General features: G+C 50.4%; 1 protein-coding gene across 1 annotated transcript; it reads right to left on the reverse strand.

Moving 5' to 3' along the window:
- Window positions 1–1,966: 1,966 nt before the first annotated feature.
- Window positions 1,967–55,147, reverse strand: comtd1 (catechol-O-methyltransferase domain containing 1). Its single transcript, XM_072491659.1, has 7 exons — window positions 54,946–55,147; window positions 47,058–47,191; window positions 41,108–41,213; window positions 34,561–34,679; window positions 23,303–23,357; window positions 12,068–12,201; window positions 1,967–4,161 (listed from the first exon to the last, which is right to left on the reverse strand). The coding sequence occupies exons 1-7, from the start codon at window positions 55,022–55,024 to the stop codon at window positions 4,012–4,014; spliced, it is 777 nt and encodes a 258-aa protein (XP_072347760.1). The 5' UTR covers window positions 55,025–55,147; the 3' UTR covers window positions 1,967–4,011.
- Window positions 55,148–71,829: the final 16,682 nt, after the last annotated feature.

Below are 71,829 nucleotides of genomic sequence, written 5' to 3' on the forward strand. Positions count from 1 at the left end.
CGAGGTACCTTCATTCTAAAGCAGTACCAAGAAGAAAAGCAGTTAAATCACTGCTTGTAATAGAAGCCAGTTCCCAGAAGTGAAAGGCCTTCATCCCCCTTACGCTGTCTCCTTCAGTCTTTATAAAGATACTGTTGTCCCTAAATGCCATTTTATGAACTCCATTCAGTCCATTCGATCAATCTGAGCTCAGATGCCTTTAACGAACTTAACAGGATCCATCAAAGTGATTACACAAGTGCACTTGCAGAGCCAACCTATCCTTTTCCTATCCTATGGGTGGCACGGTAACACAGTGGTTAGCACTGTTGCTTCACAGCGCCAGGGTCCCGGGTTCGAATTCTGGCTTGGGTCACTGTCTGTAAGTTCTCCCAGTGTCTGCCTGGCTTTCCTCCGGCTGCTCCGGTTTCCTCCCACAAGTCCCGAAAGAAGTGGGGCTGGATTCTCCGCCGGCGGGGTGCTCCGTTTTTCCGGCAGCCCGGGGGATTTCCCGACGGCGTGGGGCTGCCCCACAATGGGAAACCCCATTGACCAGCCGGCGTAACGGAGAATCCCTCCGGCCGGTCGGGGCAGAAATGTGGCGGGGCGGGGCGGAGAATCCCGCCCGTGCTTGTTAGGTGAATTGGACATTCTGAATTCTCCCTCTGTGTACCTGAACAGGAGCCGGAATGTGGCGACTCGGGGATTTTCACAGTAACTTAATTGAAGGGTTAACGTAAGCCTACCTGTGACAATTATTATTTTTGAATTGCTGTCAAGTGTTGGACAACAGAACATGGAAAAGGTATACTAGTAGGACAGATAAGGGACAACAAATAGAGGTAGTGCATTTGGATTTTTCAAAGCATTCAATAAGGTAACAATGGTACAAAGAAAATAGGGCCCTGGAATTGAGATAATGGGTGGGATTCTCCGACCCCCGGCCGGGGGCTGGCGTGAATCCCGCCCCCACCGTGTCCCGAAGTCTCCGCCATCTGAGATTCGGTGGGGGCGGGAATCGCGCCATGCCGGTCTGCGGGAATCGCACCGCGCCGGTCAGCGGGCCCACCCCCGCCGATTCTCCGGCCCCGCGATGGGCCGAAGTCCCGCTGCTGGAATGCCTGTCCCGCCAGCGTGGATTAACCCACCTTTTGAACGGCGGGACAAGGCGGCGCGGGCAGGCTCCGGGGTCCTTTGGGGGGGGGCGCGGGGCGATCTGGCCCCGGGGGGTGCCCCCACGGTGGCCTGGCCCGCGATCGGGACACACCGATCCGCGGGCGGGCCTGTGCCGTGGGGGCACTCTTTTTCTTCCGCCTTCGCCATGGTCTTCACTATGGCAAAGGCGGTAGAGACCCCCTCCCCTGCGTATGCGCGGGGATGACGTCAGCAGCCGCTGACGCTCACGCGCATGCGCCGACCCGCGTCGCCCGGCGAAGACATTTCAGCCCTGGCTGGCGCGGCGCCAAAGGCCTTTCCCGCCAGCCGGTGGAGCGGAAACCGCTCCGGCGCGGGCTTAGCCCCTCAAGGTGAGGGCTTGGCCCCTAAAGGTGCAGAGACTTCCGCACCCTTGGGACGGCCTGACGCCGGAGTGGTTCTCGCCACTCCCTCACGCCGGAACCCCCCGCCCCGCCGGGTAGGGGAGAATCCCGCCCGGTATACTCCAGATTCACAGCAATGTGATTGACTCTTAAAAATGGCGTCTGAATTGGATGGGCAATAAATACCCATAATGGAGTGAATATAAAAAACTAGAATCAATTGAGTATTGGTTACTGAACAGCAAACAGACAATAGGAATAAACAGGCCTTTTGTGGGTTGGCATTTGTTGCCCATCCCTAACTGGCCTTGAAGCAAGTCACTTGTTCGTTCTTTTTAGAGGGTGTTTAAGAGTCAACTACATCACTATGGGTTTGGAGTCACATGTAGGCCAGACAGGGTAAGGACGGCAGATATCTTTCCCTAAAGAACGTCAGCGAACCAGATGGGTTTTTACGACAATCAGCAACGGTTTTATCGCCATGATTATACTTGCAATTCTAGATTTTAAAAAAATCAAATTCCAATTCACACAATCTGGTGGGATTCAAGCCCAGATCCCCAGAGGATTACCCTGGCCCTCTGGATTATTCGTCCAGTGCCTACCCCATAAAGGGTGTGAGGATCTCATTGCAACATGTAACATTCTTAAGGAGATGAAGAGGCTAGATACTGGGAGGATGTTGCCCTGGCTGGAGCATCAAGGGGACAGGATCACAATCTCAGGATAAGGGACCAGATATTAGGATTGAGACGGAAGGGCAGCACGGTGGCGCAGTGGGTTAGCACTGCTGCCTCACGGCACCGAGGTCCCAGGTTCAATATCCCGGCTCTGGGTCACTGTCCGAGTGGGTTTGCACATTTTCCCCATGTTTGTGTGGTTTTTGCCCCCACAACCCAAAGATGCGCAGAGTAGGTGGATTGGCCACAGTAAATTGCCCCTTAATTGGAAACAATTAATTGGATACACTAAATTGAGACGAGGAGAAATTTCTTCGATCAATGGGTTACAAATCTTTGAAATTCTCCATCCCACAGGGCTATAAATGCTCAGTTATCGTGCATATTTAAGACTGATATTCATGGATTTTTGGATACGAAAGAGATTAATCGATACGTTAATTGTGGAGCAAGGTAGAATCGAGGTAGATCAGCTATGATGTGATTGAATGGCAAAGCAGAAACAAAGGGTGAATGGTCTTCTCCTCCTGCTGGCCTTATCTTTAAACAAGGCTCTTGAATACATGAGCAGATACCAGAGTACAAACTAATACGGGTCAGTTTTTGCCGTTGGCTTTTACATGATTTCAAGGCTTAGAGCATTTCGATTTCATCCCATCTACTCCTACCAGCAAGAGTGAAAATGCTTTTCATGATGTGAACAATCTTACAAAGAGCATGGGCTCAATCCAATGGCCACACTGCGCTGGAAAAGCAGCTCGCTGAGGCGCAGTGTGGCCTATAAAAGCCAGGAGACCCCGCTCCCAGGATCGACCCGGCTCACAACACCTCACGAGATCAAACGCAATCTCGCGAGGCGTTGCGATGTAACCCCGCCCATTGTGGGCGAGATCACTTTTTGCCAAATCTGCGTAGGAGAGCGAGACAGTTAATATCACTCTAAGGTGCAGATTCTTGAGGCACCTGAGGCAATCCCTTCACCTCGGAGACGTCGGGCGAGCACCGTTCAGCAGTGGTCCCCACAAATGGGGATGAGACGGAACGACACACGTACGAGTCTCCCAGGCGATGGGAGGCTCCCACCTGCATGCCCTTTGGGCAGGGTAGTGCCCTGGCACTGCTAGTGCCACCTGGGTACTCTGGCAGGATCAGCCTGGTACCCTGGCAGTGCAACTTGGGTGCCAACCTGGAACTGCCAAGATGCCCAGGTGGTACTGCCAACTGGCATGGGCACTGCCATGTTGGCACTGACAAGGTGTCAGGCTGGCATTTTTTGCACATCGGGTGGGGGTCCCCTGCATGGGGTTTGTGGGGAACCCTCCCAAAGTGTGTTCGGGCTGGGGGAGTGTTGGGGGTCGCTTCAGTGGCCTTGGGAGATGGGGATGCCATTTTTAAATGGCGGAGCTGCCCAGTGTACAAAACGGGGCTATATGTGCCCTTGGTCACGCGTTCCCCACTAAGGACCCTTATACAACACGAGCCTGCGAGCGCCGGGAAACACACGGCTAAACACCCTCGCTATATACCTTTGTTCCCAATTAGCTGAACCGAGACCAACAGTGTTTCATAGACTGGGGAATGATACTTTCAATGAACGAGTGATGAAAGTGGCAGAAGAAACGATCTGGATCGGATGGATAAGTGCGCCTCTGGCAAATTATTTTGGAAAGATTGCAAAATTTGAAATGCAGAGCGAGGAAACGTTAAATGAAGAGAGAGCCGATAGGTGGTGTGAACGAGGGAGGACATTCCATTATCTGGTGCTGAAGATAAATTGTGAGCACAGTTGCCATGTGTACGCGTTGGAGATGGCACTACAGCTTGAAGGCCAACGTGACACCATCGCCAACGGTGATCATGCTCATATTGACTCTGCTGTCCCGGTAGACCTTCTCATTGAACTTAACGATGCTCAGTGTTTCAGGGTCATTTCCTGGGTTAAGCACTAACCCATCCCATAGTACCTGTAGGGGGGACAAAAAGACACATGGGTTTACACTGAGGGTGCACTTGGAAACATCATGTTCAAGGGCAGAACTGCAAAGAAGAAAAAGCTTTCCACCCCCCCCGCCCCCAATTAAATATCCCTTCAGTACAGGGAATACCAATCTCTTCAGCCAAAGTGGAGAGTGTACCGACACGTATGTATTCACTGTATAATCCCACCAAACATAAAAAAACCTTGCAAGAACGTCAACAATTAATATCAGTAGAAAGAGAACCATTGATTCCATCGGGACTGTTGTGACTATGTGTGCACATATATAGGGAAGAATTCGAGTGACTCGCGAGTATTCCTGCAATCTAACCATTACACCTAGAGTTTCATCACGATCTGTAAACTTTTAAATAAAGCGTTTTATTCTCTAAAGCATTGGGAACATTGCAAAATGGCAGCTATCAGTAATAAAAGAATAGGCGGGCTGGCAAAAGTACAATCAGTCACTTCACTAGTGTATTAGCAGGATTTTCTCCCACTTAAATATTGGGAAAGATTAGCAAGGACACCAGGAAGAATCTACAGTGCAGAAGGAGGCCATTCAGCTCATCGGGTCTCCACCAACCCCCCCCAAATCAGCACTCTACCTAGGCCCATTCTCCTGCCCTATCCCAGTAACCTAACGTGCAATCACCTGCCTTGCTTTGAAATAGAGCCGTGGGGTCTTTTGAGATAGCACAGAGGGCCTTGGTCTAATGTCTCATCTGAAAGCTGTGCCTCTGACAGTGCAGCACTCCCTCGGTACTGACCCTCTGACAGTGCAGCACTCCCTCAGTACTTCCCTGAGGGTGCAGCACTCCCTCGGTACTGACAGTGCAGCACTCCCTCAGTACTTCCCTGAGGGTGCAGCACTCCCTCGGTACTGACAGTGCAGCACTCCCTCAGTACTGCCCTGAGGGTGCAGCACTCCCTCGGTACTGACCCTCTGACAGTGCAGCACTCCCTCAGTACTGACAGTGCAGCACTCCCTCGGTACTGACAGTGCAGCACTCCCTCAGTACTGCCCTAAGGGGTGCAGCACTCCCTCGGTACTGACAGTGCAGCACTCCCTCAGTACTGCCCTGAGGGTGCAGCACTCCCTCGGTACTGACAGTGCAGCACTCCCTCAGTACTGCCCTGAGGGGTGCAGCACTCCCTCGGTACTGACAGTGCAACACTCCCTCAGTACTGCCCTGAGGGTGCAGCACTCCCTCGGTACTGACAGTGCAGCACTCCCTCAGTACTGCCCTGAGGGTGCAGCACTCCCTTGGTACTGACCCTCTGACAGTGCAGCACTCCCTCAGTACTGCCCTGAGGGTGCAGCACTCCCTCGGTACTGACAGTGCAGCACTCCCTCAGTACTGCCCTGAGGGGTGCAGCACTCCCTCGGTACTGACAGTGCAGCACTCCCTCAGTACTGCCCTGAGGGTGCAGCACTCCCTTGGTACTTGTAGCGCACAATGACTTACGAGAGAGACGAGTAGAGATGAAGTCGATGAGGCTTTATTAAGCGAGACTTGTCCCCAGCAGTTCAGCAACAGAATGGAGCGGCGGGGAGAAGCTCGGGTTCTTATACTCCGCCTTCAGGGCGGAGCCAGGAGTCAACAGCCAACCAGGACCCGTGATCTGTCAGCCAATAGCATCACGGCTTCACAGTCCCACATGACCCCTAATACATACTACCATATTCACCCCTTGTTAAAAATGAACCCGGCGGGGTGGTGGTTCGCATCGTGGTAGGGGTTTACAAGGCTGGTCCTGGGAGGAAAATTTTGGGCATGTCATTACAGTTTTAGCCCTACACTGGGCTATGTACAAGGTTTGTGAAACTATTTACAATATTCGTAAGAGAAAAGAAAATTTTTTTTTTTTTTTACAGTCCAACAACATTCCTGGTGTCACACCGATGCCACGAGTCGAGCGGGCGGTCTGGTCTTCCTCGTCGATCGCCTCAGCCCCGGTGGTGGTGCAGGTGCTTGTTCCAGCGTTGTCGTCGGGAGCGTTTCGGTGTTTGTTTCTGTTTCACTCCTGGTCGGACACGGGAGGAGGACCGATCCTCCCGGGAAGGGAGTGGTCGCGGGGTGCGCCGGTGGCAGGGAGGGGATGATCGGTGTCGGGGGGGGGTGTGTGTTGCCGGCGGGCGCCAGGTCTCGCAGGGAGACCGTGTCCTGTCGGCCGTCGGGGTACGCCACGTAGGCGTACTGCGGGTTCGCGTGGAGGAGGTGAACCCTCTCGACCAACGGGTCCGACTTGTGCGCCCGCACATGTTTCCGGAGCAAGATGGGTCCTGGGGCCGCCAGCCAGGTCGGCAGCAACGTTCCAGAGGAGGACTTCCTGGGGAAGACAAGGAGGCGCTCATGAGGCGTTTGGTTAGTGGTGGTACACAGCAGCAACGGGATGGAGTGGAGAGCGTCGGGGAGGTCCTCCTGCCACCGGGAAACTGGGAGATCCCTGGACCGTAGGGCCAGTAGGACGGTCTTCCAGACCGTGCCGTTCTCCCTCTCTACTTGTCCGTTGCCCCGGGGGTTGTAGCTGGTCGTCCTGCTCGAGGCTATACCCTTGCTGAGCAGGAACTGGCGCAGCTCGTCACTCATGAAGGAGGACCCCCTGTCGCTATGGATATATGCGGGGCAACCGAACAGTGTGAATATGGTGTTAAGGGCTTTGATGACTGTGGCCGCTGTCATGGGGCAGGGGAAACGGGAGTACTCGTCCACCACGTTCAGGAAGTATGTGTTACGGTCGGTGGAGGGGAGGGGCCCTTTGAAATCCAGACTAAGGCGTTCAAAGGGGCGGGAAGCCTTGATCAGGTGCGCTCTATCCGGCCTGAAAAAGTGCGGTTTGCACTCCGCGCAGATGTGGCAGTTCCTGGTGACTGTACGGACCTCCTCCACAGAGTAGGGGAGGTTGCGGGACTTTATAAAATGGTAGAACCGAGTGACCCCCGGGTGGCAGAGGTCCTCGTGGAGGGCTTGGAGACGGTCTATTTGTGCGTTGGCACATGTGCCGCGGGATAGGGCATCGGACGGCTCGTTCAGCTTTCCGGGACGGTACAAGATCTCGTAGTTGAAGGTGGAGAGCTCGATCCTCCACCTGAAGATCTTGTCATTTTTAATTTTGCCCCGCTGTGCATTATCGAACATGAAGGCTACCGACCGTTGGTCAGTGAGGAGAGTGAATTTCCTGCCGGCCAGGTAATGCCTCCAATGTCGCACAGCTTCCACTATGGCTTGGGATTCCTTTTCCACTGAGGAGTGGCGGATTTCTGAGGCGTGGAGGGTTCGGGAGAAGAAGGCCACTGGTCTGCCCGCTTGGTTAAGGGCGGCCGCCAGAGCTACGTTGGAGGCGTCGCTCTCGACCTGGAAGGGGAGGGACTCGTCGATGGCGCGCATCGTGGCCTTTGCGATATCCGCTTTGATGCGGCTGAAGGCCTGGCGAGCCTCTGTCGACAGGGGGAAGGTAGTGGTCTGTATTAGCGGACGGGCCTTGTCTGCATACTGGGGGACCCACTGGGCGTAATATGAAAAGAATCCCAGGCAACGTTTCAGGGCTTTGGAGCAGTGGGGGAGGGGAAATTCCATGAGGGGGCGCATGCGTTCGGGGTCGGGGCCTATTATCCCATTGCGCACTACGTATCCCAGGATGGCCAGCCGGTTTGTGCTAAAAACGCACTTTTCCTCGTTGTATGTGAGGTTCAAGGCGTTAGCGGTCTGGAGGAATTTTTGGAGGTTGGCGTCGTGGTCCTGCTGATCGTGGCCACAGATGGTTACGTTGTCGAGATACGGGAACGTGGCCTGCAACCCGTGCTGGTCAACCATTCGGTCCATCTCCCGTTGGAAGACCGAGACCCCGTTCGTGACACCAAATGGGACCCTTAGGAAGTGGTATAGACGCCCGTCTGCCTCGAAGGCTGTGTACTTGCGGTCACCTGGGCGGATGGGGAGCTGATGGTAGGCGGACTTGAGGTCCACGGTGGAGAAAACCTTATACTGGGCGATCCGATTTACCATGTTGGATATGCGGGGGAGAGGGTACGCATCTAGCTGTGTGTACCTGTTGATGGTCTGGCTATAGTCTATGACCATCCTTTGCTTCTCCCCGGTCTTTACTACTACCACCTGTGCTCTCCAGGGACTATTGCTGGCCTGGATTATGCCTTCCTTCAGCAACCGCTGGACTTCAGACCGAATAAATATCCGGTCCTGGGCGCTGTACCGTCTGCTCCTAGTGGCGACGGGTTTGCAATCCATGGTGAGGTTTGCAAACAAGGACGGCGGTTCAACTTTGAGAGTTGCGAGGCCGCAGATAGTGAGTGGGGGTATTGGGCCGCCGAATTGAAATGTTAGGCTCTGCAGGTTACACTGGCAATCTAATCCCAGTAATGTGGGCGCGCAGAGTTGGGGAAGGACGTAGAGCCTGTAATTTTTAAACTCCCTCCCTTGCACCGTTAGGTTCGCGATGCAGAACCCTTTGATCTCTACGGAGTGGGATCCTGCAGCTAGGGAAATCTTTTGCGTACTTGGATGGATGGTCAAAAAACAGCGTCTTACCGTGTCGGGGTGGATGAAACTTTCGGTGCTCCCGGAGTCGATCAGGCATGGTGTCTCGTGTCCGTTGATCAGCACCGTTGTTGTCGTCGTCTGGAGCGTCCGGGGCCGTGATTGATCCAGCGTCACCGAGGCCAGTCGTGGTCGTAGTGTCTCAGCGTCTTCTTCGGACCCCGTGGAGCCGTCGATGCTGGGGTCCTTTGTTGTCATCCAAGATGGCGGCGTCCATGAATCGCACGCGGCCGGGGGTGGACAAAATGGCCGCCCCCATGCATCGCACGTGGCTGGGGAGTCACAAGATGGCGGCGCCCATCCTCCCCTCGTGGTGGCCGGGACCCAAAATGGCGGCGCCCGCGGGTCGCACATGGGGCGCTGGGGGGGGGGGTTGGGGAGCGTTTGGGATGCGCTGGGCTCGTTCTTCTCCGGGGATTGCGGCGACCCCCCGGGACCGGCACACAGCCGCGTAATGGCCCTTCTTGCCGCAGCTTTTGCAAATAGCTGCGCGGGCCGGGCAGCGCTGCCGGGGGTGTTTCGCTTGCCCGCAGAAATAGCAGCGGACCCCCCCGGGATGATCTGGCGTTCTAACCGCGCAAGCCTGTGAGGGAGGGGGGGGGGGGTTGTCGCGACGGGGGTCCACCGAGCCCAAGGGGCTGCCGCGCGGTCGGGGACGTAGGTGCCGGCATTTTGTGGGCCACATCTAGGGAAGCTGCAATGGCCCGTGCTTCTGAGAGTCCTAGCGGCTCTTTTTCTAAAAGTCTTTGGCGGATTTGGGGAGAGTTCATACCTGCCACAAACGCATCGCGAATTAACATGTCCGTGTGTTCAGTCGCGTTTACCAGCGGGCAGCTGCAGCCCCGTCCCAAAATCAGCAGCGCGGCGTAGAATTCCTCTAACGATTCTCCGGGACTTTGCTGTCTCGTTGCGAGTTGGTAGCGTGCGTAGACCTGGTTCACGGGGCGAACGTAGATGCTCTTCAGTGCTGCGAGCGCCGTCGGGAAATCCTCTGCGTCTTCTATGAGAGGGTAAATTTCCGGGCTTACCCTCGAATGCAGGACCTGCAGTTTCTGGTCTTCTGTGATCCGGTCGGGGGCCGTTCGGAGGTAGCCTTCAAAACAAGTTTGCCAGTGTTTAAAAACTGCTGCCGAGTTCACTGCGTGGGGGCTGATCCGCAGGCATTCCGGGGCGATCCGGAGCTCCATAGTCCTTTAAGCTCGCTTAATAAATTGTAGCGCACAATGACTTACGAGAGAGACGAGTAGAGATGAAGTCGATGAGGTTTTATGAAGCGAGACTTGTCCCCAGCAGTTCAGCAACAGAATGGAGCGGCGGGGAGAAGCTTGGTTTCTTATACTCCGCCTTCAGGGCGGAGCCAGGAGTCAACAGCCAACCAGGGATCTGTCAGCCAATAGCATCACGGCTTCACAGTCCCACATGACCCCTAATACATACTACCACAGTACTGACCCTCTGACAGTGCAGCACTCCCTCAGTACTGCCCTGACGGTGCAGCACTCCCTCGGTACTGACAGTGCAGCACTCCCTCAGTACTGCCCTGAGGGTGCAGCACTCCCTCGGTACTGACAGTGCAGCACTCCCTCAGTACTGCCCTGAGGGTGCAGCACTCCCTCGGTACTGACAGTGCAGCACTCCCTCAGTACTGCCCTGAGGGTGCAGCACTCCCTCGGTACTGACCCTCTGACAGTGCAGCACTCCCTCAGTACTGCCCTGAAGGTGCAGCACTCCCTCGGTACTCACAGTGCAGCACTCCCTCAGTACTGCCCTGAGGGGTGCAGCACTCCCTCAGTACTGCCCTGAGGGTGCAGCACTCCCTCGGTACTGACAGTGCAGCACTCCCTCAGTACTGCCCTGAGGGTGCAGCACTCCCTCAGTACTGACAGTGCAGCACTCCCTCAGTACTGCCCTGAGGGTGCAGCACTCCCTCGGTACTGACAGTGCAGCACTCCCTCGGTACTGACAGTGCAGCACTCCCTCAGTACTGCCCTGAGGGGTGCAGCACTCCCTCAGTGCTGCCCTGAGGGTGCAGCACTCCCTCGGTACTGATCCTCTGACAGTGCAGCACTCCCTCAGTACTGCCCTGAGGGTGCAGCACTCCCTTGGTACTGACCCTCTGACAGTGCAGCACTCCCTCAGTACTGCCCTGAGGGTGCAGCACTCCCTCGGTACTGACAGTGCAGCACTCCCTCAGTACTGCCCTGAGGGTGCAGCACTCCCTCGGTACTGACAGTGCAGCACTCCCTCAGTACTGCCCTGAGGGTGCAGCACTCCCTCGGTACTGACCCTCTGACAGTGCAGCACTCCCTCAGTACTGCCCTGAGGGTGCATCACTCCCTCGGTACTGACAGTGCAGCACTCCCTCAGTACTGCCCTGAGGGGTGCAGCACTCCCTCAATACTGCCCTGAGGGTGCAGCACTCCCTCGGTACTGATCGTCTGACAGTGCAGCACTCCCTCAGTACTGCCCTGAGGGTGCATCACTCCCTCGGTACTGACAGTGCAGCACTCCCTCAGTACTGCCCTGAGGGTGCAGCACTCCCTCAGTACTGCCCTGAGGGTGCATCACTCCCTCGGTACTGACAGTGCAGCACTCCCTCAGTACTGACCCTCTGACAGTGCTGCACTCCCTCAGTGCTGACCCTCTGACAGTGCAGCACTCCCTCGGTACTGACCCTCTGACAGTGGAGCACTCCCTCAGTACTGACCCTCTGACAGTGCAGCACTCCCTCAGTACTGACCCTCTGACAGTGCAGCACTCCCTCAGTACTGACCCTCTGACAGTGCAGCACTCCCTCAGTACTGACCCTCTGACAGTGCAGCACTCCCTCAGTACTGACCCTCTGACAGTGCAGCACTCCCTCAGTCCTGCCCTGAAGGTGCATCTTGGATTTCATGCTCAAGTCCCGTGGATGGATAGAGGGAGAAATAAAGCGTTGGGGGCCCACAATTCTCCGACTGAGAGATGAGGGAGGGAGCCATTGACCCCCAGCCGCCAATTATTCTTGCAAAGCAAGTGGATTTCCTGACACCAGCTGCGGAAGGGTCCAAACTCAGGAGCCCAGTGGCACACAAAGAAGTGGCGAACAAAACATTCAATTGGGAAAGTGGAGCTGGGAAATGGAAGGAGAGCAAAAAACAAAAACAGCAGGCTACGGGGGGAGCAAGGTCAGAGAAACAGCTCGAGCCACACAAGGGGACAAGACCCTTTGGAACTCTGCAAGTTTGTCACGCGATGACAAATAATTTGTTTCGGAACACATCACTATCTTATTACCAATCACAAGCAGTCACCAGCTAACGGAGCCCATCAGCTAATTAAGGACAGACTCACATTGTCAATTGCTATTATTCCTCCTTTCCGGATAAGTTGCAGGCATTTCTCATAATACAAGCTGTAATTCTGCTTGTCAGCATCGATGAAGACAAAGTCAAAGGATTTCGCTTTGCCAGCTTCTAGAAGCTCATCTGTGGAAAAACCGTGAAATAACAGAGTTAGTGAAAAAGGGACCAAATCATTTTCCAGTATCGACATAGCAGTAAGTGTATGCTTTGGCAGTGATAATGTTAAATTCATTTCCTCATTAAAGAAAGCTGGTGGCGTTTGGCTCAACCTCCAAAAGAGTATCCAAAGAGAAAATGCTGGAAAATCTCAGCAGGTCCGGCAGCAGCTGTGGGGAGAGAAAAGAGTTAACGTTTCGAGTCATCTGGACCAGCTGAGATTTTCAGATTCCAACATCCAGTCTCACGGCGCCGAGATCCCAGGTTCGATCCCGGCTCTGGGTCACTGTCCGTGTGGAGTTTCCACATTCTCCCCGTGTTTGCGTGGGTTTCGCCCCCACAACCCAAAGATGTGCAGGGTAGGTGGATTGAACATGCTAAATTGCCCCTTAATTGGAAAATTGGGCGAGATTCTCCACTCCCGCGCCGGTTGGGAGAATCGCCTGGGCCGCCAAAATTTCCCGGGACGCCGGTCCGGCGCCCTCCCGCGATTCTCCCAAGCGGCGGGAACGGCCCGGTCGAGTTCCGCGGGCCGGAGAATCGCCGGAGGCACCCAAAATGGCGATTCTCCGGCACCCCCGCTATTCTCAGGCCCGGATGGGCCGAGCGGCCAGGCCAAAATGGCGGGTTCCCCCCGGCGCCGTCCACACCTGGGGCGAAATTCTCCCCAAACGGCGCGATGTCCGCTGACTGGCGCCCAAAACGGCGCCAATCAGACGGGCATCGCGCCGCCCCGAAGGTGCGGAATGCTCCGCATCTTTGGTGGCCGATCCCCAACATTGAGGGGCTAGGCCGGCGCCGGAGGGATTTCCGCCCCGCCAGCTGGCGGAAACGGCCTTTGCTGCCCCGCCAGCTGGCGCGGAAATGACATGTCGGGGCGGCGCATGCGCGGGAGCATCAGCGGCTGCTGACAGTTTCCCGCGCATGCACAGTGGGGAGAGTCTCTTCCGCCTCCGCCATGGTGGAGACCGTGGCGGAGGCTGAAGGGAAAGAGTGCCCCCACGGCACAGGCCCCGATCGCGGGCCAGGCCACCGTGGGGGCACCCCCCGGGGTCAGATCGCCCCGCGCCCCCCCCCAGGACCCCGGAGCCCGCCCACGCCGCCTTGTCCCGCCGGTAAATAGGTACTCTAATTTACGCCGGCGGGATAGGCAATTTATCGCAGGACTTAGGCCCATCCGGGCCGGAGAATCGAGCGGGGGGGGGCCCGCCAACCGGCGCGGCGCGATTCCCACCCCCGCCCAATCTCCGGTGCCGGAGACTTCGGCAACCGGCGGGGGCGGGATTCACGGCAGCCCCCGGCGATTCTCCGACCCGGCGGGGGGTCGGAGAATGACGCCCCTGGTCGCTGTCGTCAGGAACAGCCCGCGAACGCTGGGGGGGGGGGGGGCGGCCTGCGGGGGGGCAAGGGGGGATCCCCCTGCACCGGGGGGTACCTCAAATGTGGGGTGGCCTGCGATCGGTGCCCACCGATTGTCAGGCTGTCCTCTCTGAAGGAGGACCTCCTTTCTTCCGCGGCCCCACAAGATCCGTCCGCCACCTTATTGCGGGGCGGACTTAGAGAGGACGGCAGCCACGCATGCGCGGGTGACGCCAGTTATGCGGCGCCGGCCGCATCATCTATGCGGTGCCGCCTTTACGCGGGCGACAAGGCCCTGCGCGTGTAGATGACGCGGCCCCGATCCTAACCCATTGTCAGGGCCTGAATCGGTCGGGATCGGGGTCATTTCGCGCCGTCGTGAACCTCGACGGCGTTCACGACGGCACGGCCACTTCGGCGCGAATCCCGCCCATTAATTGGGCACTCTAAATTTATTTTTTTTAAAAAAAATTTTAGAGAATAAACTTGCTGAAGGTAAAAGACAAACTGCTGCAGTATTCCCCCATCATCTACTAACATCTGATATTAACAGAAATGGATGCGACTTAATGCTAATATTCATGTATGTATAGAACTGATGATGTTTTATGCTTCGGTGATAATTATCACATGAAGACCCGACATTGTAAGGCATCATGGCTGAAAGTGTAGCTCAGTTAAGCAGTTATGGATTTGAACCCCATTTCATTGAATTCAAACCCTGAGCTACCATGTCCTCTGTATCTCCAGTTTCAGTTGACTACAGAGTCAGGGGCCAGAATGGAAGCTAGCCATTTGCTTCAGGTAACAAGTAGATAGCCCCACTCTTGACCTAAACTAGTCTTTAAAGAGCAGGTAGCAACCTCATTTTAAACAGTTAATAAGAATTACTGCTCTTTTTTTTTGATTGTTTCTGTTTAAGCAGTGAAGGTTGTAACCATTACGGATGAAGAGAGGGAGACACCAAGGTGCTGCAGCCATTTTCTGCTTTAAAGCTATGCTGGACAGCAAGACAGCAAGACAGAGGCATAAGGCACAGTGGTCAGGCAGAGGAACTGGCAAAGCTTTACCTGTCGAGTCCCAATGGGACAGATGGTTGTTGGATAAAAGGTTCCCAACATAATGCCTGTCATTATCAAAGCCAATGGGCAGCACGGTAGCACAGTGGTTCGCACAGCTGTTTCACAGCTCCAGGGTCCCAGGTTCGATTCCCGGCTTGGGTCACTGTGTGGAGTCTGCACGTTCTCCCCGTGTCTGTTTGGGTTTCCTCCGGGTGCTCCGCTTTCCTCCCACAGTCCAAAGGTGTGGAACGTAGGTGGATTGGCCAAGCTAAATTGCCCTTAGCGTCCAAAAAGGTTGGTTGGGGTTACTGGGTTCCGGGGATAGAGGGGAGGTGTGGGCTTGGGTAGGGTGCTCTTTCCAAGGGCCGGTGCAGGCTTGATGGGCCGAATGACCTCCTTCTGCTCTGTTGATATTATGATTCTATGACTCACAGGATTTCATCAACATTGACTGCTTTTAGTCAAAACCAGTAGGAAATCATTGGAAAGTTTGAAAGTAGGACAAGGAATCAGGATGTCCAAAATCAGGCTTATCCATTAGTTGGGTCTCTTATTTTCACACTTGGGTGTAGATCCAAATCTGATAAATCTTGATCAATCTAGCAAACAGCCAATTCAACCAGAGGGGATTGTCAAAACTGTGCTTTGGGCATTGTCATTATTTTAACAACATTTATTTTAGCAGGAGACAAAAGGATAGAGTGTGCTTATTTGGGAATCCTATTTTCCCATTCAGCAGCAAGGGACGTAAAATCTGTGCCACTACTGCACTAAATCCTGGCCACACCGATACCCAAATATTTCAAGCTCTCCACAGCAGTAATTAAATTGGAGGGGTCGATAGCTGAACGGCTACAAGCCGAGGCAAGGGCCAGTTTATTCCACACTGAAATGTAATCCAAATTGATCTGCTAACATTCAATTCATCCTTCAAGGTTGGCTAATTAATAAATATCAGTTCATGTTTGTTCCAGTAGAAAGTCAAAGCAAAGACACATTTTCATTGCTGACGGATCTCTGGCAGCCTTGGCTTACTTGTATCTAGAGGACAAACCCATCTCCCCAGAAGCATGGAATAAAATTGTGTAAAATTGTTTTTAAAAAATAATCCTATCTATTTCATTATAATAATATATGCAAAGAAAAAGGTAGCGATGCGGTAAAAGCCAGTAATCTGATCTTATATATATTTACAAAGGAACTCAGACAGTGACAGCCGGATAACTATTTCCTTTTGTACACACAACATTTTACAATTCTACAAAGCAACCACAATCCTAGACTAATTGTTTTTAAAAATCATTCATTCACAGGATGTGGAAGTTGCTGATAAGACCAGCATTTATTGCCCATTACAATTTCCCATTCAGAAAGATGTAGCGAGCTACCTTCTTGACTACAACTGCGTGGCTTGCTGGGCCATTTCCCAGGGCGTTTAAGAGTCAATCATATTCCACATTGGTCTGGAGTCACACTTGTCTCAGGCCCGGTAAGGATGGCAGATTTCCTTCTCTAAGGCCATTAATGAATCAGATGGGGTTTTCATGACTATCTGGTAGTTTCACAGTCACCATTACGGATGCTAGCTTTTTACTCCAGAATTTTATTTAATTAATTGATGATTAAAGCCAACTGACTGACAGGGAAAAGGCATGTTTCTGGCTCTCTTTGCCCTTAACAGGATCTTCTCGTGGATTTGCTCTAGGATCGGGTCAAAACTGCCGCACTCAGGTCCTCGATAAGGGTGGCACAAAGAGGGAGGGTGGCTGGCTGCCTGTTTCTATTATGTGGTTTAATCCGTGCCCAGTTGGTCTTAGACATGCCGTGCACTCAATACACTCGACCTGCGGGCAATGCAAGATGTTCTACCGGCCTCGTTCAGCCCGAGTCAGTGGCCTCTCGCAAGATTTACGACGCTCATTTCACCATGTGAGATCTAACGAGATCTCATGAGGTATCGCGATCTGGGGCAAATGGTAAATTGGGACGTTGGAGAAGGTGTCCGGAGGCTGGGCGGGGGGGTGGGGGGTGCGGGTTGGCGCACTGATCTCTTCCTGCACTGGTGAGCTGAGCCCGTTAGTGCAGGAAATGAGTCTAAGTGTGGCCTTGGTGGGGCCATCCTCGCTGAAGCCTGAAAAAGAAGCGGAGTCCCGTTTAACAGCGGGGTCGTTGTTGCTGCTGCAGGCATCGGGAAACACGCCGCTAAACGCACCCAAAATGGGACTCTTGTCTTTTAAAAAAAAATAATTCTCACCCAAAGGATCGAAATTATCGGTTTGCTTTGGTTCCATTGGGCAGCAATTGACTATATTTGAGACGGCTCCTCTGTTTGAGGACGCAGGAGTGCAGCTGCTTTTGTGTTGGTGACACAGGGATTGTTGGAAATCCATAGAGGTTTACATAGTCTGATGTTGCCGCAGTGAGATGGCTGACAGCTGTGCTGTACCACCCAACGACAAAATGGCCCAAAGCAGGATGACACAGCTGTAAGGTGTGTTGTGAAAACTTGGAAGAATATGAAATTTGAAACATGAAAATAACACTAAGAATACCTGAGGCGTTTAAATAAAAAGGAGAAGTAGTACAAGGGGTTAACAGCAGCAGCCTGTTTTGAACAGACAAGGATGAAAACAGATAGGAGCTTCATTTTATTCACAAGTTAAAAAAGACATTTGATTGACTTAAAAACTCTTAAAGTTATATGAAAAGAAACAGTATCGCACAAATCTTTAGTAAGGAGTTATTTAATTGAACAAATAGGAAAAGCGGCCAGAATCTAAAGTATAAGATAAGTAACAACAGTCAAAGTGTGAAAAGTTGCTAACACTAGTAATAAAATGAAACAACTGATTGATAAATTGAGGAAACTAGAAGGTGACAAAGTAACATTATAACGTATATAGCATTTGAAGTTAAAACCTTTTGAAAATGGTCAAAGCAGATAAAGTTAGAAACAGGAGATAACACTAACATGACATTAATTTAACCTGAAGATGACCCGAGTCGAATCAGAGAAAAGGTGTATCAGAAAAAGACATGAAACCAAAAGAGTGCGAACTAAGGCACACAAATTTGTGACATGTCAAGCAAAGCGAGAAAAATGCAGTCAAAGATGGTGTAGCACCATCGATCACACACGAGGCGAGACGTAAAGAACTTCAATCGAGGCTTTATTGAGCAGACTTGTTCAGACTTGTTCCCCAGCAGCTCAGTCACAGAATGCAGCAGTGGGGAGTAACCCGGGTATCTGGGTGGAGCCCAGTAGGCGGCAGTTCCAATCGGGATCCAGCATCTGTCCTCCAATAGCTCCTCAGCATTCATGGTGTACCGTATCATCCCTAATACATACCACCACAGATGGCAAGCTAGGGAGAAGGAAACTGCACTATCGCTGTAGAAGTAGCACCACGCTTCTAAACTACTAAAATTTAGCATACCAAAAGTCATGCAGACAGACTGAAGGGTGCCAGGTGCAAAGGTTAAGGGGCACCAAATGGCTATAAGAACTGGGGATAATGAGCAGAGAATCAGAAGAGCATCTTCCTCGGTGATGGGACGAGCAACATCGATAGACCGGGCAGCCCAGAGAACTCAGCAGAAGACCAAAAGTTAAAGAAACCTGATTGTCAAGAGAGACTTGAAAGTCTGCAACTGGTCCGAACAAGAAAAGATCTTTCTACCTTTCTGTAAAAGTAGTTATTCTCTTTTAACTTGAAAATAAAGTTAAGTTCAAATTGATAACCTGAAAGAGTGGTTATTATTATTCTCTTTAAAGTTACTTTACTTCACTTAGCAAGCTGGACCCGTGTTTAAGTCACTAAGTGATAAGTAGCTAAAATTCTTCTACAAAGATACGAGTTATACCGGGGGATAACTTGAAATACTAGTTTGACCCGGATAGCACTCGCCGAAGTCTGCGTATGAGTCGGGGAATGAGAATCCCTGCTCACCATTTAGAATAAATCGCCCCTTTTTGGGAAAGGGGGAAATCTAAGAACAGTGGTGAGGCAAAAACTACAGGTGACGAGAGTTAGAAAGCTACAAATGTATTTTGTGCAAACTGTTTTCTTCTTGAGGTCCTTGATCCACCAGCACCCCCATATAAAAATGGTGCCTTCCATACTCTGCATTGCTGTTTTTCAGCAATCACACCTAAAGAGTTATTGATACTTTGAAAAGTTGACCCCACTAGAGACTGGAATGAGGAGCAGGAATTATCTTTGCTCCAATGGGTGTATATATGTAGGAACTCTCATTTAAGTTGCGTGCAAATGAAGTTAAAAGCTGGCCAGACCCAGGCTGGCCTTTACTCTGGGGAAATGCTGACCTGAAGCAAAATTAATAAATGTTACACTGTTAATGGAGACAGTCATTTACTTGTGACCTGTCATTCATTAGGAAAATCTTGGCTCATTCGAAAGCTCAGCTTCAATTACCATTTCTTTCAGACTGCTCCCAAACGCAGCCAAGGATTTATTCAGTAATATTACATTGCCTTAAAAGCTGCCGACACTAAGCAGGCGAGCATATAATCATCTCTCATGCTGGCCTCATTCTGTCCAAACAATGGATAATATGATTACGAAACCTATTTAAAGAGTTCTCCCATCTCTCGACAAGTCTTTAATGTATACTGAAATTAAAAGAAATTAATAAGCAAGCGTTTGCGATATTAATAATGGTTTTGGATTGGTCAACCACACAAGGAGGCCAGAGAACTTAGAAACCATAGGCAGCCCGAGATTGGGGACCTGTCTCACAATGCTATTGGTGAGCGCCAAGACAAGCCCGTCTTTCACTGCTGACTGCAAAATCCAGACAAACGTTTGTCAAGGACACAATGACAGGTCAAGGGGCAGAATTTGACTGCCACTGAAACGTGTGTTTGTCAAAAACCACAATCGAAGGAAGTTCCTCTTTAAAAATCACCACAGTGATTCTGTAGGTTATCAAGGGGGGGGGGGGGGGTCCTGTGGGACAGTGCGTAGCGTCCCCTGCCCCTAGTCCAGGACTTGATGGCCACAGAAGGTTTGCTCGTAATGTGGCCACACGGGTTGACTATCAACCTGTGAATCCTTCCAATACACCTGACGCCAGGTGGTAAGACTGGCAGAGGGCAACAGCAAACCACTGCATTACTTTCAGAAGCATAATCATAGCCCAATCCAGTGGCAGTCTATGGTCACCAACACCCTCTTAGGACATGGTATCTGAAGGAGGAGGAGGGCTTATAAAACTTTTGCCCTCACATGAGACTTTGGGGATGGTTCAAGAAAAAGGGTCCCAAGCAAGAAAGGCCTTACTTAGATAAACTGCATATTTTTACTTTAGAAATAATAGACTCTGAGGAGATCTGATGGAGGATTCTCATTCTGAACGGACAAGACAACATTGACCGATCATTTAATTTAACCAGGTCAGGGAGGACCAGGGCCATGCATAGTTAGACAAGGGCGGAACTAAGACAAATGAAGGAGCTTCTTTTCCCAGAGGATAATTCCCTGAAGAAACAAGTTATACACTACTTAAGGAAAGACAGCTCGAGCAGTTTCTGGCACTGACAGACATTACAGAACGCAGAAACAAACAGGTGGCAGCCCAAGTTAAATGGATCGTGGTAACGGTCTCCAGGACGAGCTCTGATGGTCGATTAGCTTACTGCTGGTGGGCGGGGAAAGGTGTGGGACGTTTGAAAGGCATCAAAACGGGACAGGGTTGGCTCGATGGAGCCGGTCTTTTCCTTTCCATCATTTTCTTATGGGATTAGAATCAAAAGGTCATTCAATCGTCAGAAGGGTTAAGGAGCAAAATTGATGCATATGTGGAGTGAAGCACAACTATGTGTTGATGCCGAGGAGGTGGAGGAAGCACTGATTTATTAGTGTAATTCAATGTAATGCGGAAGTTTGAATAATTAAGGACTAAATCAGTCAACCTGTCAATGAAAGAAATCCCAATTTCTAAATATCGAGATGGATTTGATTATATACATTAATATTTGGAACAGTAATTATTGTGTCAGCTTTTCCTAATATTTCTATCAGCACCTCTGGAAAATCCAATAAATCTATCACAATCGCCTGTAAATGTGTAATCTTCATGGTATCAGGCCCACTGCTTCAATCCTGTGGGGATTTTAAACACGTCAGGACAAATTTCTGCTCCACCTTTTTCATTTGCTCCTTGGAGAAGAATAGTAAGGAAGTGCCCGCCTTGCTAGCAACCTCGGCCTTCAAGAGATTGGGACACCATTTACAGGGTGCCCTGGTCTTCTTACGGAAATAAAAATAAAAACAAAAGCCCGCCCCCACCTCAAGCACACGCGGACCCCCCCCCCCCCCCCCCCCCCAAAATCAGGTACACAGGGAACCACCCCCCACCTCAAGCACCCTTTTAGGCCTTTTCCCAAACACTGCCCCTCTCCCCCCCCCCCAGCAAGGCACAACCTGTCCCTCCCCCACTCCCACAGAAGGGGAACCCTCTCCCTCCAGGCACACGGGAACTACCCCCCCCCCCCCCCACTATGCACAAGGGGAATCCTGCCCCAACAATAACATAGGGAACGCCGCTCCCACGTCATGCACACAGGTAACCCACCCTCATGGGCCTCCCCAAAGGAAGCCCGCCCCCCCCCCCCCCACATTGCTGAGGGGGACTGTCCCCTGGCATTGCCCACTAGCCCCAGGGGGCAGTGCCTGGGTGCTGCCCAAGCATGACCCTCTCCCCGCAGGGGGCTATACCTGACGGGGACCGTTTGCCCAGCTTCCTGTTTTACACCCTGCCAATGTGACGTGAGGCGTAATCGAGCAGGGAAGCTCGCTAAAGATATTCAAATGTTTTTTAATAGATTTCTGTCATTGCATGGCAGTGCTCTGACTGTGAGATGTGGCAGGTCCGGGAGGCTTCCAGCGTCCCGGATGGCTTCACCTGCAGAAAGTGCACCCAACTGGAGCTCCTCACAGACCGCATGGTTCGGTTGGAGCAGCAATTGGATGCACTTAGGAGCATGCAGGTGGCGGAAAGCGTCATAGATCGCAGTTATGTAAATGTGGTCACACCCAAGGTGCAGGCAGAGAAATGGGTGACCACCAGAAAGGGCAGACAGTCAGTGCAGGAATCCCCTGTGGTTGTCCCCCTCTCGAACAGGTATACCCCTTTGGATACTGTCGGGGGGGATAGCCTATCAGGGGAAAACAGCAGCAGCCGGAGAAGTGGCACCACGGCTGGCTCTGATGTTCAGAAGGGAGGGTCAAAGCGCAGAAGAGTAATAGTAATAGGGGACTCTATAGTCAGGGGCACAGATAGGTGCTTCTGTGGACGTGAAAGAGACTCCAGGATGGTATGTTGCCTCCCTGGTGCCAGGGTCCAGGATGTCTCCGAACGGGTAGAGGGCATCCTGAAGGGGGAGGGCAAACAGGCAGAGGTTCTTGTACATATTGGTACTAACGACATATGCAGGAAGGGGCATGAGGTCCTGCAGCAGGAGTTCAGGGAGCTAGGCAGAAAGTTTTTTTTAAAAAATATATTTTATTGAAAATTTTTGGTCAACCATCACAGTACATTGTGTATCCTTTACACAATAATATAACCGTATAAATAACAATGACCTGTTTTATAAACAAAGAATAAATAATATATAACAAAAACGGAAACTAAAATTAAATGGCAACTGCCTTGTCTCAGATAAACACTCTCCAAAAATATGATTTAACAGTCCAATATACAATTATTTATAGCAACGACCTATACATATTATACATATATATTAACAACCCTGAGAGTCCTTCTGGTTCCTCCCCCCCCTCCCTCCCCCCCCCGCCCCCGCCCCTCCCCCCCCCCCCCCCCCCCCCCCCCCCCGGGCTGCTGCTGCTGCCTTCTTCTTTTCCATTCCCTCTATCTTTCTGTGAGGTATTCGACGAACGGTTGCCACCGCCTGGTGAACCCTTGAGCCGATCCCCTTAGGACGAACTTAATCCGTTCCAGCTTTAGAGACCCTGCCATGTCATTTATCCAGGTCTCCACCCCCGGAGGCTTGGCTTCCTTCCACATCAAGAGTATCCTGCGCCGGGCTACTAGGGACGCAAAGGCCAAAACATCGGCCTCTCTCGCCTCCTGCACTCCCGGCTCTTGTGCAACCCCAAATATAGCCAACCCCCAGCTTGGTTCGACCTGGACCCCCACTACTTTCGAAAGCACCTTTGTCACCCCCACCCAGAACCCCTGTAGTGCCGGACATGACCAAAACATGCGGGTGTGATTCGCTGGGCTTCTCGAGCATCTCTCACACCTATCCTCTACTCCAAAAAATTTACTGAGCCGTGCTCCAGTCATATGCGCCCTGTGTAACACCTTAAATTGAATCAGCCCACAACCGTTCAGACCCAAGAAGATGCCAACGGCCACAGCTGACAAAGAGGGCAGAGAAGAATGACTTGCTTTAAAATGCTGGGCCTCACAAGTCCAAAAAATAAACCTCCAAGACACATGAATAAATGATAACGTGAGTGCAGGTGCATCTGGAGGGGTGAAAAAACTTCCTGCACTCGAGAGGTCAAATGGTACTAGATTATAATTCTGGTGCAGAAATGCCAGAGTTAAAGAATTTATCATTATGTGGTTCCCATTTCTCATGGTTCACAGGGACTTACCAAGTGTGTCAGCTGCTGGCTGAATCTGCAGGTCAATCTTATGCTCCACTCCAGCCTGCAATCAAATCAGGACAGATATTCATGTTTTTTATTTTTTTAAAACAGCCCCACAGAAACCCAACATGAATTTAGTCACGTTTTGTTTGTCCTCAGTGAAATGTGGAGTTATCTAGGAGTGTTTCTAAACAGGCAGGGGAGTAAGCCACCCGTGAAGAATGAGCTTGGCTCTCCTCATTGGGACCCGGGGCTTAATTCATCACAGGCCCCATAGCGGCAGGCTCATTAGTCAGGCTGACAGAACGAGGGCTGTCAAACTGCAGAGCACCAGCTTGCAGCTGTCCGCATAACTAACGATTCACCGGGAAGCAACTAGGCCCACCCAAATCCACCTTGCTCTGGAGAGCAACCGGAAATGAGAAGGAGATTGTCAGACACCAAGGATATTGGGACTGTCATGATATTCAAACACACATCACAACACACACATCATGATAGACAGACCAACAGACCAATTAGCACACATAACATGACAGCCAATCACAAACAAGAGCAGACACAGTATAAGACAAGAAACACGACACCTGCTGGCCAGTCCATCTGGAGACAGGACAAGGCCAGGACCTCATTAACAAGACACTCACACAGTCACCACGTGCTGAGTACCAAGTCAGATGTGTAAATAACTAGTTGGAATAAAACTGCGTTGTACAAATCGCAACCATGTTGGTTCGTCTGTACCTCAGAGCACCCAACACCACAGGGACCTTGACCCCTTTATTCACATGAGGACGATGAGCGGGATTGCCGTAGCTGCTCGAGGCAACTACGGCTGGATTTTTAAATGGCAGTAGGTTTCGGGCATTTAAAAAGACTCCCATGTCTCGCGCGGAGCCGCACAATGCTGTTTCTGATGATAAGGAGAGTGGTGGTTAAACACAGGCTCAAATGTGGAGCTGGTGTAATGATAAGAATCGGGGCAGCCTTTTCTCCTGCAGACTGCACAATTTTAATTTCACCAGAGTGAAGTCAGGGGCTTAAAAATTGGGCCAAGTGCGGGTGACCGTTTTACAGGCGTTCCACAGTCTACCAAATCGAGGCCCAGTTAGTGGGCAAAAAACCAGCCCGTGTTCCTCATCGAACAAGCGCTGGCCATTGGCATGGTTCAGGAAAGGGCGTCCTTACCCACTCCTGAAGCAGATGTTAAGTCCCGCACTTGCATATGCAAAGGGCCCAACATCCGCTTAAGGTCCCCGCTTCAACCTTGGCTTGTTCTGAGGCTCTGGCAGCCATTTTAAGAAATCAAGGGTGCCACAACACCAAGTAACTTCAGTGAATGTAGGAGAGCTACTTGCGATCTCACATGAAAGGTTCTGACTGCTGCTTCTGACAACTCCCTCGCCCCACCCCCACCCCACCCTGGATCACGGACTCCAGGATGCTCTCCAACAGGACGGGACAGGGGTAGATGCAGGATGGATGTTCCCGATGGCAGGTGTGTCCAGTGTCATGATATTCAAACACACACATCATGATAGACACACCAACAGACAAATCAGCACACACAACACGACAGCCAATCACAGACAAGGACAGAGACAGTATAAGAGAAGAAACACAACACCTGGTGGTCAGTAGATCTGGAGACCAGGACAAGGACACGACCTGATTAACATCACACACAGGGAGTCACCACTGGCAGAGTATCAAGACAAACTGTAAATAACAAGTTGAAATAAAACAGCGTTGTACCAAATACAACCGTGTTGGTTCATCAGAACACCCAACACTACATCCAGATCCAGGGGTCACAGTCTGAGTATAAGGGGTAGACTATTTAGAACAGAGATGAGGAGAAATCTCTTCACCCGGAGAGTGGTCGGCCTGTGGAATTAGTTACCACAGGAAGTAGTTGAGTCCAAAACATTGTATGGTTTCAAGATGCAGTTAGATATAACGCTAAGGGCGAAGGGGATCAAAGGATATGGGGAAAGCGGGATTAGGCTATTAAGTTTGATGATCAGCCATGATTAAAATGAATGGCAGAGCTGGCTTGAAGGGCCGAATGGCCTCTATGTTTTCTATGCCTCTCCACCCTTGAACCTTGAACTGTGGACCCTTTTGCCCTGGCCACTCTCCCCACCCCCCAATCCTGATGTCAACTGTTGTCCGTCCCCCCCACCCCAACAGCTCACCTGAATTTCTAGGTCATAAACTTCGAAGAATGAGTGCAAATAATCAGGAAGGGAGGAAAGGGTGGGAGAGAAAGATGGAGAGAGAGAGAGAGAGAAGAAACGCAAGTTATTGTACAAATCCTCCATCATTTCCGATTCATTTTGTTTCCCAGGTATTCTTGTCACAGTCTCTTACTGCACAGGTCATTTAAAACAAGAAAACTGCAATGAAGCAATTCCTTCCTCAGCCTTAGACCTCTACCCTCCCCCGTGCCCGGGGCATAACAGAAACAGATAACTAGGATTGCCAGCGATGTGGCGCTGAGTGAATTATTGGGAGCTGTGGCTGTCAAATCCCTGGATGCTGATGGACCTTCCCAGAGGGTGTTAAAGGAAGGGACTGAGCGAACTCAATGGTTAAACGGTTCCGTGTGTTCATGCATTTGAGGAGTCTGAAGACGGGCGTTGTGTTTTTACAGGAGACTCACCTGAAGCTGGGGGACCCAGACGAGGCTGAGGAAGGGATGGGTGGGGTTCCACTCGGGGCTGGATATGAAGACGATGGGGGGGGGGGGGGGATGGGGGGTGTTGGTTAACAAGAGGGTAGTTTTTAAGGTGGGAGTATCGTGGCCAATCTGCTGGGTAGGTATGTGATGGCTCGTGGGAAGCTGGAGGGGATGCCGGTAGCCCTGGTGAATGTTAATTCCCTGAATTGGGATGATGTGGATTTTATGAGGCGGGAGCTGGGGAAGATTCCGGACCGGAACATGCATCGGTTGATTATGGGGCGTGGTTTCAATACGGTCTTGGACCCAGTTCTGGATCGGTCGAGTCCGAAGTCGTCGAGTGTGTCGGCAGTGGGCAGGGAGCGGAGGGGGTTCATGGAGCGCATTGGGGCGGGGGGGGGGGGGGGGAGGGGGGGTGCGGGCAGACCCATGGATGTTTCGGAGGCCGAGGGCAAAGGGTTTACATACTTCTCCCTGGGTGTGCTCCCAGATTGATTTCTTTGTGGTGGACACGGTGCTGCATGCGGGGATGGTCAATTCGGGTATTCAGCGATCGTGGTTTCTGACCATGCCCCGTATTGGGTGGTTCAGGGGAGGCCCAGTGGCCACAGTGCAAGCTGGGTGTGGGGCTGCTGGCAGGTGAGGGGATGTGCGAGCGGCTGAGGGGCGAGGGGGAGTACGAGGAGGTGAGGGGGTGTGCGAGCGGCTGAGGGGCGAGGGGGTGTGCGAGGTGGTGAGGGGGTGTGCGAGCGGCTGAGGGGCGAGGGGGTGTGCGAGGAGGTGAGGGGGTGTGCGAGCGGCTGAGGGGTGAGGGGGTGTGCGAGGAGGTGAGGGGGGTGTGCGAGCGGGCGAGGGGGTGTACGAGCGGGCGAGGGGGTGTGCGGGCGGCAGAGGGGGTGTGTATGCGGGTGAAGGGGTGTGCGAGCGGGTGAGGGGGTGTGCGACCGGGTGAGGGGGTGTGCGACTGGGTGAGGGGGTGTGCGAGCGGGTGAGGGGGTGTGCGAGGGGGTGAGAGGGTGTGCAAGGAGGTGAGAGGGTGTGCGAGCGGGCTAGGGGCTGTGCCTGCGGGAGAGGGGTGCGCGAGCGGGTGAGGGGGTGCGAGCAGGTGAGGGGGTGTACGAGGAGGTGAGAGGGTGTGCGGGTGTGTGAGGGGGTGTGCGAGCGGGTGAGGGGGTGTGCGAGTGGGTGGGGGGGGTGCGACCGGGTGAGGGGGTGTGCGAGCGCGTGAGGGGGGTGCAAGCGGTTGAGGGGGTGTGCGAGCAGGTGTACGAGGAGGTGAGAGCGTGTGTGAGGAGGTGAGAGGGTGTGCGAGGAGGTGAGAGGGTGTGCAAGGAGGTGAGAGGGTGTGCGAGCGGGTGAGGGGTTGTGCGAGCGGGTGAGGGGTTGTGCGAGGAGGCGAGAGGGTGTGTGAGGAGGTGAGAGGCTGTGCGAGCGGGTGAGGGGTTGTGCGAGCGGGTGAGCGGGTGTGCGAGGAGGTGAGAGGGTGTACAGGGAGGTGAGAGGGTGTACAAGGAGGTGAAAGGGTGTGCGAGGAGGTGAGAGGGTGTGCGAGGAGGTGAGAGGGTGTACAGGGAGGTGAGAGGGTGTACAAGGAGGTGAAAGGGTGTGCGAGGAGGTGAGAGGGTGTGCGAGGAGGTGAGAGGGTGTGCGAGGAGGTGAGAGGGTGTGCGAGGAGGTGAGAGGGTGTGCGAGGAGGTGAGAGGGTGTGCGAGCGGGTGAGGGGGTGTGCGAGCGGGTGAGGGTGTGTGCGAGCAGATGAGGGGGTGTGCGAGCGGGTGAGGGGGTGTGCAAGCGGGTGAGGGGGTGTGCGAGCGGGTGAGGGGGTGTGCGAGCGGGTGAGGGGGTGTGCGAGCGGGTGTACGAGGAGGTGAGAGGGTGTGCGAGCGGGTGAGGGGGTGTGCGAGCGGGTGAGCGAGTGGGTGAGGGGATGTGCGAGCGGGTGAGGGGGTGTGCGGGTGGGTGAGGGTGTGTGCAAGGAGGTGAGAGGGTGTGCGAGCGAGTGAGGGGGTGTGCGAGCGGGTGAGAGGGTGTGCGTGCGAGTGAGGGGGTGTGCGTGCGAGTGAGGGGGTGTGCGAGCGGGTGAGGAGGTGTGCGAGCAGCTGAGGGGGTGTGCAAGGAGGTGAGAGGGTGTGCGAGCGGGTGTGTGAGCGAGTGAGGGGGTGTGCGAGCGGGTGAGAGGGTGTGCAAGCGGGTGAGGGGGTGTGCGAGCGAGTGAGGGCCACTCGGGCTATGTGGAGTTAAACGACATGGGGGAGGTCACAGCCACCACGTTGTGGGAGGCACGCAAAGCTGTAGTTAGAGGAATGTTCAATTTGATTCAGGCACACAGGGAGAGGGTGGAGCGGCAGGAGAGGGGTAGGTTGGTTTCGGAGATCTTGAGGGTGGACAGGGGGTACCCGGTGGCACCAGAGGACGGGTTGTTGAAGGAGAGACGAAGGCCCCAGACGGAGTTTGGGTTGGTGTCTACAGGGAAGGCGGTTGGGCAGTTGCGGAGGGCCAGTGTATGATTATGGGGAGAAGGCGAGTAGGATGCTGGCCCATCAGTTGAGGAAGCAGACAGTGGCAAGGGAGATTGGTAGAGTGAGGGACGATAGGGGTACGGTGGTGGTGGACCCGAAAGGGGTGAATGGGGCATCTGAGGCCTTGTATGGAAGGCTGTATGAGTCGGAGCCCCCGATGGAAGAAGAGGGGATCCGACGGTTCCTGGATGGATTGGAGTTTCCCCATGTGGAAGAAGGGAGGATTCAGGGCGTGGGGGCCCTAGCTGGTGTGAGGGAGGTGATGGACGGCATGGGGGCGATGCAGACGCGGAAGGCCTCGGAGTTGGACGGGTTCCCAGTGGAGTTTTATAAAAGGTTTGAGGCGGAGCTGGGGCCACTGCTGGTGAGGACGTATAAAGAGGTGATGGAGAGGGGGGGGGGGGGGTGTCACAGATTGTCACAGGCTTCCATCTCCTTGGTTTTAAAGAAGGGTAAGGACCCAGAGCAGAGTGGGCCTTACCGCCCGATATTGTTATTGAATGTCGCTGCCAAGCTATTGGCGAAGGTCCTTGCATCGCGATTGAGGACTGTGTGTCGGGGGTGATTGGGGAGGATCAGGTGGGTTTTGTGAAGGGAAGAAAGTTGTCGGCGAATGTGCGGAGGTTACTTAACGTGATCGTGATACCCTCGGAGGGGCAGGAGGTAGAGGTAGTGGTGGCGATGGACATGGAAAAGGCTTCTGATCGTGTGGAGTGGGTGTATTCATTTGAGGTTTTGGGGAGATTCGGGTTTGGGCAGGAGTTTGCGGATTTGGTCCGGATGTGTACAAGGCGCCGATGGCGAGTGTGTGGACGAACCGAGTGAGTTTGGGGTATTTTGGGCTGCACCGCGGGACGAGGGAGGGGTGTCTGCTGTCCTCGAGAGGCATGCCGGGCATAGGATTTTGTTAGATGTGGATGGCTTATTATATATTCGGACCCGATGGGCAGCATTGGGGGGGATTAGGGAGATCTTGAGGGAATTAGGCCAGTTTTCAGGATATAAATTGAACATGGGCGGCACGGTAGCACAGTGGCTAGCACTGTTGCTTCACAGCACCAGGGTCCCAGGTTTGATTCCCCGCTGGGTCACTGTCTGCGCGGAGTCTGCACGTTCTCCCCGTGTGTGTGTGGGTTTCCTCTGGGTGCTCCTGTTTCCTCCCACAGCCCAAAGACGTGCAGCTTAGGTGGATTGGCCATGATAAATTGCCCTTAGTGACCAAAAAGGTTAGGAGGGGTTATTGGGTTACGGGGATAGGGTGGAAGTGAGGGCGTACGTGGGTCGGTGCAGACTCGATGGGCCGAATGGCCTCCTTCTGCTCTGTATGTTCTATGTTCTATATAGTCCGGACCCGGTGGGCAGCATGGGGGGAATTATGGAGATCTTCAGGGAATTTGGCCAGTTTTGGGGATATAAATTGATCATGGGAAAGAACAATGCAGTAAAGGAGATTTGGGGAGTTGCCATTTAGGGTGGTGGGGACGAGCTTCAGGTACTTGGGTATTCAGGTGGCGCGGAGCTGGGCCCAACTGTGTAGATTGAACTTGGCTCGACTGGTGGAGAGGATAAAGGAGGATTTTAGGAGGTGGGGCGTTTTGCTGCTGTCACTGGCAGACAGTGAAAATGACGGTGCTGCCTGGGTTTCTGTTTGCATTTCAGAACCTCCCTTTCTTTGTCCCCAAGTCCTTTTTTTAGGGAAGTCAAAGTGCTGATCTCGGATCTCGAGATTTCTGTGTGTGTGTGTGGAGTCCACCTGACCCACGACTTTTAATAGATTGTGGTGTGGGGAGCACACGGCCCACTCTACAGGTGTGGTACAGCAGAAATGGAAAAGTATTTTTTAAAGCAAAACAATGTTTATTCTATGAACTTGAAGTTAACCTTTTTAAAACATACAGTGAACATCTTAACAACCATCAATTCAAATACAACCCCCAAAGAATACAACACTAAGTAATCCTTAAGCTTTCCTTTTAACATCCATGAGACTTAAAACACCTTTTACCAGAAGCACATCAGGTTAACGTCACTACTGTTATTAGTTTTAAATCACCAGGATCGATTTAGTCTTTAGGTTACAGAGAGAGACTCTAATACACCTCTGGCTGTGACTGCAGCTATCCAGCTCTGAAAACAAAACTAAAACACACCCTGCAGCAAACAGCCTAAAGCGAAAGTAAAAAGCTGACAGACAGCGCAGCTCCACCAATCTCTGACATCACTGCAGTAATAAACACCCATTTCTTAAAGGTTCTCTCACTACAGATATTTATATGCATACCCATTTATAAACACCCATTTCTTAAAGGTACTCTCACATGACACAGTTTAAAGTGGTGCATAGGGCCCACACGATGGTGGCGAGGATGAGCAGCTTCTTTGCTGGGGTGGGGGATAGGTATGGGCGGAGCGCGGAGGGGCCTGCGAATCACGTCCACATGTTCTGGGCGTGTCGAAGATCGAGGGGGTTCTGGTGGGGGTTCTCGGTTTGGGGGTGGTTCCGAGTCCGGAGGTGGTGATGTCATGTGTCGGAAGATCCGGGGGGTCCAGAGGAGTGGGGTAGATTGCCCAAGGTATTGGCCTTTGCCTCCCGGATAGCCTGGAGATGGATTTTGCTCAGGTGATGGGGCTAGGAGCCGCTGAAAGCGGGGATGCAAGTGAGCGACCTGACAGAATTCCTGAAGTTGGAGAAGATTATGTTTGCCCTGCGGGGGTTCGCCTGGAGGTGGAAACCATTCATCGATTTCGTAAAGGAAAATTGAGGGGTCGGTAAGGGGTTGTTGTTTTTTTGGAAGGGTAAGGGGTAAAATGGGGACGGTGGGACATGGTGGGGTGTTGGCGTCGGGGGGGGGGGGCAGGAGGGTTGTGGTTGCTTATTGGGGTGATGTGTTGTCCTTCTGATATTCTGTGTATATTTGTTAAATGCCTTAAATAAAAATATTTTTTAAAAAGAAGTGGTTAATGAGATAGTTGTTGCATTGGCTTTAATTTTCCAAAACCCCCTAGATTCGGGAAAGGTCCCATTCGATTGGAAGATAGCAAATGTAACTCCATTATCCAAAAAGCGAGAGAGACAGTAGGCTGCAAACTACAGGCCAGTTAGCTTAACATCTGTCAGAGGGAAAATGTTAAAAGCTATTCCTAAAGAGGTTATACCAGAGCACTTAGATAAACTCAAAGTAATCAGGCAGCATCAACATGGTTTAGTGAAAGTCATGTTCTTCCAACGTGTTGGAGTTCTTTGAGGAAGTAATATGTGTTGTAGATACAGGGGAGCCTGTAGATGTACTGTTCTTAGATTTCCAGAAGGCATTTGATAAGGTGCTGCATCAAACATTACTGCGAAAAATAAAAGCTCACTCGGTCACCTCAGTTAAGGAAGGATGTAAATGCATTGTAAGCAGTTCAATGAAGGTTTATCAGACTTATAGCTAGGATGGGTGGGCTGTCTTTTGGGGAAAGGCTGGACATGCTGAGCTTGTATCTGCTGCAGTTTAGAAAAGTGAGAGCTGACTTGATTGAAACAGAAGATCCTGACGGGTCTTGATAGCTTATGTCCAGCGGAGGTTTCCTCTTACAGTAGAATGTAGAACGAGGGGTCACTGTTTAAAAATAAGGGATCGCCCATTTAAAACAGAGATGAGACAAAATATTTGGAGCTCACTTCTTTTAAAGGCGGTGGAAGCAGAGACTTTGAATATTTTTAAGGCAGAGGTGGCTAGGTTCTTGTTAAGCAAGGAGGTGTTAGTTTATCGGGGGTGGGTGGGATGCAGATTTGAGGTCACTATCAGATCAGTCATGATTTTATTAAATGGCGGAGCAGGCTCGAGGGAGGGGCCTAACCTTGTTCGTATGTTATTTTCAAAGCACATGTTAAATCTTCAGAAGTCCATGGTAAGTAGAGTGGGTTCTGCTTCCGTTTAAAGGGACTTCGTTTTACAGTACATTTCAACATACATGCATCTTACTGAGATTTAAGGGCATGATAATACTTTAAGATAAGAGCAGAGAGTTGGAAGAGCTCAGATACACAGATCTTAAAAAGTGAGAGTACAAATTGAAAAGGCTGCCGTGTCGCTCAAGATGGTATTATTTTTGTCCCTGTTTGGTTTCCGTCTGTAATAATGGACAGATTTTAATAAAACCTGGTACATAGAGAGGGTATGGCCCAGGGAAGAACTGATTTGTCATTGGTGAAGATGCGGATCCAGATCTGGATACGGAGATTTTTAAAAAAAAGATCTGTTAACATAGGGGAGAGAGGGCAAATTGTATTTATTTTTTTGAAGAATGTTATGGGTTGTTTGATTTAGAATGTTGAATATTTTAGAATGTGGTGAAGTTGTCATAGCTGTCAAAATGAGATCAGAGTTTTCGGAGCAGGTTGTTTGATGTGGATTGCCCTGCAGCCTCCGCCATGAAATGGAAGCTCTGAATGAAAAGATTTCCTTTTCAGCTTTTGAAGTTACAGAGCATCAGCCAGGCAGCGAAAAGCCTCAAGGAAGGGCTGCATCATTGTAATATTAACCTGTTAACTGCCTGGCTCTCCAGTGCGGATTTGGAGGACTATTCCAAAGATGCACTGGGGAATTCCTCTGGGAAATTCCCAGATAAGGATTTGCGCGACAATTGTCCAGGAGCACTAACTTACCTTGGACAAACGCGCTACGTTGGGAACCATCTGACAAAACAATTTATATTGTTAACTTCCGATGTTTCTGCCAGTGTTACACTAATAGTTAATCTAAAATAGTTAAGAAATAAAAGCACTTCTAACTTCGGCGTAACTATTTAAAGGACCCAGACCAAGCCCCGCACGGGTCACCCCCAACCTCACGAAGCCACAGAGGTCTCCCCGCCGCCCCCCCCGCCCGCTACCCCCAACTGAGCACCCCACAACTCATGGTATTCCCCACCACAGGATTCCACCGCCCCCCGCCTTGACCAGACGCCCACCCTCGCGCCCAAACCCCCATCACCCAGCTCTCAACATCCTTCTTCAACCTGGCCCCGAACCCTTGACCCGACATCCTGCTGACCGTCACACCCCTGACCGCTCCCACTCTCCCCTCAACCCGCTCCCACTCCCTACACCCAGCACCCAATGTCCAAGCTGTCACCCCACTGATGTCCAACCGCACTCCCCCACCGATGTCCTACTACCCCACGCAGTCTGAACCCCCCTGAAAGTCTGTACCCCCCCCCGAATGTCTGTACCCCCCCCGAAAGTCTGAACCCCCCCCAATCCCAACCACATACCTTCGGCATTTACCTTTTCTCTGGCCTGTTACTTTCAATGGGACCTTTAAAATCAGCTGCTTTTAGAGCAGCTAGCACTCTTCCTGTCTCACACTTGGGGGCTAGGGCCTGCATGAGAACATAAGAACTAGGAGCAGGAGTGGGCCATTCAGCCCCTCAATCCCGCTCCGCCATCAATACGCTCATGGCTGATCCCCTCTTGGCCTCGTCTCCACTTTCCTGCCCGTTCTCCTCAGCCCTTCAACAAGTTACTAATTGTCTATCTATCTCCTCAAATTTACTCCATGTCCCAGCATTCACCGCACTGGGGGGGGGGGGGGGGGGGGGGGGCGGGGGGGGTGAATTCGTCAGATTCACGACCCTTTCAGAGAAATAATTTCTCCCCATCTCGGTTTTAAATCTGCTGCCCCTTGCCCTTAAACTATGACCTCTCGTTTTAGATTGCCCCACCAGAGGAAGCATTCGCTCTATGTCTACTTTGTCAATACCTTTCATCATTTCATATACTTCAATTAGATCTCCTCTCATTCTTTTAAACTCAAGAGAGTATGGGCCTAAACTGCTTCATCTCTCTTCATAAGACAAATCCCTCATCCCTGGAATCCACTTGGTCAACCTCCTCTGAACAGCCTGCATCCCTCCTCAAATCAGGGGGCCAAAACTGTACACAGTACCCCAGGTGCGGTCTCATTAATGCCGTGTACAAAAGTATTAATTGGAATTTGTGTTAGCTTAAAAACTGGCAAGCTACCACTCATAAACAATACAAGTAACCAATCAGTTGTATGGCAATCTTTCCTCACCTCCTTCCAAAATGGCATTCCAATCTTGACAAATCCCAAATTGATATCACAGGCAATGACTTTTCCATCAGCTGGTATTGCAAGAGCCATGGTCAAGGTGTTATATCCAGTGTACACACCTGCAGAATCAAAACAACCCAAACATTTCATAATTAAACAAACGAGAAGGGAAATATTCAAACTAAGAACAGTTCACGAAGCTTGTTAGTAAAATCTGATGTGTCTCCTTAGTAATCTTCATTGGTGTCACAAGTAGGCTTACATTAACACTGGAATGAAGTTACTGTGAAAATCCCCGAGTTGCCACATTCCAGTGTACACCGAGGGAGAATTCAGAATGTCCAATTCACCCAACAGCGCGTCTTTCGGGACTTGTGGGAGGAAACCGGAGCACCCGGAGGAAACCCACGCAGACACGGGGAGAACGTGCAGACTGCACACAGACAGTGGCCCAAGCAGGAATCGAACCTGGGACCCTGGAGCTGTGAAGCAACAGTGCTACCCACTGTGCTACCGTGCTGCCCATGGGGTTACCACCACAAAAAAAAATCAAATGAAAATTGGCCAGCCAGTTTCTAGATTTGCAAACAGCTCACAGTATCGTCCAGGTCTTGCTGCATATGGACACGGACTGCTTCATTTTCTGAGGAGTCGCGAATGCTGCTGAACTCTGTGCAATAATCAACTAACAGCCCCATTTCTGACCTTACGAAGGAGGGGGAGGACAATGATGAAGCTGGTGAAGGTGGTTGGGCCAAGGGAACTACCTGAAAAAACTCCTGCAGTCATTCCTGGGACTGAGGTGATAGACTTTCAACAACCACAGGGCGGCATGTGGCACAGTGGTTAGCACTGGGACTACGACGCTGAGGACTCGGGTTTGAATCCAGGCCCCGGTTCATTGTCCGTGTGGAGTTTGCACATTCTCCCCGTGTCTGCGTGGGTCCCATCCATACAACCCAAAGATGTGCAGGTTAGGTGGATTGGCCACGCTAAATTGCCCCTTAATTGGAAAAAAAAATAACTGGGTACTTGTAGAAGCCAGGTATTTCGAATACAACTAGTATAGGTAAAAGATAGCTGTTTAAGCATAAATATTAAGCCCCAGTTTTAAATACCCATTTATACAGCATAATTCACTTTTACTGAGGTCCGTTGTTCTGGCAAATGCATATTTTCAAAGACAGTGTGACATTAAAACAGCACAGTTGCAAGACAATTTGACACTGCTTGTTCTAATTGTCAAGGACAAGGACTGAATACCATAGCAACATGAAGGCACCATTGTTCACAATGCAGATAACAGCTAAGTCAGCAAAAGTCCCAGTTTTTGTTGGTCAGAATATCACATTCCATAACATGAAGACATGAAACAATTAAAAGCTGATGTTGCACATTGAAGATGGACGGCTTGCCATCAAATCAAATGTGTTTGCGTCTAACCCAAACCAATTAGGATTATATTGGGGTGTGATTAGATGATTTAAGACAGATATGAAAGTGTATAACTGAAAAGTTTCCGCCCGCCATTTTGGTTTTGTCTTTTGGGGGTTCTGTCAGTCTGTTAGTCTGTGTCAGTGATGCAATGTACTTTTGACTTTGAGTTTAGCTGAAGATTAGCTCTCTCGCTCTTTTCATGTTTCATTGCCAGACTTTGACCTTTTAAAAGTTACTTTCGAGCTGTCTGCCTAAGCAAAAAAGATAATGTCTGTAATTCTCTGAAAGCTTCGAATTGTCTACGAATTGCCTTTTAAATGACTTTCAAATTGTAATCAAGCAACTACAAATAAAACAATTCTTTTTGGCACCTGAGAAGTTTTAACTGAAGTTTCTGCTGAGTCCCAGTATTCGCAAAGTGCTACTGGTAACCGAATAGCAGAAATGATATAAATTCCTTCAACTTTACACAGTTGAATAATACTAGGAATCCAACAACTTGGCATAGTCCAGAAATATTACAAATCTTACAAATTGTCGTATTGCGCCAGGACTTTGATTCATCAACTAAGCTTCCCCCAAACTTGGCGTAGTTCGGCAGGTTAAGATCCCTTCAAATTAAAGATTTCAACATTGGCGAGCCAGCCAGGAGTTAACATTCTTTCAAGTTGCAAATTTCTACAGTACTCTAAATTTAAATTAAAATAAAGACCTTCAACAACCACAATCAACCGCCGTATAACTCCAGCCAGCGGAGAGATTTCCCCTGATTCCTATTGACTCCAGTTTTGCTCGAGCTCCTTGATCCATACTCAATCAAATGCTGCCTTGGTGTCAAGTGCAGTCACTCTCACCTCACACCTGGCATTCAGCTCTTTTGTCCATGTTTCAACAAGACTGTAATGAGGTCAGGAACTGAATCACCCTGGCATAACCCAAACTGAGTGTCAGTGAACAGATTATTGCTAAGTAAGTGCTGCTTGATAGCACTGTTGAAGACCCCCTTCCATCACTTTGCTGATGATTGAGAGGAGACTGACCGGGCCGTAATCGGCCAGATTGGATTTGTCCTGCTTTTTGTGTACAGGACAGATTTTCCACATTGCCGGGTAGATGCCAGTGTTGTAGTTGTACTGGAACAGCTTGGCTAGGGGTGCGGCAAGTTCTGGAGCACAAGTCCGCAGTACTATTTCCAGAATGTTGTCAGGGACCAAAGCATTTGCAGTATCCAGTGCCTTCATCTGTTTCTTGATATCACGTCGGGTGAATCGTATTGGCTGAAGATGCTGTGATGCTGGGGACCTCTGGAGAAGACGGAGATGGATTATTCACTTGAAACTTCTGGCTGAAGATTGTAGCAAATGCTTCAGCCTTCATCTTCTGCACTGATTTGCACAGAGCTTTTGAGGCGGGCAGGCAATTGAGCCACAGGAGAACAAAAGATACGGGTGCGATAGGGGACGATGAGTTGGGGCAGGATTGCCTTTCACAACTTTCCAAGCACTTTGCAGCCAATGAAGTACTTTTGAAACATGACGGGTAATCTGTGCACAGCAAGATACCATTAGCAGCAACTTTGACTGAGGGATAACGATTGGCCTGGAAGCCAGGGATCGAAGGACAAAGAACAATATAACACAGGAACAGGCCTGTACCGACCATGATGCCTGTCTAAAGTAAAACCTTTTGCACTTCTGTGGTACATAGCCCTCTATTCCCATCCTATTCATGTATTTGTCAAGATGCCTCTTAAACGTCACTATCGTACCTACTTCCATCACCTTCCCCGGCAGCGAGTTCCAGGGACTCACAACCCTCTATCTACAAAGAAAACTTGCCTCGCAGATCTCCTCTAAACTCCTCGCATCTTAAATCCATATAGTAATTGACTTTCCACCCTGGGAAAAAGCATCTGACTATCCACTCTGTCTATGCCCCTCATAATCTTGTAACCTCAAGCAAGTCGCCCCTTATCCTCCATCGTTCCAGTGAGAACAGCGAGTTTATCCAATCTCTCCTCATAGCTAATGCCCTCTAGACCAGGCAACATCCTGGGAAAGCTCTTCTGTACCCGCTCCAAAGCCTTCAATCACTCCCTTCTCTTCATCAAAGTAGCCCCATGGGATCTTCTATGTCTACCTAGCAGAACAGACATGGTCCCGGTTTAACAGTTCATCTGAAAAACAATGGGCTGGATTCTCCGATTTGAAGAAGAACAGTGGCATTTTACTTTGAAAAAACGGCACAAAAGCTGCACCGATCCTCCGTCTGGTGGGGGGGTGGGGGGGGGGGGGGCGGGGGGGGGGCTAGCAGGCACGCAACGTAAAGCCCCAGGCTTCACCTGCGGATATGACCGGAGAATTGCCGGGTCCGTGGCTGCACACGCGCACGGTGGCGGCCTGCCGCGCCTGCCGGCCGCACGCGGACCCGGCCTGCCACATACTGTACCCCAGTAACCCCCCTTGCCACGCCCAATCACCCCAACCAGCCCCCCGCCGTGCCCGCGGAACGGCTCCTCCCCAACTGTGGCGGCTCTGCCCGCCGGGTTCCCGAAAGCAAATAGCATGAATGACCCATGCCATTGGGAACTCGGCCCATTGGGGGCGGAGCATCCGGGGAGGGCCTCAGGTAAACGTCCTGAGGCCGTCCATACGGCCTGCGGCGTACTCCCCGAGTATGCCGTTTTTGAGGGGGCGGTGCGTTGCAAAGGTGGCACTGCCCTCAATTTTGGCACAAACGCGATTTCGGCATCAGCGTCCGGAGAATCCCGGCCAGTGTCTCCAACAGTGGTAGCACTCCCTCAGTACTGCACTGTAGTATCATCCTAGAGCTTTACCCTCACGTCTCTGGAGTGGGACTTGAACCGACAACCTCCAGACCCAACTCAGCCACAATTAATATCAATGCCAATAAATCCTTGAAATGTGTGTTCTTTTTGGAAAGTTAATTGAATGCTTTCCAAGTACTTTATTCAACCCACTTGTCACACAGCAACTAAACGAGTTCACGACTGAATACATTTTTCAATAATTTACAAACAATAGTTAACAAGCCAATTAGAGCTCATGGTGCTTGACCGAATCGTATTCCATTACAGTTTGACAATGCTAACACTGCCGAAAAGGACCTTTGCTGACACATGCTGACATGAATCAGTTTAAAACAAAGTCCAGTTTGCATTAGTTATCTGATTTGTGCTGGTTTTACTTTTGAACAATTATTCAGTCAAACATGGAGTTTGGATTCTGTGTGTTGCACAAGGGCGCTTCGAGGTACAATTGTGTTTGTTTGAATGTTAGAGTCGCTTGTAATAATAATAATCATCTTTATTGTCACAAGTGGGCTTACATTAACACTGCAACAAAGTTAATGTGAAAAGCCCCTAGTCACCACATACCGGCGCCTGTTCGGGTACAAAGAGGGAGAATTCAGAATGTCCAATTCACCTAACAAGCACGTCTTTCGGGACTTGTGGGAGGAAACCGGAGCACCCGGAGGAAACTCACGCAGACACAGGGAGAAGGTACAGGCATAGACAGTGACCCAAGCCAGGAATCGACACTGGGACCGTGGCGCTGTGAAGCAGCAGTGCTAACCACTGTGCTACCATGCTAAAGATGATGGGATTTGAGTCACATGTTTCCGCTTGTCCAGAGGTTGCTCCCTGGAATGAAAGAGGTTTTGTTTTCACTGCTTGCCCCCTGATGAATACATCCTTGGAAAAAAATCTTTTGAAGCCCCATATTAAACGCTTCGTTGATCCTCCTTGACCCACTGTAAACAAATAAGCTTGACCGGCTCCATTTTCACAAGGGGTTGGAATTACAATCCTCATCTTCAAATCACTCCGTGGCCTCAGCCCATCCCATCACCCTGGCTTTCCTGATCTTCATGGGTCTTCCCATAATCCTACTGTCTCCTGACTCTGCCATCCTGTTTACTCCCCCTCTCCCCACCTCCCAACTCTGCTCTCTGAGACACTTCAACCTCTCTAACTCGGACTTTTGCTATGATTCAGTGGTAGAGCCCTTGCCTCGAGCGTCAGAAGGTTGTCGGTTTGAGTGAGGTACTGAGGGTGTGCTACACTGTAATATGCTCACTTTAACACAAAACTATAAACCAAGGTCCATGTGCATCCTCAGATTGGCTTAAAGGGTCCCGTCATATTTTGAAAAGCAATAGTTCTCCCTGGCATTCTGGTCAATAATTATCCCTCAACCAACATCACTATAATAGTTCATCCAGGCATTAGCTTATGGGTGGTTTCCGTGTGTAAATTGACGACCCCTTTCTCTACATTGCAACATGCTTACAGTGGTTAGCTATGGAGCACTTCGGGACATTCCTGAGGATGTGGAAGGCACTATTCAAATGCACTTCTTTCTTTCCATCTCTGCCCTAGCCTTTTAAAGAGATTTTGGAAAACACGCCCTTGACCAAACTTTCAATCAATTCTCAAAACTCTCCCAGTAAATCTTCAGCATCGCAGAATCAATCATAGAATCGCTGCACTGCAGAAGGAGGCCATTTGGCCCAGCGAGTCTGCACCGACCATCTCAAAGAACACCCTGCCTTGGCCCACGACCCACCCTATCCCCGTGACCCAATAACTCCTAACCTTCTAAACACTGAGGGGCAATTTGGCATGGTAAATCCACCTAACCTGCACCTCTTTGGACCGTGGGAGTAAACCGGAGCACCCGGAGGAAACCCATGCAGATACGCGGAGGAAGTGCAAACTCCATATACACAGTGACCCAAGACAGGAATAGAACCAGGGTCCCTGGCGTTGTGAGGTAGCAGTGCTAACCATTGCTGCCTCAGCCCCTCTTTCTCTAAATGAATGACTGGGAGTTTCCTACTGCTCAAAGCGCGACCCCCCCCTGCATTTGTAGATAAAATAGAATCACTACAGTGCAGAGGGAAGCCATTCAGCCCATCGAGTCTACACCGACCTTCTGAAAGAGTACCCCAATCCCACAGCCCCGCCTCATCCCAATAGCCCCTTAACCAAACCTACACGTCTTTCTGCATTCAGTGTTCTATATTTGTGATTCTTTAATTGTGCCCGTGGATCGCAAAGTGAGGGTTCAGCTGGAGGTGTGCTCACCGATCTCGATCACATTCTTTGCTTTAATGAGCTTTATCAAGTTAGCCATCAGCTGAGCCTGTTCACAGGCCACCATCATCGCGCTCATTGGATCTTCGAGAGTCCGCTGAAAAGGAATTTGAAAAAGAATAAAATGTGAGAAAGGGGTTTCCGAACACTTTTCTCCTTCTCGGAAGACTTGGCCGTGGTCCTGTACCCCGTACTCAGTGGGAACGGTCTTGAATTTTGCCAAGGCCGTGCCGGCTGCCACTAATTACAAAACTGCTTAAAATGGCTTCATTTCCCAATTGTAAGACAATATTGAATGCTTAAAAATAGAGACTTCACGTGTCAAAGTTACAGTCGATAAATGTTTTGCTCAATTAACGGAGGAGCTGCGCTGCACCAGTCTGACACCAGATCACTGGTCAATTATGTATACAAAATATCTTTGCGAAATTCTGATCTGCATCTGTTACACACCTCCATGATAAATTCTGGTTCCCACTTCAACCTTTTGGTCAGAAGAGAGATAGAAATAGAGGAAGTAGTGAAAGGAATTAGGAGTATGCAGGCGGGGAAGGCTCCGGGACCAGATGGATTTCCAGTCGAATTTTATAGGAAATATGTGGACTTGCTCACCCCGCTACTGATGAGAACCTTTAATGAGGCGAAGGAAAGGGGACAGCTGCCCCCGACTATGTCAGAGGCAACGATATCGCTTCTCCTAAAGAAGGAAAAAGACCCGCTGCAATGCGGGTCCTATGGACCTATTTCCCTCCTGAACGTAGACGCTAAGATTCTGGCCAAGGTAATGGCAATGAGGATAGAGGATTGTGTCCCGGGGGTGGTCCATGAGGACCAAACTGGGTTCGTGAAGGGGAGACAGCTGAATACGAATATACGGAGGCTGCTAGGGGTAATGACGATGCCCCCACCAGAGGGGGAAGCGGAGATAGTGGTGGCGATGGATGCCGAGAAAGCATTTGATAGAGTGGAGTGGGATTATTTGTGGGAGGTGTTGAGGAGATTTGGCTTTGGAGATGAGTATATTAGATGGGTACAGCTGCTGAATAGGGCCCCGATGGCGAGCGTGGTCACGAATGGACGGGGGTCTGCGTATTTTCGGCTCCATAGAGGGACGAGGCAGGGATGTCCTCTGTCCGCATTATTGTTTGCACTGGCGATTGAGCCCCTGGCAATAGCATTGAGGGGTTCCAGGAAGTGGAGGGGAGTACTCAGGGGGGGAGAGGAACACCGGGTATCTCTTTACGCGGATGATTTATTGTTGTATGTGGCGGACCCGGCGGAGGGGATGCCAGAGATAATGCAGATACTTGGGGAGTTTGGAGAATTTACAGGATATCAGCTGAACATGGGGAAAAGTGAGTTGTTTGTGGTGCATCCAGGGGAGCAGAGCAGAGAAATAGAGGACTTACCGCTGAGGAAGGTAACAAGGGACTTTCGCTACTTGGGGATCCAGATAGCCAAGAATTGGGGTACATTGCATAGGTTAAACTTAACGCGGTTGGTGGAACAGATGGAGGAGGACTTCAAGAGATGGGACATGGTATCCCTGTCACTGGCAGGGAGGGTACAAGCGGTTAAAATGGTGGTCCTCCCGAGATTCCTCTTTGTGTTTCAGTGCCTCCCGGTGGTGATCACGAAGGCTTTTTTCAAAAGGATTGAGAAGAGTATCATGAGTTTTGTGTAGGCCGGGAAGACCCCGAGAGTGAGGAAGGGATTTTTGCAGCGTAGTAGGGATAGGGAGGGCTGGCGCTACCGAGCCTGAGTGAGTACTACTGGGCCGCCAACATCTCAATGGTATGTAAGTGGATGGGAGAAGAGGAGGGAGCGGCGTGGAAGAGATTGGAGAAGGCGTCCTGTAGGGGGACTTGCCTACAAGCCATGATGACGGCGCCGTTGCCGTTCTCACCGAAGAAATACACCACAAGCCCGGTGGTGGTGGCTACTCTGAAAATTTGGGGGCAATGGAGACGGCATAGGGGAAAGACAGGAGCCTCGGTGTGGTCCCCGTTAAGAAATAACCATAGGTTTGCTCCGGGGAGAATGGATGGGGGATTTGGAACATGGCAAAGAGCAGGAGTAACACAATTGAGAGATCTGTTTGTAGATGGGACGTTTGCAAGTCTGGGAGCGCTGACCGAAAAATATGGGTTGCCTCAAGGGAATGCATACCGGTATATGCAACTGAGGGCTTTTACGAGGCAACAGGTGAGGGAATTCCCGCAGCTCTCGACGCAGGAGGTGCAGGACAGAGTGATCTCAAAGACATGGGTGGGGGACGGTAAGGTGTCAGACATATATAGGGAGATGAGAGACGAGCGGGAGATTATGGTAGATGAGCTGAAAGGGAAATGGGAAGAAGAGCTGGGGGAGGAGATTGAGGAGGGGCTGTGGGCTGATGCCCTAAGTAGGGTAAACTCATCGTCCTCGTGTGCCAGGCTAAGCCTGATACAATTTAAGGTGTTACACAGGGCGCATATGACTGGAACACGGCTTAGCAAATTTTTTGGAGTAGAGGATAGGTGTGCGAGATGCTCGAAAAGCCCAGCGAATCACACCCACATGTTCTGGTCATGTCCGGCACTACAGGGGTTTTTGGCGGGGGTGACAAAGGTGCTTTCGAAGGTAGTGGGGGTCCAGGTCGAACCAAGCTGGGGGTTGGCTATATTTGGGGTTGCAGAAGAGCCGAGAGTGCAGGAGGCGAGAGAGGCTGATGTTTTGGCCTTTGCGTCCCTAGTAGCCCGGCGCAGGATACTGTTGATGTGGAAGGAAGCCAAGCCCCCGGGTGTGGAGACCTGGATAAATGACATGGCAGGGTTTATAAAGCTGGAACGTATTAAGTTTGTCCTAAGGGGATCGGCTCAAGGGTTCACCAGGCGGTGGCAACCGTTCGTCGAATACCTCACAGAAAGATAGAGGGAATGGAAAAGAAGAAGACAGCAGCAGCAGCCCAGGGGGTTGGGGGGGGGGGAGTGGGGGAGGAACCAGAGGGATTCTCAGGGATGTTAATATATAAGTATAATATGTATAGGTTGTTGTTATAGATAATTGTATATTGGATTGTTAAAACATATTTGTGGAGAATATTTATCTGGGACAAGGCAGTTGCCATTTAGTTTTGTTTTTGTTTTTGTTTATATATTATTTATTTCTTGTTTATAAAACTGGCCATTGTTATTTATATTGTTATATTACTGTGTAAAGGATACACAATGTACTGTTATGGTTGGCCAAAAATTTTCAATAAAATATATTTAAAATAAAAGAGAGATAGAATGATGCACAATTTATGTGCGTGTGTATTGAGAGTTCTACCAAAGGGGAATTAAACATCTCCAGGCCAGATAAACGAACGCGAAAGCAAAATACAAGCTCACGATCCCCTCATTATGTAAAGACGTAGCGTACATAACTGCTGGGGGGTCGGGAGTCACAGATAGGCCAGACCGGGTAAACGTGGCAGATTGTTTCCCCGAAGGACATTAGTGAGCAAGTAGTTTCACGGGGGGAGGAAACTGTGTGGAACCCCTGGGGGCGGTCTGCCCGACAAGGACTGCATCATGTAAATATCAAGAGTACAGAAATGGCATTGAGGTAGCACAGAGTGGGATGGAGACGAGATGAATTCTACTGCAGCAGAAACAGAAAATACAGGTCTGGCAGCATCTGTGGAGAGAGAAAGCTAACGTTTCGAGTCTGGACAACTCTTCCGCCAGAACTGGAAAAAAGGATGGGATTTATACTGTCGGGGGTGGGGGGGGTGGGGGGTGGAGAGCAGTAAGGGCTGGATAGAGGACTGGCCCTAGGTGGAGGCTAGGAAGAGATTGACAAAGATGTTGTGGACAAAAAGACAAGGGGAATGTAAACGGTGGTGATCGCGGCTAAGAAGGGCGCTGATAGTGGCGCATTGAGAGATCGGTATATGTTAATGGATGAAGAAAGGGAAGCGGTGTGTCAAAGCACAACGTGGATCAGGGAATGGCTTGCCCTAGTGGGGGGAGTGGGAGCGGTGGAAGATGGTGGCAAGGGAAAAGCAAGATGGAAAGATCTGATTTTGATTTCTTTTTCGATTTGATTTATTGTCACATGTACCGAAGTACAGTGAAAAGTATTTTTCTGCAGCCAAGGGAACGTACACAGTTAATCAACAGAGTACATTGATAAATGGTACATTGACAAACCGTGATTGGTTACAGTGCGGAACAAGGGGCCAAACAAAGCAAATACATGAGCAAGAGCAGCATAGGGTACCGTGAATAGTGTTCTTACAGAGAACAGATCAGTCCGAGGGGGAGTCGTTGAGAAGTCATGTAGCTGTGGGGAAGAAGCTGTTCCTATGTCTGGATGTGCGGATCTTCAGACTTCTGTACCTTCTGCCTGATGGAAGGGTCTGGAAGAGGGCAAAGCCTGGGTGGGAGGGGTCTCAGATAATGCGGTCTGCCTTCCTGAGGCTGCGGGAGGTGTATACAGAATCAATGTGAGGGTCGCAAACTTATGTGATGCGTTGGGCTGAGTTCAGTCTCCAGTTTCTTGCGATCTTGGACCGAGCAGTTGCCATACCAGGCTGTGATGCAGCTGGATAGGATGCTCTCTATAGCACGTCTGTAGAAGTTTGTGGGAATCGATGCAGGCATGCCAAATTCCTTTAGCTTCCGTAGGAAGTAGGAAGAGAGATGAAAAGGGGGATGGAAGAATGAATCAATGGATTCAGTGATAGAAATAAAAATGGTGTGAAGGTGGTGAAGGGAGTTCATAGTCTGAAGTTGCTGAACTCAAATGTTAAGTCCGGCAGCTGTAATGTGCCTAATCTTAAGATAGGGTGTTGATCTTTTGCTGAATTCTATTGCACTTACTGTAATTTCCACGGTGAAATGTTTTGTAAGATACTTTTATAAATTGTGCGAATCAAGTTTAATAGAGAATCACAGATTCACACAGTACAGAAGAGGCCCTTTGGCCAGCGGGTCCACACTGATGCATGAAAAACACCTGATCGGTCCACCTAATCCCATTCGCCAGCACTTGGCCCATAGCCTAGAATGTTATGACGTGCCAAGTGCTCATCCAGGTACTTTTTAAAGGATGTGAGGCAACCTGTCTCTCCCACCCTCCCAGGCAGTGCATTCCATTCGTCACCACCCTCTGGGTGAAAAACATTTTCCTCAAATCCCCCTTAAACCTCCTGCCCTTCACCTTGAACTTGTGTCCCCTCGTAACTGACCCTCCAACTAAGGAGAACAGCTCCTCCCTATCCACCCTGTCCAGGCCCCTCATAATCTTGAACACCTCAATTAGGTCGCCCCTCAGTCTTCTCTGCTCCAGTGAAACCTCTCTTCATAAATTAAATGTTCCATCCCAGGCAACGTCCTGATGAATTTCCTCTGCATCCCCTCCAGTGCAATCACATCCTCCCGATATTGTGGCGACTAGAATTGCACACAGTACTCCAGCTTGGCCTCACCAACGTTCTATACAACTCCAACATGACCTCCCTGCTTTTGCACTCTATGCCTCCCTATAAAGGCAAGTGTTCCATATGCATCCTTCACCACCCTATTAACCTGCCCTTCTGCCTTCAGAGATCTGTGGACAAACACTCCCAAGAACTTCCCAGTGTCTTGCCGTTCTTTGAATACTTCCTTGTCACCTTGCTCCTTCCAAAGTATTTAACTTCACACTTTTCAGGGTTAAATTCCATCTGCCACTTTTCTGCCCATTTGACCATCCGGTCTATATCTTCCTGTAACCCAAGACACTCAACATCACAATCGCAAGGTTCAAATTGCTCAGATCTCTTTCCCAGATGGCCAGGACTATTGCCTATGACGTATGAAATGATTTTTTCCGATAACTTTTTACATCTAGCACCTATCACTTGATGGTGCCTAACTATTGTTTTTTTTTTGTGCAATCCCAAAAGTAGTTAGATGGCGAGGTTACTGACCTGCCTCAACTTCTTCAGGACTGGGTGCTCCCGGAGAGAATTCTGCAACACGTAATCCATTAAAGGATCTCCTTTCGCACCACCGTGACTCTTAAAGGTTTTGAGCGATGATTCGTGCATAAAACACTTTCTTCCTACCAAACAGAAGTCATGTTACACACAACACGAAGAATTCATCCAAAAGAAATCCAAACCATTAAAATGTAGAGCCATCAAGCGCCCTTTGTGTAACTTTAATATTTGTACAATAAAGCAAACAACATGCTTGAGATAAAAAATAATCACGGGACGACTTCCGGGTGCGGCGATGACCAGCTGAGTCGCACGTTTCGGCAGCTCCCGGTGAAACGGACTTTTGGGCTCTTGATAGGAGCCCCAACGGCAATTTTGACGGCTAAAAACACTGTGCGGTAAACCAGAAGGGAATCCCCCCCGGATACGGATGAAAAAAGGAGGAGAAAGTGGCCGGATTGCAGTGGATCCTTTAGAACAGCGGCAAGGAAGGCAAGCAAAAACCAAGATGGCGTCGGAAGGTGGCAGTTTAACATGGGGCCCTGAACAACAAGAGTTCTTGAAATGCTGTGTGGAAGAGCTCAAAAAGGAAATGAAGAAAGAGCTGTTGGCCCCGATACTACAGGCGATCGAAGGGCTAAAGGAGGAACAAAAGACCCAGGAGCGGGAGCTTCGGGTCGTGAAGGCAAAGGCAGCCGAGAATGAGGACGACATACAGGGCCTGGTGGTGAAGACGGAGATGCATGAGGCACATCAGAAACGATGTGTGGAAAGGTTGGAGGCACTGGAGGACAACGCAAGGAGGAACAACTTGAGGATTCTTGGTCTTCCTGAAGGTGCGGAGGGAGCGGACGTCGGGGCATATGTGAGCACGATGCTGCACTCGTTAATGGGAGCGGAGGCCCCGGCGGGTCCGTTGGAGGTGGAGGGAGCATACCGAGTGATGGCGCGAGGACCGAGAGCAGGAGAAATTCCCAGAGCCATAGTGGTGAGATTCCTCCGTTTTAAGGATAGAGAAATGGTCCTTAGATGGGCAAAGAAAACTCGGAGCAGTAAATGGGAGAACGCGGTGGTCCGCGTTTATCAAGACTGGAGTGCGGAGGTGGCGAGAAGGAGGACGAGCTTTAATCGGGCCAAGGCGGTGCTTCATAAAAAGAAGATAAAATTTGGAATGCTGCAACCGGCAAGACTGTGGGTCACATATCGAGGGAGGCACCACTACTTTGAGACGGCGGATGAAGCGTGGACTTTTATTGTGGAAGAAAAACTGGAATGAGCGGGTTATTAAAAAGAACGTTGGAACAAAGTGGTGGGGCGAATGTGGGGGGGCGAAGAGGGGGGTTAAAAAGGGGGGAAAGAGGAGTTTTATGTACTAATCCTGCGATGTGGTAACTTTTCTCTCTTCCACAGGTGGTGATGGGGGGAGGAGGGGAGGTGGAGGAGATGGGGCGTTGGCCATTGGGGGCGGGGCCAAGGGAGAAGCGCGGGCTTGGTTCCCGCGCTATGATAATCATGGCGGGAATAGAGAAGCAGGAAGGAGGGGGCGTCGCACGGTGCGAGCCGAGGTCACGGGGGGAAGCCGAGGTCGGCCAGAGTTTGCTGACTTCTGGGAGCAACATGGGGGGAGTAATTACGCTAGCGGGGGATCTAGCGGGGGGGGGGGGTGGGAGGGGGGAATTACTGGGTTGCTGCTGCTGGGGAGAGGGGGGAGCTGGTCTGGGAGGGGATGGGCGGTGGGGCACCGCCTGGGGGAGATACAGCTGCGTGGGAACCGGGTGAGGAGCTGGAAAAAGGGGATGGCTAATAGACAAGTAGGAAGCCCCCCAACCCGGCTGATCACGTGGAACGTGAGAGGGCTGAACGGGCCGATAAAGAGGGCACGGGTACTCGCACACCTTAAGAAACTTAAGGCAGATGTGGTTATGTTACAGGAAATGCACCTGAAACTGATAGACCAGGTTAGGCTACGCAAAGGATGGGTGGGGCAGGTGTTCCATTCGGGGCTAGATGCGAAAAACAGGGGGGTGGCTATATTAGTGGGGAAGCGGGTAATGTTCGAGGCAAAGACTATAGTGGCGGATAACGGGGGTAGATACGTGATGGTGCGTGGCAAACTACAGGGGGAGACGGTGGTTTTGGTAAACGTATATGCCCCGAACTGGGATGATGCCAATTTTATGAGGCGGATGCTAGGACGCATTCCGGACCTAGAGATGGGAAAGCTGGAAGGAGGCCGGCAGCAGCCAAGGTACTTGAAGATTTTATGGAGCAGATGAGAGGTGTAGACCCGTGGAGATTTAGCAGACCTAGGAGTAAGGAGTTCTCGTTTTTCTCCTATGTCCATAAAGTCTACTCGCGAATAGACTTTTTTGTGCTGGGAAGGGCGTTGATCCCGAAGGTGAGGGGAACGGAGTATATGGCTATAGCCATTTCGGATCACGCTCCACACTGGGTAGACTTGGAGATAGGGGAGGAAACAGGAGGGCGCCCACCCTGGAGAATGGACATGGGACTAATGGCAGATGAGGGGGTGTGTCTAAGGGTGAGGGGGTGCATTGAAAAGTACTTGGAACTCAATGATAATGGGGAGGTCCAGGTGGGAGTGGTCTGGGAGGCGTTGAAGGCGGTGGTTAGAGGGGAGCTGATATCAATAAGGGCACATAAAGGGAAGCAGGAGAGTAAGGAACGGGAGCGGTTGCTGCAAGAACTTTTGAGGGTGGACAGACAATATGCGGAAGCACCGGAGGAGGGACTGTACAGGGAAAGGCAAAGGCTACATGTAGAATTTGACTTGCTGACTACGGGCACTGCAGAGGCACAATGGAGGAAGGCACAGGGTGTACAGTACGAATATGGGGAGAAGGCGAGCAGGTTGCTGGCACACCAATTGAGGAAAAGGGGAGCAGCGAGGGAAATAGGGGGAGTGAGGGATGAGGAATGAGAGATGGAGCGGGGAGCGGAGAGAGTGAATGGAGTGTTCAAGACATTTTATAAAAAATTATATGAAGCTCAACCCCCGGATGGGAGGGAGAGAATTATGGGCTTTTTGGATCGGCTGGAATTTCCCAAGGTGGAAGAGCAGGAAAGGGTGGGACTGGGAGCACAGATCGAGGTAGAAGAAGTGGTGAAAGGAATTAGGAGCATGCAGGCGGGAAAGGCCCCGGGACCGGATGGATTCCCAGTCGAATTCTACAGAAAATATGTGGACTTGCTCGCCCCGGTATTGACGAGGACCTTTAATGAGGCAAAGGAAAGGGGACAACTGCCCCCGACTATGGCTGAAGCAACGATATCGCTCATCTTAAAGAAGGAAAAAGACCCGCTACAATGCGGGTCCTATAGACATATTTCCCTCCTAAATGTAGATGCCAAGATCCTGGCCAAGGTAAAGGCAATGAGAATAGAGGAATGTGTCCCGGGGGTGGTCCACGAGGACCAAACTGGGTTTGTGAAGGGGAGACAGCTGAACACGAATATACGGAGGCTGTTAGGGGTAATGATGATGCCCCCACCAGAGGGGGAAACGGAGATAGTAGTGGCGATGGATGCCGAGAAAGCATTTGATAGAGTGGAGTGGGATTATTTGTGGGAGGTATTGAGGAGATTTGGTTTTGGAGAGGGGTATGTTAGATGGGTGCAGCTGTTGTATAGGGCCCCGATGACGAGCGTGGTCACGAATGGACGGGGATCTGCATATTTTCGGCTCCATAGAGAGACAAGGCAGGGATGCCCTCTGTCCCCATTATTGTTTGCACTGGCGATTGAGCCCCTGGCGATAGCGTTGAGGGGTTCCAAGAAGTGGAGGGGAGTACTTAGAGGAGGAGAAGAACACCGGGTATCTTTGTATGTGGACGATTTGTTACTATATGTGGCAGACCCGGCGGAGGGGATGCCAGAAATAATGCGGTTACTTGGGGAGTTTGGGGATTTTTCAGGGTATAAATTGAACATGGGGAAAAGTGAGTTGTTTGTGGTGCATCCAGGGGAGCAGAGTAGAGAAATAGAGGACCTACCGTTGAGGAAGGTAACAAGGGACTTTCGTTACCTGGGGATCCAGATAGCCAAGAATTGGGGCACATTGCATAGGTTAAATTTAACACGGTTGGTGGAACAAATGGAGGAGGATTTCAAGAGATGGGATATGGTATCCCTGTCACTGGCAGGGAGGGTGCAGGCGGTTAAGATGGTGGTCCTCCCGAGATTCCTCTTTGTGTTTCAGTGCCTCCCGGTGGTGATCACGAAGGCTTTTTTTTAAAGGATTGAAAAGAGCATCATGGGTTTTGTGTGGGCCGGGAAGACCCCGAGAGTGAGGAAGGGATTCTTACAGCGTAGCAGGGATAGGGGGGGGCTGGCACTACCGAGCCTAAGTGAGTATTATTGGGCCGCTAATATTTCAATGGTGAGTAAGTGGATGGGAGAGGAGGAGGGAGTGGCGTGGAAGAGATTAGAGAGGGTGTCCTGTAGGGGGACTAGCCTACAGGCTATGGTGACAGCCCCATTGCCGTTCTCACCGAGGAACTACACCACAAGTCCAGTGGTGGTGGCTACACTGAAGATTTGGGGACAGTGGAGAGGGCATAGGGGAAAGACTGGAGCCTTGGGGGGGTCCCCGATAAGAAACAACCATAGGTTTGCCCCGGGGGGAATGGATGGGGGATATGGAATGTGGCAAAGAGCAGGAATAACGCAACTGAAAGATCGGTTTGTGGATGGGAAGTTCGCGAGTCTGGGAGCGCTGACCGAGAAATATGGGTTGCCCCAAGGGAATGCATTCAGGTATATGCAACTGAGGGCTTTTGCGAGGCAACAGGTGAGGGAATTCCCGCAGCTCCCGACACAAGAGGTGCAGGACAGAGTGATCTCAAAGACATGGGTGGGGGATGGTAAGGTGTCAGATATATATAGGGAAATGAGGGACGAAGGGGAGACTATGGTAGATGAACTAAAAGGGAAATGGGAAGAAGAGCTGGGGGAGGAGATCGAGGAGGCGCTGTGGGCAGATGCCCTAAGCAGGGTAAACTCGTCGTCCTCGTGTGCCAGGCTAAGCCTGATTCAGTTTAAGGTATTACACAGGGCGCATATGACTGGAGCACGGCTCAGTAAATTTTTTGGGGTGGAGGATAGGTGTGCGAGGTGCTCGAGAAGCCCAGCGAATCATACCCATATGTTTTGGTCATGCCCGGCACTACAGGGGTTTTGGATGGGGGTGACAAAGGTGCTTTCAAAAGTAGTGGGGGTCCGGGTCGAACCAAGCTGGGGGTTGGCTATATTTGGGGTTGCACAAGAGCCGGGAGTGCAGGAGGCGAGAGAGGCTGATGTTTTGGCCTTTGCGTCCCTAGTAGCCCGGCGCAGGATATTGCTAATGTGGAAAGAAGCCAAGCCCCCGGGGGTGGAGACCTGGATAAATGATATGGCAGGGTTTATAAAGCTAGAGCGGATTAAGTTTGTTCTAAGGGGGTCGGCTCAAGGGTTCACCAGGCGGTGGCAACCGTTCGTCGAATACCTCGCAGAAAGATAGATGGAATGGAAAAAAGAAGGCAGCAGCAGCAGCCCAGGATGAAGGGGGGGGGGGGGGTGGGAGGGGGGTGGGGGGGGGGGGGGAAGGAGGAACCAGAAGGACTCTCAGGGTTGTTAATACTGTATAATACGTATAGGTCGTTGCTACAGATAATTATATATTGGACTGTTAAATTATATTTTTGGAGAGTGTTACTTGTGATAAGGCAGTTGCCAATTAGGGTTAGTTTTCATTTTTGTTATTTATTATTTATTCATTTTCTGTTTATAAAATAGGTCATTGTTATTTGTGTTGTTATAATATTGTGTAAAGGATGCACAATGTACTGTGTTGGTTGACCAAAAATTTTCAATAAAATATTTTATAAAAAAAATAAAATAATCACGGGACTGGACAGAATGAGGGAAACTTTTGCCACAGAACAGGAAGCTCCGGGCACTAATACAAAACCATACCCAAATAGAGCTATTTAATTAATAGATTCCAATTAGTATCACATATCTGTACTTTCCCCAGAGCCCTGTAATATTTCCTTTCTCAAAGACACATCAGCAGGTCTGGCAGATTCCGTGGAGAGAAAAACTGAGTTAACGTTTGGAGTCTATAGAGCTGAAGAAGAGTCATCCTGGACTCAAAATGTTTGAGGGCGGTATGGTAGCACAGTGGGTAGCACTGTTGCTTCACAGCTCCAGGGTTCCTGGTTTGATTCCCGGCTTGGGTCACTGTCTGTGCGGAGTCTGCACGTTCTCCCCGTGTCTGCGTGGGTTTCCTCCGGGTGCTCCGGTTTCCTCCCACAGTCCAAAGACGTGCAGGTTAGGTGGATTGGCCACGGTAAATTGCCCCTTAGTCTCCAAAAAGGTTAGATGGGGTTACGGGGATAGGGTGGAAGTGTGGGCTTAAGTGGGGTCTCTTTCCAAGGGCCGGTGCAGACTCGATGGGCCAAATGGCCTCCTTCTGCACTGTAAATTCTATGATTCTATGCTGGGATTTTTCCAGCATTTTATGTTTTTATTTTAGCTTTCCAGCATCTGCAGAATTTGTTTTCACATTATATACCGGACTGGATTCCTCTTTCCCCCAACCGTGTGTCCCCCAATTGCGCGCCGGTAGGTAGGACACCGTTAATTCTGCTGTCTAAATGCGCCTGTCCCTCGACAACTGCGCCTTTGCCAGATTTAATTGACTAATGTTATGAAGTGAAGGTAAACCCGGGCTCAGAACTGGCCGGGAAACTGCACCAAACCTGTCAGCGAATTATCTGAACCTTGCAATCAGGACTGTGACTCGTCCACTAATCTCTATGGGAATACACTGATAAAAGAGTCAGAAAAATATAAAGTTTGAAATAAAACAAGGAAAGTCTTTTTCACTTGAGCGATTGCTCCTGAACATTCATGCACTTTCTGGTGTAGCCCAGAGTGTACCTGGGTATCTGACCCATCACAAGATCAGAACACAGAAGAAGGAAAATAACCAAAATAACTCCAGGCAACAGTCTGATGGCACAAAGTAACAGAAAGAAAGCTGAATTGTGGGAGAGGCCTCACTGTTTACAACCAGGCCCTCATTTGATCTCTGAGCGTTTTAATGTTCGCAGAGCTACGCCTGCTGTTGCGCTTGCTTGCGGGCTCTGACATCTTTATTATTTTATGGGATATCACATTTGTTGCCCATCTCTAATTGCCCTCAAACTGAGCGGGCCAGTCTGGAGTCACAGACTGGGTAAGGATGGCTGATTCCTTCCTCTGGGGGACATTAAATAATGAACCAGATGGGTTTTTTGAAAGAAAAATCACAGTCAACATTAGACTTTTCGTTTGAGGTTTCTACTGAATTCAAGATGTGGAGATGCCGGCGTTGGACTGGGGTGAGCACAGTACGAAGTCTTACAACACCAGGTTAAAGTCCAACGGGTTTGTTTCGATGTCATCTGCTCCTTCCTCAGGTGAATGAAGAGGTATGTTCCAGAAACACGTATATAGACAAATTCAAAGATGCCAAACAATGCTAGGAATGCGACCATTAGCAGGTGATTAAATCTTTACAGATCCAGAGATGGGGTAACCCCAGGTTAAAGAGGTGTGAATTGTATCAAGCCAGGACAGTTGGTAGGATTTCCCAGGCCAGATGGTGGGGGGTGAATTTAACCTGGTGTTGTAAGACTTCGTACTGTACTGAATTCAAGTTCACTGGAATTCCAACCCTCCTGGACCCAGTGAGAACACTGATGTCAACTCTATCCTAACTTAACCAGGGGTCAGACATCAAAGGCTGGGGTGGGGGAGGGTGGAGACGGTGACAGAGGGAGAGGGGATTTGCTACAATGTGTATCCAGGCTGCCAGCACTGTTACACTTACCCAGCAATAGTCCAGCGGTGAATGTGACTCCGAGTGCAGCGGCAGCAGCCAGCAGCGCGTCCTTACTGAAGCCGGACATCTCCCCACTCTCCGATGCGCCTCTCCTCCGGGAGCTGCCTCCACGCCGACAGAATAAGGCAATTGCACCGCAGAGGAAGCAAGTTTGGAGACCGCCGGAAGGGGCAAACCCACTCTGCAATGAAGCACTCTTCGGAAGCCGGCAAGTGACATCTGGGGGGCGGAGGAACTGCACTTCACTGTCAACACTGCACAAAACGCACAAGGCTGCTTGTGTGGGAGGCTTTGCCAAACTATTTTAAAGGTGCCATACCTCACTGAGGAAAGCCCTTCTCCCAGGACACACCTCTATTGAGGGGGCCCACTGGAGGGGCTTATCCATACCCTGGTGTGTCTGTGTGTGGCCAAGTTGTTAATACCCACCTCATGCCCACTGCTTGGCTTCGAGGTCAACTGAGAAAGGGCAGATATTGTTACCTTTGCCACCATCTAGGGTAGCACGGTAGCACAAGTGATTAGCACTGTGGCTTCACAGCACCAGGGTCCCAGGTTCGATTCCCCGCTGGGTCACTGTGCAGAGTCTGCACGTTCTCCCTGTGTCTGCGTGGGTTTCCCCAGTGTCATGATATTCAAACACACACATCATGATGGACACATCAACAGACAAATCAGAGCACACAACACCACAACCAATCACACACAAGGACAGCAACCACATAAAAGCACGAGCACGACACCTAGTGGACAGTAGGTCTGGGGACAAAGACACGGACAAGACCTGTTACAAGATCACAAACAGGGAATCCCCACGTGCAGAGTATCAAGACAAAACTGTACATAGAAAGTTTAAATAAAATAGCGTTGTACCATATACAACCGTGTTGGCTCATCTGTGTGTCAGAACGCCCAACACCACATGGTACAGGAGTGGATCGATACCTGCCAACTAACCTGCCATTCTGGACATGGACCGCACCGACAAACCGCAGCCGTTGCAAGTCGCGGGGAACCTAGGTACCAATTGGAAGCTCTTCAGGCAGCGATTTGACCTGTACATCCGAGCCAACAAAAAACAGAGTGCCTCGGATGAAACGAAGATTGCAATGCTCCTCTTCTACGCAGGTCAGCACGCCCTCGACGTCTTCAACTCACTGGTGTTCGAAGAAGGCGAAAACCAATCCAAGTATGACACGGTCATCCTCAAACTGGACCAGCACTTTAAGGTTGAAGTGAATGAAAGTTTTGAAAGATACCTCTTTCAGCAACGCCTGCAAGGTAAGGAGGAGCTTTTTCAACCCTTTTTGACGCACCTCCGAATTCTAGCGCAGTCCTGCGGTTACGGCAGCACCACAGAGTCCATGATCAGGGACCAGATTGTTTTTGGCGTTGCCTCTAGTGGCCTACGCCAGCAGCTTCTTAAAATAAAAAGCCTCACCTTAGCGTCTGCTGTGGAAGCCTGTGTCCTCCACGAGAATGCAACCTGCCGTTTTGCCCGATTTCAGGCGTCCGAGTTGGCACGGAGGGGGTCCCCAGCCGTCGAATCGGCAAGCCAGGCCGCCCACGACGCCGAACGCATCCAGGCCGTCGATTACTTCCCGACCCACGGCCCGGACGACAGCGGCCACTTCCCGCGCTTTTCGCGGTCTCCCGCGCTGGTGCGCGCCAAAAATAACGGCCACATCGAGGGACGCACTGCGCAGGCGCGCCCACCACAAGATCGCACTGCGCATGCGCAGTGGCGCAACGAACGCCGTGACATCATGACGTGCGGCAATTGTGGAGCTGTACACTTAAAAGGGCAATGTCCTGCTAAAAACCGACAGTGCCTCAGATGTGGCAAGATGGGCCACTACGCTGCCCACTGTCGTTCGGCTCAACCCATGGATCCTGCACATCCCCGACAATCTCGCAGACAAGTCAGGACCGTCCAGCCCACACATCAAGACTTCCAGTTAAGTGATGCAGATGACCAGGATGCCTTCCGCGTTTCCGTCATCGATGTCAACAAGGTCAATGCCATCAATCCAGCCGATGAGTGGTGTGCCACCCTGACGGTCAACCGATCGCGCGTCACCTTCCGTCTGGACACCGGCGCATCCGCCAACCTGATTGCATATTCTGCATTCCAGGCCATGAAGGTCAAACCACCCATCACGCCATCCCGGCTCAAGATGGTTGATTATAACGGGAACGTCATCCCGTCCATAGGATCTTGCCAGCTACAGATAACTCACAAGATGCACACGGCCACACTCCCCTTCGAAGTTGTCGGCTCATCAAAAGACTCGTTACTGGGCGCACAGGCGTGTAAGGTCCTTCATCTGGTACAGCGCATTATGTCTCTCTCTCCAGATGAGATATCCGACTTCCCGGATGCTGAGTTCCACGCAAATCTCCATTCCCTCCTTGCTCACAACCAGGAGGTTTTTGAAGGCATGGGGACATTGCCATACACGTACAAGATTCAACTCAAACCGGACGCCATCCCTGTCGTTCACGCACCTCGCAGGGTTCCTGCGCCACTCAAAAACCGCCTCAAGTTGCAGCTGCAGGATCTTCAGGACCAAGGGGTCCTATCCAGGGTCACGGAGCCCACGCCATGGGTCAGCTCCATGGTCTGTGTAAAGAAGCCCTCTGGCGAGCTCCGCATATGTATAGATCCTAAAGATCTTAATAACAACATCATGCGGGAACACTATCCCATCCCGAAACGAGAGGACCTCACCAGCGAGATGGCGCAAGCCAAAATATTTACCAAATTGGATGCGTCCAAAGGATTTTGGCAGATCCAATTGGACCCGGCCAGCCGAAGGCTATGCACGTTCAACACCCCTTTTGGCAGATTCTGCTACAACCGGATGCCATTCGGCATCATTTCAGCATCTGAAGTTTTCCACCGCATTATGGAGCAGATGATGGAAGGCATCGAAGGGGTACGTGTATATGTGGACGATATCATCATTTGGTCCACCACTCCGCAGGAACACATGCATGGTCTACGACGTGTCTTCACCCGCATACGACAAAATGGCCTGCGTCTCAACCGCGCCAAGTGTGCCTTCGGCCAGATGGAGCTGAAATTCCTCGGGGACCACATCTCACGATCAGGGGTCCGTCCCGATGCAGACAAAGTTAGCGCCATCACAGCCATGCCACGACCGGCTGACAAGAAGGCTGTCCTAAGATTCCTGGGCATGGTCAACTTCCTTGGGAAGTTCATTCCCAACCTGGCTTCTCATACAACAAATATGCGCCATCTCGTAAAAAAATCAACAGAATTCGACTGGCAGCAATCGCATCAGCTGGAATGGGAGGAGCTCAAGCACAAACTGGTCACGGCACCAGTGCTGGCGTTCTTTGACACTACTCGCCCTACAAAGATCTCAACAGACGCTAGCCAATCTGGTATTGGAGCGGTACTCCTGCAAAAAAACAGCACGTCGTCATGGGCCCCGGTTGCATATGCCTCACGAGCCATGACCACTACCGAACAGCGCTACGCGCAAATAGAAAAAGAATGCCTGGGCTTGTTAACTGGACTGGACAAGTTCCACGACTATGTGTATGGCCTGCCACGATTTACGGTTGAAACTGACCACCGCCCCCTGGTCAACATCATTAACAAAGACCTGAACGACATGACCCCTCGCCTTCAGCGCATCTTACTTAAACTCAGGAGGTATGATTTCGAACTGATCTACACTCCGGGGAAGGATCTCATCGTGGCGGACACGCTCTCCCGAGCAGTGAGCACACCACCAGATGCGGAGGGGTTCGTGCGTCAAATTGAGGCACACGTGACTCTGACAGCAGCAAATCTGCCAGCTGATGATCCAAGTCTGGCCCACATACGCGCAGAGACGGCGACTGACCCCCTTCTGCATCGAGTGATGCGCCACATGACGGAAGGGTGGCTCAAAGGGCAGTGCCCCCAGTTTTATAATGTGCGAGATGACCTTACCAACATAGACGGGGTCCTTATGAAATTAGACAGGATCGTTATTCCGCACAGCATGCGCCAGATGATTCTTAATCAACTACACGAAGGCCACTTGGGCGTCGAAAAATGCAGACGAAGGGCCCGAGAGGCGGTATATTGGCCGGGTATTAATGAAGACATAGCCAACATGGTGCTCAATTGCACAACCTGTCAGAGGTTTCAGCCGGCGCAACCTCCGGAGACGCTTCTACCACACGAGTTGGTGACGTCCCCCTGGGCGAAGGTGGGTGTTGACCTATTTCACGCGCTCGGCAGAGATCACATCGTTATTATAGACTGCTTCTCAAACTACCCGGAAGTCATGCCTCTCCATGATCTGACGTCGTCCGCAGTCATTGGGGCCTGCAAGGAAACATTTGCTCGCCATGGCATTCCAAGGACTGTCATGTCAGACAACGGACCCTGCTTCGCCAGCCGTGAATGGTCGTCCTTTGCCGCAGCATATGGTTTCACTCATGTGACATCCAGCCCTCTACATCCACAGTCGAACGGGAAGGCTGAAAAGGGCGTCCACATTGCCAAGCGGCTCCTGTGCAAGGCGGCTGCTGCCGGATCGGACTTTAACCTCGCCTTGCTGGCCTATCGATCGGCCCCGCTATCCACGGGTCTCTCGCCAGCGCAGCTACTAATGGGTCGCTCCCTCAGGACGATGGTACCGTCCATCCTGGCACCAACAACAGACCATGAGACGGTTCTTCGGAACATGCAAATGCAGCGTGATCGCCAGAAAAGTCAGTACGACACACGAGCGACGGACCTGCCCCCCCTGTCCTCCGGAGACAAAGTACGCGTCCATCAACCGTATGGTGGCTGGTCAGCACCGGCCGAAGTCCTCCGACATGTGGCTCCCCGCTCGTTCCTGGTTCGCATGCCGGATGGTTCAGTGCGTCGCCGCAATCGGCGCGCCCTTTGCCGACGTCCACGCTCGCAGCCACACAGTACGCACACGCCAGATCCTCAACAGGCTTCCGAGGATGACTTTGTGGAGCTGCCGCAGATCACGCCCTCTCCATCGCCACCCATGGCCATGCTTGCACATCAGCCGGTGGTTCTTGACCCACCCTTGAGGCGGTCAACCCGAACTCGTCGCAAGCCCATTAGACTGGACTTATAACACCGTTCATATGTCTAACAAGTTACACAATTTTATATGATAACCTGTTGTTGTTTATCGTTCCAGATATCGTCTGACTGGACCACTGTTCAAGTTTTTTTTCTCGTTCGCATTCATGTTCTGTTATGGTACAACCTTGTTCCTGTGACGCACCCGACATCGCCCCATGTAAATAGTTACGTCATATGCACATGCTGTACACAACACACACACACTCTTAGATGCACTCACGACGCGATCATATTTATTACCACGTAGGCACATATCTTTGTAAAAAGGGGGGATGTCATGATATTCAAACACACACATCATGATGGACACACCAACAGACAAATCAGAGCACACAACACCACAACCAATCACACACAAGGACAGCAACCACATAAAAGCACGAGCACGACACCTAGTGGACAGTAGGTCTGGGGACAAAGACACGGACAAGACCTGTTACAAGATCACAAACAGGGAATCCCCACGTGCAGAGTATCAAGACAAAACTGTACATAGAAAGTTTAAATAAAATAGCGTTGTACCATATACAACCGTGTTGGCTCATCTGTGTGTCAGAACGCCCAACACCACACCCAGGTGCTCCGGTTTCCTCCCACAGACCAAAGACGTGCAGGTTAGGTGGATTGGCCATGATAAATTACCCTTAGTGTCCAAAAAGGTTAGGAGAGGTTATTGGGTTACGGTGATAGGGTTTAAGTGGGTCAGTGCAGACTCGATGGGCCGAATGTCCTCCTTAGACCATAAGACATAGGAGCGGAAGTAAGGCCATTCGGCCCAACGAGTCCACTCCACCATTCAATCATGGCTGATTTCAACTCCATTTACCCGCTCTCTCTCCATAGCCCTTAGTTCCTCGAGAAATCAAGAATTTATCAACTTCTGTCTTAAAGACATTCAACGTCCCGGCCTCCACCGCCCTCTGTGGCAATGAATTCCACAGACCCACCACTCTCTGGCTGAAGAAATTTCTCCTCATCTCTGTTCTAAAGTGACTCCCTTTTATTCTAAGGCTGTGCCCCCGGGTCCTAGTCTCCCCTGCTAATGGAAACAACTTCCCTGCGTCCACCCTATCTAAGCCATTCATTATCTTGTAAGTTTTTATTAGATCTCCCCTCAACCTCCTAAACTCCAATGAATATAATCCCAGGATCCTCAGACGTTCATCGTATGTTAGGCCTACCATTCCTGGGATCATCCGTGTGAATCTCCGCTGGACCCGCTCCAGTGCCAGTATGTCCTTCCTGAGGTGTGGGGCCCAAAATTGCTCACAGTATTCTAAATGGGGCCTAACTAATGCTTTATAAAGCTTCAGAAGTACATCCCTGCTTTTATATTCCAAGCCTCTTGAGATGAATGACAACATTGCATTTGCTTTCTTAATTACGGACTCAACCTGCAAGTTTACCTTTAGAGAATCCTGGACTAGGACTCCCAAGTCCCTTTGCACTTCAGCATTATGAATTTTGTCACCGTTTAGAAAATAGTCCATGCCTCTATTCTTTTTTCCAAAGTGCAAGACCTCGCAATTGCCCACGTTGAATTTCATCAGCCATTTCTTGGACCACTCTCCTAAACTGTCTAAATCTTTCTGCAGCCTCCCCACCTCCTCCATACTACCAGCCCCTCCACCTATCTTTGTATCATCGGCAAACTTAGCCAGAATGCCCCCAGTCCCGTCATCTAGATCGTTAATATATAAAGAGAACAGCTGTGGCCCCAACACTGAACCCTGCGGGACACCATTTGTCACCGGTTGCCATTCCGAAAAAGAACCTTTTATCCCAACTCTCTGCCTTCTGCCTGACAGCCAATCGTCAATCCATGTTAGTACCTTGCCTCGAATACCATGGGCCCTTATTTTACTCAGCAGTCTCCCGTGAGGCACCTTATCAAAGGCCTTTTGGAAGTCAAGATAGATAACATCCATTGGCTCTCCTTGGTCTAACCTATTTGTTATCTCTTCAAAGAACTCTAACAGGTTTGTCAGGCACGACCTCCCCTTACTAAATCCATGCTGACTTGTCCTAATCCGACCCTGCACTTCCAAGAATTTAGAAATCTCATCCTTAACAATGGATTCTAGAATCTTGCCAACAACCGAGGTTAGGCTAATTGGCCTATAATGTTCCATCTTTTTCCTTGTTCCCTTCTTGAACAGGGGGGTTACAACAGCGATTTTCCAATCCTCTGGGACTTTCCCTGACTCCAGTGACCTTTGAAAGATCATAACTAACGCCTCCACTATTTCTTCAGCTATCTCCTTTAGAACTCTAGGATGTAGCCCATCTGGGCCTGGAGATTTATCAATTTTTAGACCTCTTAGTTTCTTTAGCACTTTCTCCTTTGTGATGGCTACCATATTCAACTCTGCCCACTGACTCTCCCGAATTGTTGGGATATTACTCATGTCTTCTACTGTGAAGACTGACGCAAAGTACTTATTTAGTTCCTCAGCTATTTCCTTGTCTCCCATCACTAGATTACCAGCGTCATTTTGGAGCGGCCCAATGTCAACTTTTGCCTCCCGTTTGTTTTTAATGTATTTAAAGAAACTTTTACTATCATTCCTAATGTTACTGGCTAGCCTACCTTCCTATTTGATCCTCTCTTTCCTTATTTCTCTCTTTGTTATCCTCTGTTTGTTTTGTAGCCTTCCCAATCTTCTGACTTCCCACTACTCTTTGCCACATTATAGGCTTTCTCTTTTGCTTTGATGCATTCCCTAACTTCCTTTGTCAGCCATGGCTGCCTAATCCCCCCTCTGATAACCTTTCTTTTCTTTGGGATGAACCTCTGTACTGTGTCCTCAATTACTCCCAGAAACTCCTGCCATTGCTGTTCTACTGTCTTTCCCACTAGGCTCTGCTCCCAGTCGATTTTCGTCAGTTCCTCCCTCATGCCCCTGTAGTTACCTTTATTTAACTGCAACACCTTTACATCTGATTCTACCTTCTTTCTTTCAAATTGGAGATTGAATTCTACCATATTATGATCACTGCCTCCTAAGTGTTCCCTTACTTTAAGATCTTTAATCAAGTCTGGCTCATTACATAACACTAAGTCTAGAATGGCCTGTTCCCTCGTGGGCTCCATCACAAGCTGTTCCAAAAAGCCCTCCTGTAAATATTCAATGAATTCCCTTTCCTTGGGTCCACTGGCAGCATTATTTACCCAGTCCACCTGCATATTGAAGTCACCCATGATCACTGTGACCTTGCCTTTCTGACATGCACTTTCTATTTCGTGGTGCATTTTGTGCCCCCGGTCCTGACCACTGTTAGGAGGCCCGTACATAACTCCCATTATGTTTTTTTTGCCTTTGTGGTTCCTCAACTCTACCCACACAGACTCCACATCATCTGACCCGATGTCGTTTAGTGCTATTGGTTTAATTTCATTCCTAATTAACAAGGCAGCCCCGCCCCCTCTGCCCATCTCTCTGTCTTTTCGATAGGTTGTGAATCCCTGGATGTTTAAATGCCAGTCCTGAACCCCCTGCAACCACGTCTCTGTGATGCCTACCACATCATACCTGCCAGTCACAATCTGGGCCACAAGCTCATCTACCTTGTTCCGTACACTGCGCGCATTTAAATATAGCACCTTTAATTCTCTATTGACCGTCCCTTTTTGTTTTCTTAGTGTGGTGGACCTTGGTTTACTGAGCCTTTCCATACACTGTGTCATATTTTGTGGGATGGGGACTATCGTAACCTCTCCTGAGTTCTGTCTTTTCGTGCTTTATTGTATTCCTAAGCAGCTACGCTTCCCACTGATTACTTCACCTCTTGGTTCCCTGACTTTCCCTTCCCCCCCCAATCTCTAGTTTAAAGTCCTATTGACCACGCTATTTACTCTTTTCGCCAGAACACTGGTCCCAGCTCAGTTCAGGTGGAGACCATCCCCACGGTATAGGTCCCCCCTGTCCCAAAACTGATGCCAGTGTCCCATGAAAAGGAACCCCTCTTTCCCACACCACTCTTTCAGCCACGTGTTAACTTCCCTTATTCTTGCCTCCCTATGCCAATTTGCACGTGGCTCGGGCAGTAATCCGGAGATTATGACCCTTGAGGACCTGTTTTTTAATTTAAACCTAGCTCTTTATAATCTCTAAACAGGGCCTCTTTCCTAGACTTGCCTATGTTGTTGGTACCGACATGGACCACAACAACTGGATCCTCCCCCTCCTTCTCCAGTATCCTTTCAAGCTGGTCAGAGATGTCCCGCACCCTAGCACCGGGCAGGCAACATACCATGCAGGACTCTTTATCCTGCTCACAAAGGATACTATCTATCCCCCTGATAATAGAATCCCCTACAACTACAACTTGCCTATTTACTCCCTCCCCTTGAATGGCCTGCTGAACCATGGTGCCTTGGTCAGCTGACTCATCCTTCCTGCAGCCCTGTTCGCCATCCACACAGGGAGCAAGTGCCTCATACCCGTTGGACAGGGACAAGGGCTGAGGCTCCTGAGTTCCTGACTGCTGGTTCCCTTTACCTGCCTGACTTGCAGTCACACCCTGCTGTCCCTGGCCACTGGCAGGATTTAAACTACTTACTCTGACAGGTGTGACTGCCTCCTGAAACACAGTGTGCAGGTAAGTCTCCCCCTCCCGGATGTGCCTCAGTGTTTGAAGCTCAGACTTCAGCTCATCAACTCTGAGCCAGAGCTCTTCGAGCAGCCAACACTTACTGCAGATGTGGTCGCTGCAGCTCGCAATGGGATCTGCCAGCTCCCACATCAAGCAGCTCAAGCACATCACCTGACCAGCCATCACTAATGAATTAATTAGTTTAATTTAAGTTTACGAGTTTAGCTGTGTTTTTTTTTTAAATTTGGGGCAGATTTGCTATCAACCAATCAGATCACAGCTTCCCTCTGATGTCACTTTTGGGGGAAAAAACTGGAAAACAGGAAGTAACGTTAGGTTTTTATACTCACAGAGACTGCTCCTCCTCCTCCGAACGGCTCCCGAAATTAGGCCCGAAGAAAGAGAGAACAAAACAATTGGGAAAAAGCACCTTCTCTCACTCTTCACCGAATTACCTCACTGCACCAAATTCTCACTCTGTCTGTGTCTCACTCACTCAGGCTGTGTCTCCTTGACCTGCGCAATGCTTACTAAGTGCGCTTTCTGTCTGTCTTTTATACAGACTTTAGGATGACTCACACTAAAACTTCAAAGAGAAGAATACAATGTGTACCTTTGTGCCCCTTAACAGGCCTCAGGTGACTGCCAGATAACTGCCTCTCAGCAATTAGGGTGGGGCAGCTTCAGCCAATCAGACACTAATCTACACTGCACTTTTAACTGAAAAACAGCAAAATTAGATTAACCACTTACCTTTCCTGATTACCTCACTGCACCAAATTACCAAATTCTCACTCTGTCTGTGTCTCACTCACTCAGGCTGTGTCTCCTTGACCTGCGCAATCCTTCTGCACTGTATGTTCTATGTTCATCCTGTGAATATCCAGGGGCCACTTCAGCTCCATAGAGTCATGGAATAGAATTCCTGCAGTGCAGAGGGCCATTCGGTCCATTGAGTCTGTGTCAACCCTCTGAATGAGCCCCTTACCTAGGCCCACTCCCCCCCTCCTGCCCTTGATCATCCCCCGCCATGGGCTGGGGGACGGAACCTTGATTTAAATGCCGGATATTTACATGGGTTTGGGTGCCCTCTGCTGGTGGTTCTTCAAACTAATGAGAGACTCCGATGGCCCCAGATGCAGGGGCAACCCTAGCTCCACAAAACCAGTATAAATGCTCTATTGAAAGGAGTATGGCGATCACAGAGCACAGGCCCTCACCAGGCACCTTTCATTATGCGAGGCAAAGGAAATTGAAGTTGATTTCAACAATGTAATAATTCCAGGAAGCACAGAGCGGAAGGCCAAACTGGTTTATTTGAAACTGAAAATGAAGCGGCTACTGTGACAAACAAAAGAAACGTCCCAGCCCAGGACTATCAGAGCGGCTGGTCCGGGTCGGGGAGCTACATTTAAAGGTTCCGCCAACGAACCATATTGGGAGGAATAAGGCGGGGGAAGTAGGTTTTAAGGAGCATTTTAAAGGAGAAGACAGGATTGAGAGGTAGGGAGGTTTCGAGAGAGAATTCCAGAACGTCAGGCCTGGGTAGCTGAAGGCACAGCCAGCAATTCCAGACATACGGAGTGGCATTCTCGACGGTGTGAATGTGCCGCTCCCACGTCTAATTCTGACCCCTATAGGGGGCGCTGGAGCGGTTCGCGCCGCTCCAGCTGCAGATCCCGGGGTGAACTGTGCACCGCGGGATCCGCGCATGCGCAGTTGCGCCGATGTCAACGAGGACATGCGCAGTGGCAGACAGCAAACTAACTTTCTGCTTAAGTTTATGTGCCTGCGATCTCGCCACTAAAAAATCTGGAACACAGCAGGAAATTATTTTTGTAAGGGCTCAGTAGCTAGATTGTATACAGGAAGTTCAACTGCCGTGGGCATCACCACGACCTGTGATCCAGCCAAAATACCCCAAACTAATTTAATAATAATCTTTATTGTCACAAGTAGGCCTTCATTAACACTGCAATGAAGTGACTGTGAAAAGCCCCTAGTCGCCACACTCGGGCGCCTGTTCGGGTACACAGGGGGAGAATCCAGAATGTCCAATTCACCTAACAAGCACTTCTTTCGGGACTTGTGGGAGGAAACCGGAGCACCCGGAGGAAACCCACGCAGACACGGGGATGACGTGCAGACTCCACACAGACAGTGACCCAAGCCGGGAATCGAACCCGGGTCCCTGGAGCTGTGAAGCAACAGTGCTAACCACTGTGCTACCGTACCGCCCTTGAACCCCTGCAATAGGTAATTCCTCTGCCCATCCTACTTCCCCCATTTCAAAATTGCTCCTTAAGTTATTCTTCCCAGAGGAATTTTCCTGTTTTTCCCGTGAATGCTTGCAAACAGAACTTCTTCTTTTAGCATACCTTCAGGACAACAAATATCTTTATCCCACAACATTAAGGATTGACTTGTCCCTGTATCTTCTCAGAATTGTAAAGTCCTTCCCCATTCTATCCTCTCTGCCTGGAAAACCTTTCCTACACACACAAAATCCTTGAAGACATCTGCCACCTGCTGGTCAATTTGCCCCTGTGCAATTTGTGCTCACATGTTCATCTCCACTGGGTGCTCACTCACTCTAAGCATACATACTACATGCTTTTCTTGTTCTTCAATCTGATTTCATTTTTTCCTTTTCCAGATTGATAATTCCAACTGGCTTTCCCTTTCAGCACCAGCATTCTGATTTTATGTGACCCCGAACAGACACCGGAATGTGGCGACTCGGGGCTTTTCACAGCAACCAAATTGCAGTGTTAATGTCAGCCTACTTGTGACAATAAAGATTATTATTATAAGAAAGATTATGAAAGTCAGCAAAGAACAATCTTGTACTTCGGCACTTAATCCCTCAAAGACCGGAAACCGAAAAACCATCTGTTTTCTCCGCAATCCTAAACTCTACGGGCACCCATCCATTTCCCAAACCACCATTGGCCTATCGGTCAAATCGAGCCAGTGACCACCGCACCATACGGCTTAAGTGACCAGGACTTTGGTTCAACAAAGAAAATGATCTATTGCACAAACTGGCTTCTTCCATCTCGAGCTGAGCTGTTTCCTGAGCTTGGGCACCTCTCCCTCGCTCTTTCTGTTGCTTCTTCAGCCCCTCGCATGTGGCTGACCTGCTTCCTGGCTCCACGGCTGTGACCACTAAACGCATCAATTGCAAAGATCACCCTGTTCCCTATTCTTCCCTTTCTCTTAGTTGCTGCCCAGAAATGTTTTACAAAAATACAAGGCAGTTTGATTCTACTTGTTCAAAAAACAATGCATTAATTTTAGTAGTTTGGGCTGCCATTTTGTGACAACGCCCTGACCACTTGCTATGTGAAAAAGATTCTCCTCATGTCCTCACTTTTGCTTCTTTTGTTATCTCCTAGAAATCTGCGCCCTCTCGTTCTTGATCCTTTCATGAGTGGGAATAATTCCTCCCCAATTACTCTGTCCAGACCCCTCGTAATTTTGAACACCTCCATCAAATCTCCTCTCAGTTGTCTCCTTCCTGAGGAAAACAGTCCTAACTTCTCCAATCTGAAATGAAAATCGCTTATCGTCACAAGTAGGCTTCAAATGAAGTTACTGTGAAAAGCCCCGAGTCGCCACATTCCGGCGCCTGCTCGGGGAGGCTGGTACGGGAATTGAACCGTGCTGCTGGCCTTGTTCTGCTTTACAAGCCAGCTATTTAGCCCGCTGTGCTAAACCAGCCCCTCTATAACTGAAGTCCCTTATCCCTAGAACCATTCTTGTGAATCTTTTCTGCCCTTGCTCTGACATCTTCATATGCTTCCTAAAGTGTGGCGTACAGAACTGTACGCAGAGGCCAAAATACACAAGTTCAACATGACCTCCTTGCTCTTGTACTCAGTCCCACTATTAATAGTGCCAAGGCTGTTGTATGCTTTAATCACTGTTCTCTGTACCTGTGCTGCCAGCTTTAATGATTTATACACTTAAATACCCAGCTCCCTTTTCTCCTGCATCCACTTTAGAATTGTACAGTTGTAGAGTTGTTTGTGGAATAAGTTATACTTTTTCATACTGGAAAGATCTGGATTATTAAACCATCTGTCCTCCATTTTATTAATCGGTTTGACTCTGTGAAACTCCCCTTCACCACATCGTAGCTGCATAAAGTGATTCTAGATTCCAACGGCAGCAAACGTGAACAAGTTAATCAATTTAACCCTTCGTTCAATTCTGGTTAACATCTCCTCGGCAAAATTCATCCTTGGGCCAGCCATAGTCAGGAACATAGAACATACAGTGCAGGAGGGCATTCGGCCCATCGAGTCTGCACCGACCCACTTAAGCCCTCACTTCCACCCTATCCCCATAACCCAATAACCCCTCCTTTGGTCACTAAGGGCAATTTATCACGGCCAATCCACCTAACCTGCACGTCTTTGGACAGTGGGAGGAAACCGGAGCACCCGGAGGAAACCCACGCAGACACGGGGAGAATGTGCAGACTCCGCACAGACAGTGACCCAAGCCGGGAATCGAACCTGGGACCCTGGCGCTGTGAAGCCACAGTGCTAGCCACGTGTGCTACCTGGTGTTTACCAGGATGTTGCCTGGCCTGGAGAGGTTTAGTTATGAAGCGAGATTGGATAGACTGGGCTTGTTCTCCTTGGAGCAGAGGAGACTGAGGGGGGGACATGATTGAGATGTATAAAATTATGAGGGGCATAGATAGAGTAGACAGGAAGAAACTTTTCCCCTTGGAGGAGGGATCAATAACCTTGGGCATAGATTTAAGGTAAGGGGCAAGAGGTTTAGAGGGGATGTGAGGAAAAATATTTTTACCCAGAGGGTGGTGGGAGCCTGAAACTTGCTGTCTGAAAGGGTGGAAGAGGCAGAGATCCTCATAACATTTAACAAGTAGTAAGATGTGCAGTTGCAATGCTAATATTTTATTGTAATCACAATTCAACAGTTACAAAAAACAGTTTCAAGGCACAGGGCCTGCAGTTGCAATGCTATGGGTAAGTGTAGGTAAATGGGATTAGAATGGTGAGGTGGTTGTTTTTGACTGGCCCAGACGTGATGGGCTGAAGGGCCTTTTCTGTGCTGTAGACCTTGTGCTTCTTTTGAAAATTTTAATTTCTGCCCTCTCCGTCTCGGCCCTTTCACAAATGGGAACAGTTACTCCCTATCTACTCTGTCCAGACCTCTCGGCATCTACCCTGTCAAGCCCCTCTGAGAATCCTATGTTACTCAATAAGGCCGCCTCTCATTCTTCTAAACCCCAATGAGCACAGGCCCAATCTAATCAACCTCATAAGTAAATCCCTCCATTCCGGGATCTGTTTAGCACAGGGCTAATTCGCTGGCTTTGAAAGCAGACCAAGGCAGGCCAGCAGCACGGTTCAATTCCTGTACCAGCCTCCCCGAACAGGCGCCGGAATGTGGCAACTAGGGACTTTTCACAGTAACTTCATTTGAAGCCTACTTGTGACAATAAGCGGTTTTCATCCTGCGATGTATTGCTTCAGTAAATCTATGTTACTGCCATTGGGAAACTGCTTTTATGTTGAGGCTTTGGTTATCAACATAGAACATACAGTGCAGAAGGAGGCCGTCTGGCCCATCAAGTCTGCACCGACCCACTTAAGCCCTCACGTCCACCCTTTCTCCGTAACCCAATTGCCCCTCCTAACCTTTTTGGTCACTAAGGGCAATTTATCACGGCCAATCCACCTAACCTGCGTGTCTTTGGACTGTGGGAAGAAACCGGAGCACCCGGAGGAAACCCACGCAGACACGGGGAGAACGTGCAGACTCCGCACAGACAGTGACCCAAACCGGGAATCGAACCTGGGACCCTGGCGCTGTGAAGCCACAGTGCTAATCGCTTGTGCTACTGTGCTGCCCACAGCAATGGAGCAATGGAGAAGGGAACAGAGGTTTACAATGGTAGATAAGGAAGGGTGGGAGGAGACCAGAGTAGCGCAGACCTGGTTGAGCCAAATGACCTTGTTTCAGCGACATGCATCCTTTGTCATCCGAACCATATGTGACTTATCTACAGAAACATGAAGTCAAGATGTGTACACTGCTGTTCTCCTTATTTAAGGAAAGATGTAAATGCATTGGAAGCCCTTCAGAGAAGGTTTACCAGACTGTTACCTCAATGGGGCGGGTTGTCTTAAGAGACAAAGTTGGAACCCCCGGGAAATGCCTTTAGATATATGCAGGTGAGGGCTTTTGTGAGGCGACAAGTGAGGGAATTCCCGTTGCTCCCGGCACAAGAAGTTCAAGATAGGGTGATCTCGGGTGTATGGGTGGGAGAGGGCAAGGTGTCGGAAATACACCAGGAGTTGAAAGAAGAGGGGAAACGCTGGTAGAAGAGTTGAAGGGTAAATGGGAGGAGGAGCTGGGGGAGGAGGTGGAGGAAGGTCTGTGGGCTGATGCCCTAGGTAGGGTTAATTCCTCCTCCTCGTGTGCCAGGCTCAGCCTGATACAATTTAAGGTGGTCCACAGAGCGCACCTGACGGTGGCGAGGTTGAGTAGGTTCTTTGGGGTAGAGGACAGATGTGGAAGGTGCTCAGGGAGCCCGGCAAACCATGTCCACATGTTTTGGTCATGCCCGGCACTGGAGGGGTTCTGGAGAGGAGTGGCGGGAGCAATATCTCAGGTGGTGAAAGTCCGGGTCAAGCCAAGCTGGGGGCTAGCAATATTTGGAGTAGTGGACGAACCGGGAGTGCAGGAGGCGAAAGAGGCCGGCATTCTGGCCTTTGCGTCCCTAGTAGCCCGGCGAAGGATCTTGCTAATGTGGAAGGAGGCGAAGCCCCCCAGCCTGGATAAATGATATGGCTGGGTTCATAAAGTTGGAGAGGATTAAGTTTGCCTTGAGAGGGTCTGCGCGGGGGTTCTACAGGCGGTGGCAACCGTTCCTAGACTATCTCGCGGAGCGTTAGAGGAATGTCGGTCAGCAGCAGCAGCAACCTTGGTGGGGAGGGGGGGGGGGGGGGGGTGGAGGGGACGTCCTGGGGGGGAAGGGGGGACTGCCTGGGAGGGTGGATGAGCAAGAGATAACATGAAGGGTTGGGGAAACTGGCACGTACGGGTGAGGGCCAGTTTACAAAGCTGTGTATATATCTTGCTCTGCGTGATTTCTCGTTTTT

This window comes from Scyliorhinus torazame, chromosome 28, assembly GCF_047496885.1.
Source record: "Scyliorhinus torazame isolate Kashiwa2021f chromosome 28, sScyTor2.1, whole genome shotgun sequence".
NCBI lineage: Eukaryota > Metazoa > Chordata > Chondrichthyes > Carcharhiniformes > Scyliorhinidae > Scyliorhinus > Scyliorhinus torazame.

Bases quoted from the DNA above. Each gene is read 5' to 3' on its own strand.
- comtd1 (XM_072491659.1), bottom strand. From the start codon at position 55,024: ATGTCCGGCTTCAGTAAGGACGCGCTGCTGGCTGCTGCCGCTGCACTC. The intron at 47,192-54,945 runs GTAAGTGTAACA...TCTGTTTGGTAG, and splicing joins CACCGCTGGACTATTGCTGG to GAAGAAAGTGTTTTATGCAC. The intron at 12,202-23,302 runs GTAAGTCCCTGT...GTTTTTCCACAG, and splicing joins GCCAGCAGCTGACACACTTG to ATGAGCTTCTAGAAGCTGGC.